This window comes from Hydra vulgaris, chromosome 08, assembly GCF_038396675.1.
Source record: "Hydra vulgaris chromosome 08, alternate assembly HydraT2T_AEP".
Classification (NCBI taxonomy): domain Eukaryota; kingdom Metazoa; phylum Cnidaria; class Hydrozoa; order Anthoathecata; family Hydridae; genus Hydra; species Hydra vulgaris.
Genome location: NC_088927.1, coordinates 46,237,483 through 46,309,571, shown reverse-complemented (window position 1 = coordinate 46,309,571; position 72,089 = coordinate 46,237,483). Strand labels below are relative to the sequence as shown.

The 72,089-nt window shown below is 27.2% G+C and overlaps 4 protein-coding genes across 4 annotated transcripts; 1 reads left to right on the top strand and 3 right to left on the bottom strand.

Moving 5' to 3' along the window:
* Nucleotides 1-19,784: 19,784 nt before the first annotated feature.
* Nucleotides 19,785-21,155, bottom strand: LOC136083356 (piggyBac transposable element-derived protein 4-like). Its single transcript, XM_065802752.1, has one exon. The coding sequence runs from the start codon at nt 21,153-21,155 to the stop codon at nt 19,785-19,787; it is 1,371 nt and encodes a 456-aa protein (XP_065658824.1).
* Nucleotides 21,156-37,008: 15,853 nt separating this feature from the next.
* Nucleotides 37,009-38,691, top strand: LOC136083355 (uncharacterized). The gene is made up of 2 exons (XM_065802751.1): nt 37,009-37,818; nt 37,968-38,691. The coding sequence occupies exons 1-2, from the start codon at nt 37,238-37,240 to the stop codon at nt 38,689-38,691; spliced, it is 1,305 nt and encodes a 434-aa protein (XP_065658823.1). The 5' UTR covers nt 37,009-37,237.
* Nucleotides 38,692-45,569: 6,878 nt separating this feature from the next.
* On the bottom strand, nt 45,570-46,976 carry LOC136083354 (uncharacterized). The gene is made up of 3 exons (XM_065802750.1): nt 46,691-46,976; nt 45,941-46,521; nt 45,570-45,788 (listed from the first exon to the last, which is right to left on the bottom strand). Exons 1-3 carry the CDS (start codon nt 46,974-46,976, stop codon nt 45,570-45,572), a joined length of 1,086 nt encoding a protein of 361 aa, XP_065658822.1.
* Nucleotides 46,977-52,728: 5,752 nt separating this feature from the next.
* LOC136083353 (piggyBac transposable element-derived protein 3-like) lies at nt 52,729-54,165 on the bottom strand. The gene has a single exon (XM_065802749.1). It carries the CDS (start codon nt 54,163-54,165, stop codon nt 52,729-52,731), a length of 1,437 nt encoding a protein of 478 aa, XP_065658821.1.
* Between the last annotated feature and the right edge of the window lie 17,924 nt (nt 54,166-72,089).

Sequence of the window (72,089 nt, the reverse complement as noted above, 5' to 3'; positions counted from 1 at the left end):
TTAAAGTCAAATTTAACCATTCTTGTATTATATTTTATTTATTATATTTGTAATGTATTACATTTTGGGTGAAGAACCTTTCTTGACTTTTTACTTTTTCTTTTTCTTGACTTATGTAAAATGACAGACACAATTAAAAATAAATAAAACAAATCATTTGGGATCACAAAGATTTATTATGAAAAAAATCTTTAACAGCTTTACCACCACCACGACCACCACCATCTTTTCTGTTAGGAGCACGTTCCAGAATTTTTCCAATTGAATGGTGCACTTCATATATAGTTTACTTCGTCATAGAATCTAAAATGTAAAACTATTACATACTAACTGTTTATAAACAAGTAAAATATTTTAAACGATATTTTAATTTTTTTCAAGATGAGAACAAGTTAACTTGGCTAATAATTTAAGACATTAAATATATCCAAAGAAATGTACATATATTTAAACTTTCTTAAACAGTTAATACTCTCTCAAAATTAAAGGCTCTTTTTATTAATAAAAACGTTTAAAAATGTGAAAATAACGTACCTGTAATTACTCTTATGATGCTTGATTCCTTGAAGGCTTTCTTGTGTTTACCCTCAATGTTGTAATAAGGCATCAATTTGTTGGTCATAAGCCTATTATGAAAATTTTATTTTAACATAAACTTTCTTACTGCATTTGGATAATTTGGACTAAAACCTGTTTTTTCATTTTATTTAAAAAAAAAGATAAAATACAGCCATCAGTAAACTTTTTAAAGGCAAAAAAATAACTTTGCATAGCTAAATATTTAAAAAAGGTATAAACAACTAGGGTTTTAAAGAACAGTATTTAACAAACTTACATAAATAGAATAGCTTTGACATTTGCATGACATGAAATGCCACCAACCATTGTTAAATGTCTTTTCTTAAATTAATGATATATTATCATAATATATATTATTATATATCAGAACTTTTTCTTTTAAATATATATATATATATATATATATATATATATATATATATATATATATATATATATATATATATATGCATACATACATACATACATACATACATACATACATACATACATACATACATACATACATACATACATACATACATACATACATACATACATACATACATACATACATACATACATACATACATACATACATACATACATACATACATACATACATACATACATACATACATACATACATACATACATACATTATCACTTACTAGATGCTGATATTTTACTACATCAGAAAGTTCATTATTAAACTTTTCAAATTCTTCTAAATTATCAAAATTTTTTACATGATATGAAGAATGTTCCGGTTCATAGTGTGCCCAATCTTACACTGCTCTTCAAGAATTTGTGTTACCAAACGAATTACTTTGTATAAGAATTCTAAAAATACACATCAAATTTTCCTATTGATGTTTATTATGTTAATATTAATCACATAAACATCATGAAAACTATTATTTCTAACAAATATTATCAGATTTAATCTAGAAATACTAAGAAAATACTAAAATGTTTGGCTAATAATAAATGCATATTGGAAGAGTTTCTTTTGCCATTAAAAAAACTTATTATGGTATTTTAACTATTCACGAGTGCTTGTCATAACAATATGTAATTTGTTTAAATATTTTTTGTTCCTAACATTTTTATCTTTCCATATAAAATAGTAACAAACTATGGTTGAATACAAACAGTTTAACAACGAAAAATTAATAGTGGCAACTTGATGGCTTATTTTTATATAATGATTTGCAACAACTCTTTTGTTTATTAGATTTTTTTCAAAAATGAAATAAAATTAAAAAAATCAAAACTTACTAGCTTCAGAAAGAAGAAATCTTGACACGGAGAGACTGTACACTTTGGTGGAGACACTTTCTTTAGGTTTCGAATTTTAGATACAATAGGTGATGTAAAGTTACGACAAGAGCTTGAAGATAAAAGACATTAAAACTGCTTCTGTTGAGGTATTTGAAACAAAAGATTTTATAGCTGGTTAAGAAAAACCTGAAGCAAGTTATGAAATAGCAAGAGATTGTGAAGCTTCAGGATTTTGTAAAAGAAATAGTATTGAAGCTTTTTCTTTTTTACTAAATGCCATGAACTCTTTTGGTTCCAGAACTTGCACCTTTAAATGTATGGGTAGATATATTAAAAGGAGATCGTGACTTAACTCTGTTTAAAGTAGGCTTTTTAGAATATATAGCTAAATAAAGATGAATATATGTAAGTCTTAAATATATATATCTGAATACATGTGTGTGCTTGTTATATATATAAACAAAGAAATTACAACGATGTATGGTATTTAATTTGAAAATTAAAATAGTGCAAACTAGATTAATCAATTAAACAATAGAGAATACCTATTAATATTTTCATTCGGGATTTATCCATCTTCTAACTTTCAGCATATTTCTTATTTGAGGAAGCTTCAGATTCATTACTTGTGAAATCAAAACCATCAAATACTGATCTGTCAACTAAATTTACATATATGTATATATATATATATATATATATATATATATATATATATATATATATATATATATATATATATATATATATATATATATATATATATATATATATATATATATATATATATAATTTTTAATTTTTAAAAATAAATTTATATTGTCAATTTTATAGATTATTGATTTATAAATGAGATCAAGAAAATATCAATATCACATTACTTTTTATGCCGACAGTTTTTCTTATGTAGCGGAGAGCAAAGTTAATCCTTCTGAGGTATTAACTGTTGTTTACATGCTTTTAAAACATTAAAACCCTTAGGTCATTGCACAAACTGTCTTTTATTTGGAGCTCCTTCAACCAAGACTGAAGGGATCGTCAGCTTTTCTTCAACTGATCCTTCCGGCCAAACCGCTCAACACGAATAAATAATTATTTTACTACAATAGAAGCTATAATATCATAATTATAAAAACAAATGGAAAAAGAGTTCTCAACATTAAAAGAAGTTTTTCTCCCAAGATGTAGATCTATAAACCAGTTTACATAAATAAATAAGCTAGTTTATAGATCTACATTTCAAGTTCAGAAAAAAACTAAAATTAAATTTTTTCATCATTGTGCAATAATGAAAATATTGATAAATCTCTTTTTTCATTCAACCAAACACATTTCCTTTGAAAATCTGCACAACTTAATATTCTTTGGAAAACTTTATTATAATGTTTGGTGCAAAACAATGATATATCAAACTGCATTGACAGAGCTGGAGTATCAAAGACATTGTCAACATATTTAGTAACAATAACACTACACTGTAGAGCAAAAAACAACTTTTTTTTTTCTGTCAGCTGAAATTTTAGTTTCTAAAGTTTTTTAGGTAATTTTCCAAAACAATGGTGATACTCAGTTGTTGTTTTGAAACTTGAGACACTGGATTGGAAGAATTCCGTATGTTTCTTTTTGTTCTTTAAAGAAATTTCTCCAATGGAAATCATGATATTCAGTTAAGAGAACATAAATAATTACGAGAATCGTCAACTAAGTGCAAAAGATTACGCACATTATAGACTGTAAATGTATTGCCATATACATTTTTAGCTTCATTCACAAAACACTTTAATAAATCATTTGCATAATCTAAATATGGAACACGTAAATAGTCATCATGCTCTAATAATATGGTAATTGCAATACTTAGGACCAAAAATTGTTCATACAACTTCTTTGATACTGTACCTCTTGATGCAACTGGACCAGTATATAATAAAAATTGTCGAAGTTCTTTTGCTTTACATCTACCCAAGCATTTAAGCTTCTAGGTTAAAGAGCAAATTCACTTGGTATGTATCCATTATTACTCGCCAATACTTGAAATACCTCTAAAATTTGAGCAGTAGATATTTTCCCACCTGGTCCCATTTTCAGATAATTTAAGATGCGACCCATTACACCTAAACATACAAGATGCATGTAATCTAGCGTGAAAGAATAAATGCAATCAATTTCAATTAAAGTTAATGGAGACATTAATTGTTGATGAATATTGTGATATCCTAACTGTTCAAAAGTAATTTTATCTCTCAATTGATAATGTTCATCTTCATTAAATACCACTCTTCTTTCATGTGTTCCATGAATAATGCACCTTTTGCAGGAATAATAAGCAGAATAAGGGATTATTCACTTTAAAAAGGCTCTGGAAGGTGCATCACAAACAAAAGATATAATCTCTATACTTATCTGGTATCTGTTGAACATAATTCCAGTGTGCCTTAACTCATTCTATTCATTAACAAAATCTAACATATATTCATTAATATTGTCTAGTTTATGATCATCATAAATGATAGCAATAACAAATATATGAGAATTATTAAAGCATGCAAGAATTAGGCACATTGCATACTGGTGATATAAAAGGAGGAACTTCATCAATATTTATTGACAACTTGATAATATTACCAACAACATTTTTTTTACTTAGAACACTTTTAATTCCTTTAAATATTCAATAATATGCATTACCCCCACCACTTTTTCTTTCTACCGGTATTTTTTTGGTGATTTTAAAAGAGTTCTTGTATCTTTAGTAAGAGGACAACCATTTTAACGAAGAATAGATAAAAGTTCATTAACAGATGAACGAATATAACAATTTCTAGTTGCTCATTGAGCAAGCTTTTTTATCTTTTGATGATATTTCACTCTCATTAGAACCATCAGTACTGTAACAATCTGTATTGTAACTATCAGATTCACTACTGTTCGAATAATAATCATTAGTTAAGTAAGCATTATCGCATAAAAAAATATTGTCTGACATCTTTTACTCTCCAATAATTCATTGTCACTATTCACTGAATACAAGTTATCAATTGAAGATGAAAAAGTTGTAGAACCAAGCGATGTTGATTTTTCTGTAAGAAGGAAAAAATCAATTACATGTTGTTCAACAACTGTCTCGTCCTCACTTGACAAATCTAAATGTGCATTTACTTTTCTATTGATACCTTTTCATTTTTTTACATTGGATATCATTTAAAAATATGGAAAGTAAAAAAAAAATTAAAAACACCATAATGCTTACCTAAGATGCCCGCTTTAAAAGGTGATAATAGAAAATAGATGACACCAAATTTTGTTTTTTTATAAACATTCACAAAATATATAATTGAAGTTTAGTTGCTATTTTGTAACTATTATTTAAAAAATTTGATTTCTAATTCGAGAACGGACGAACGACGTTTGGACGTATAAAGTACGTACATTGTACGTGCTTGTGCCCGCTGGGTAATCATAACGAAATTCTTGACTTTCATAATCGTTTTTCAAATTTTTGTCTCCTTTTACTTGACTGAGGTTTTGTGTGAATTTTGAATTGTTATTATTTCTCTCGAGTTTCTCTTCATTTCTACTGGAAGGTGATTCTGCCAGAGCTAGAACATTAGAGTGGCATTTTTGTCATTTTCTTAAATAAGCCATAAATTTTTTTTTATTGTAAGAACAAGTAGATATTTCATACTAAATAAAACGTTTTCATTTCACACATAAACGCCCCTGTATTGCACATTATACTAAAATATTATTTTGACTAATTTTTTTGCTTTAACTGATTTTACTTTACGCACGAACTCAACGCACGGTTTATTTAAAAGTGAGTTGTTTTGTCATTGTTGCTTTAATGTTGAGACAAAGTTAATTAAACATCTTTTAAACCGTATCGTTGTTTTAACATAGTGACATAGTTAAACAACGTTGAAACAACGCATAAACCAAATTTCAACGTTGATGCCGGCTGGGTCATATTACCCTAATCTACCCTATACATGCATAAAAGTAATATTCAGTTAGTAAAAATCTATAGTGGATCAAAAAAATGTATAAAATTGAACCAGGAAAGCAGTTTAGCTTAAAATGTCAACAAATAGGGTTCAATTTCTCAACCAAAAAAAAGTAGATTTATTTAATTGAAGCATACTTTGATGTACAAAAGCATAGGTGTTATAAATTAGAGATAATTATGTGCCGTTTGGGCTTAAAAGCTTTGGTAAAAAGTCAGCAAAGTTTAATAAAATAAATAAGGCTATTAAGAAAAACGCACAATTTTTGGTTTGGGAAAATTATGGGAAAAATTTAACAAACCGTTTCGATGCTATTAGTAGCAATCAAAAAATATGTAAAAACATTTATTGCTTTGAAAAAATTGATACAAAATACATTAATAAATGGATAAAGAAAACTTTTAAAATAAAAGTTTTTAAAGGAGTACATTTCACAATTGCTACTTACAGTAAATCAATGATTCTTTTAGCTAAAAATACGGACAAAAATAGTAATCTAGTTGAGCCTTAGCAAGTGTCTTTCGGAACAACTGTTGAACTAATAAAATGATAAGAAATATGGGTGTGTCGAAAAATGTGTTTAACATTGCCATTCCGTATGCGTTATATATTTAAAAAAAGTTTCGGTTTCAAAGCTGTTATAAAGGAAATATATTAGAAAAAAACAGTTCCTTTAAAAACTAAAATGAATGAATATTTTCCATTTAAAGAAGAAGAGTATTTAAATCATGTAAAAAATCAGTAGTTTTTATAAGGATAGTGGTAAACTTGTATGTTTTTAAACTACTGCAAGAATTATTGACTATCTTTCTACAATTGTATATGTTGCTGCAGAATCTGTAAATGATTTTTGAAGGTCACTATTAATGGAAAGTCTTTAATATGCACTTGTAACCAACTTAAGTTCGACGATGTTGATTTTATACATTTGATGCTAACAAAGTTTATTGTTGCTATTGTATATTTAGTATAAGAGGGCAATGGAAACTTTCAAAATTTAGTTAATTTTTTTGAATATTAAAAGGTATTAAGTTTATTCTAATATTTGAAATAATAAAATTTAGTACATTTTACTGCAATACTTTAAATATCAATATGTAATATATAGCACTGTAATACTTTAAATATTAAAATGTAAAACACTGTACTGTTATACTTTAAATATTAAAATAAAGTACATTGTACTGTAACATTTAAAATATTAAAATGTAATACAATGTACTGTAATCCTTGATATATTAAAATTTAATACATTCTACTGCATTACTTTGAATAATAAAATGGAATACATTGTACTGTAATACTTTAAATATCAAAATGTAATACATTGTACTTTTATACTTTAAATATTAAAAAGTAATACGTTGAACTGTAATACATTATGTATTAAAATTTAATGCATTGTACTTTAAAACTTTAAATATTACAGCATACTTAAATATTTAAAAATTTTAAGTATGTTGATTTTTATTTGAAGGGTGCAACCTCGAGGCTTGGTTTTACAAGTCATGCTTGGGAAATAAAGTTGCATTTGTTTTAAAGGATGGTAGAGAAAAAAACCTGTTGGTTTCTTAAATTTTTTTTACTTCAATTATGCTGAGGCTGAAAGACTAAAGTCAAAGATCTCTGATCATAAAAATTTAATTAATTAAAGTGTTTCATAATTTGAAATGGTTTCAAACGCAAGTTTAAATAGTTTATTAATTATTACTTGTTAGTGCTTTAAAGGGCTCTAACATTAAATTTCATCAATTTAAGTCAACTCAGTTAATAAATTAACATCCACAACCTAAAAAATAAAAAAGTTTTGTTTCAGTAAAAAAGTACCGCTTTTACCACTGAAGTCATGAAAAATTATATTCATGCCTTTTTTAAAATAGCACAATTTGTGATACTAAATTAAAAAAAAACATTTTTTTAATAAAAATTTACCTATTAAAAATTTAAATATTTTATTAAAAAAACAAAGTCTCTTTGTGGTTTTGATAATCTAGCTAGTTTTATTTACAAATGGCTCAAATGTGTCATTTGTAATAAACTTTTATATACAGTCAACTCTATATAAAAACAGTTTTATACTCGAACTACTAAAATATACACAACAACCTTAAACAAACGAAAATAAACGAAGTAAATAATAATTTATACTCTGGTATGATTCATAAAACACCGCTTTATATACTTGAAACAGGAAACAGTTTCCACTGAATAAATAATCTATGTATATTCAGAGCAATTTCCAAGTCAAATAAATTGTCTGCTATGTCCTTTTCAAGAATAAACAAAAGTTTGTTAAAACACTAGTTTTATTTGTAAATAACTTATTCCAGATAAACATATTGCATTCCAGATTTGTAATCAACCTCTAAATGATAAACTGTTTTAATCAGAGGCATCAGAGTCTGAGTAAGATTGGATGTAAACCTCTATATCTGAGTTGCACTAACTTGAAAATAGCTATTTCTGCAACTACATTTATATCATCATTGGTACAGCATAAAGTTATTTTTTTTTTAAACAAACTAAGTGTCGTCGACACTTGATTTTACGATTGTTGCTAAAAATGTCACTTAGCACCTATCCACTTTGGCTTGTATATCTGATAATGGAATTTGTCCTCTTTTTGTTTCAACTATTTTCAACTATGCTACTATATTATATTTTATCAAAAGCAGAACTAAAGAATTTTAACATAACAATGTTTAAACTTCTTCATGTGAAGCATTTATGTATCTATTTGTAAATGCGACTATTATTGTTGCGTATCAGAGGTAACTAATTGAATCTGATAAGTAAAATTACTAAATTATTCGTATTTATCAACATGGACTTCGAATATTATTCAACAAGAACAACAGCAACAATATATTAACGAGTAAATATCATAAAATAGTTCTTAAATAACATATTATCAACTGAAAGTCTCACTCATGTAACCTCGTTAGAATAAGAAGAGAACAATTCAAACTCAAAAAAGAACAAGGTAAAGAAAATAATCAGCGAATAAGATAAGGAACAAAGAAATATATATATATATATATAAATATATATATATATATATATATACATATATATATATATATATATATATATATATATATATTTATATATATATATATATATATATATATATATTCATATATATATATATATATATATATATATATATATATATATATATATATATATATATATATATATATATATATATTAGGGTGTGTCATAAAACAAATTTTCTTGAAAATTTCTTATTATACCCACTAAAGTTAAAAAAATTTTTAATAAAAATTTTTTTTCAGGGGTTGCTAATGACCCTTAAAGATCAGACGGGTGCCTAATATTTCGAAAAAAAAGTTCTTTAAAAGCAATTCATGCTGGGTCTCAAAAGAAGTGAAGTTGCATAAAAATTTTAAAATAAATAAATTATAAAGTAAAATATTTATAGAAACACAAAGTCAAAAAATTTATTTAAAAAACTGGGAAAATATGTACCTTAATAACTTTTGTTTAAAACGATCGTTTTTAAGCCATAAAAATGAAATTAGTAATTTTTATTAAAATTGATTATTAATTTTGAAATTTTTATAAAATTGCACTTCTTTTAATTTTCAAAACAATATGGTTTTAATGGCCTAATACTTTTTTTCAAAAATTTAGGGATTGGTTGGATGTTTAAGGGTCTTGAGAGACCCTGGAAAATTTTTTATTCGAACCTTTTTTAAAATTATAATTAATTTATTACATAGAGCACATTTAGGGGTATTTTCAGACATTTTCGAAAAACGTTGTTTTATGACCCTAATATATATATATATATATATATATATATATATATATATATATATATATCACCGAGCCCCATTCTCGCGTATATACAAAAACCGTAATATTTAAATATCTATAGTTAACAAACTATTTATTAAAACGAATATAAAAGTGAAATAGATAACAATTCGCTGTCATTTAAAGAAAAATTTTAAGAACAAAAATTTAACGAAAGAATAAGATCAAGTGAATAAGAAAAAATAAATAAGATATGGTCACTTGCTTAAAACTTAAAAATTTAAACTAAGATTTAAAAATAAAAAAGTAAATAAATTAATATACACCATAGAACATAAGGAAATTAGTAAACTTCATAGAAATTACGTAAATAAATTACTAAACGTCTTAGAGGTAATACCATAATTAAGATAACAAAAAAGTAAAAATGTTGATACACTCAGTAACATTTTTTATTATTTTTAGTATTAATTATTTTTTATATTTGAGTTTTAATTAAAAAAACAACTTAAAATCAGATATATTTAAATTGATAAGTAAAATTGTCTGTTTGAATTCATTTTTAAACTGCTCAATACTAGTTTTATATGTATTTGCAATCTTGGAAAACATTTTCCACAAGTAAGGTCCACGATTAAGAACTGAATATAAAGTTAGTTTTGAATTATATTTTGGGACAACAAAGCTGTTATTTTGAAACTTTGTTGGATATTTATGGACTCTTTTCTTAAAAAAGGATTGAAATATTTTAGGAGATAATCCTATATTTGTTTTATACATGAACATTATAACTTGGCGTAAGTTGATTTTATACATAATTAATGCTCCAAGTATACGCAGAAGAGGCTCACAAAATACAGTTCCATCAGCTCCAAATTGTTCTGGACGCGTGTTTGTTTACAGTACAATTTTTTTAATTTTGTATGATTTGTACTTGCAATATTGCAATAAACTAAATAACAATGAATAAAAGAGATATATAATGTTTTTAAAGAATAATAGTTTAAAAATGGTTTAGTCCTATAAATCGTTGCTAAATTTTTTGATATTTTATTTTCAAAACATTTATATGTAAACTGCAACGCAAATGTTTATTTAAGGTTACACCTAAAAAATATACTGAATATTATCTTTTAATGTTAGTGGTATTGATTACTAGATTAGGCAAACTAATGGGAATATTTTTTGATTTATTCACTTTGTGGAACAAAATAAATTTGGTTTTATCCACGTTTAGAGAAAGTTTATAACTATTAAACCACTCGTTAACTTTCGATAACTGTTTGTGTGTTGTTTCAAATAGTAAATTAATATCTCTGTGGAAATAAAAAAAGATTAGAGACATCTGCAAAAAACACAATTTTAATAGGTCTGTTGCTAAACTTAAATCATTAATATACACTAGGAACAACAGTGGTCCTAAAATAGAGCCCTGAGGAACCCCACAAGTGTCGGCAGGCAGAAAACTTTTGTTTTTGTTCATAAACTATAAATTATTTTCTATCGAGCAAATAACTTTCGAGCCAAAGCAAATTGTTATTTTTTATTCCATGTTCAAGTTTTTTTATAAGTATGATATGATTAACTGTATAGAAAGCTTTTGACAGATCATGAAAACTCCGATTGACTAGTTCAACCACTGCATGTTCCGTTACATTTTTTTTTTTTTGAAACCAAATTGTTTTGAATACAACATATCGGTTTCTGGTAAGTGATTAAAAAGCCTGTCGTAAATTATTCTCTCAAGTAATTTTGAAAAACAAGGAAAAATATATATATATATATATATATATATATATATATATATATATATATATATATATATATATATATATATATATATATATATATATATATATATATATATATATATATATATATATATATTGCGTGTTAGACGAAAGTAAAAACCATTAATTTAAGTACAAATAAATTGTTTTTTAAAAAACCCACAAAAACGCAAATTTAATTGACCAGAATGTTTTAAAAACATTGTGAATGTTTTTAACAATATAAACAATGTTTTTATTTTTTTTTTTTTAATAAAATGTTTTTATTTTTATTTTTTTTACTGTAAATCATGCGCGGAGTGTTGCTACATCGACTATCTTATAGCCTGATTCGCAAGGGAGTGCTGCTACATCGACTGACAAATAGCCTGACTCGCAAGGGAGTGCTGCTACATCGACTGACAAATAGCCTGACCTGCAAGGGAGTGCTGCTAGATCGACTGAGGGTTTGGTTGGGGCAGGCAGTCTATCATTATTAAAAAAAAAAAAATTCCGGTCTTGCATTTTAATTTTTACTTTTTGTCAACAAAATATGGAAAAAACTTTCGGACAACATCTACGGGTTGTATATATAAATATATATATATAAATATATATAAATATATATATATATATATATATATATATATATATATATATAAATTCATATATATATATATATATATACATGTATATATATATATATATATATATATATATATATATGTATATATATATATATATATATATATAAATATATATATATATATATATATATATATATATATATATAAATATATATATATATATATATATATATATATATATAGAGTGGTAGAAAATCACTCAACAAAAATTTTATCATTTAACAGTGTGTTAAATGAAAACGTTTTAATCCAGCAATTATAAAATATTGGTAATATCATAACAATATTTTATAATTGCTCTGTACTTTTAAGAACATTAATTCTAAAAATACTTTATAATTGCTCTGTTCTTTTAAGAACATTGAACTCTCTTTTGAGGAACCCAGCGCGACAAATCTTGCAAGTCTTAATAATATCTGTCAGATCTTTCTTATCTTACGTAAATTAGTAGGAACTTATTAGTTTCTTAATAAGTTTTGTCAGAAATATTTCTTTGAATAACTTGTTAAGATCTTAATAAGATCTTATTAAAATCTGGTTACGAAATAATGGAGAAAAAAAAACCTAAATCTTATAAAAATCTTAAAAGATCTTGCTAAGATCTTATTAAGTTAAATTCACATGTCGTTTTCCTGTTTCCTTACGAGAATTTACAAAATTTCTTCCTGTCGTCGGTTATTCCGCACCAATTTCTTTAAGTGGTTTCGGAATTTAACCAAAATAAAGTTTTTATATTTTTTAAATACTTGCAAAGAAAAAATTTTAAATCTAGTCCAGAATTATATGTACCTTTTTAAAAGAAATACTTCAACATTTTATTGCGTTTCAATAGAAAAACAATATCTCTATCCTTATCAATAATCAATCTTTCTCTTTTTAGAATTATAATTAAATATAACTTTTTAAGTGAATAAAAATAAATAATATAAATTATTAATAAATAAATATAAAGTAAATATATTAAATAAATAAAAATTGATATAGTTTATATAAGTTCATATTTCATTAATTGATGTAAGTTCGTGATATATTATTTTAAACGCAGATTTTATTTTATGACGTATTTTTAAGATGTAAATTTTGTAAAGAAATTTTTGATATATATATATATATATATATATGGTAAGGTGGGTTAATCTGCGCCTACTTTTACCTATTTCTGACTTTGAGTTAAAAAAAAAATGTTTAGGTATCGGCTTTCTGACAAATGATGTCTTAAAACCATGATTGGACATCCTACTAAACAAATTTAACAAAAAACTATTACTTAAAATACAATCAATAAGTCAGGGGAGCCTTTATTCGAAGATGCCTATATAGACCCACATTACCCCACGTAGTGGGGTAATGTGGGTCTACATAAAATATTGGTAGTTCTGGTTTAAAATACTGCTGCTTATGAAAAATCTGACATACATTCTATATGTACGCCCCTTTTTTATAGTATATATATAAGGTTTTATTTTAAAAAGTAGTTTTAAGTTGTTTTTTTTAAAAAAAAGGTGCATACATACACAGCACAACAATAAAAATTAAAAACTCGATCAAATAAAAGTAAAAAAATGGTGATTTAAAACAGAAATCATGTTTTAATAAAGTGTTTTATAAGAAATAACTATTTTTTTGATGATTGCACTTTTATGGTAAAATTCCTGCTATTTTGGGCACTTCTTAGATCTTTTTGGGTATTTCTTTGATACTTCAGTAAAGGTAATAGTTTTTTTTGTACATTTTTTTTTAACTTTGTTTTTTTCCTCTCTGACTTTTTGTTCCTCAAGTAACCGTCGTTTGACTTTCTCATTTGTAAGTAGTTCTCCACATTTTGCTTGTACTCTCTCCCTTTTTTGTTTTTGTTGTTCAATTATTGCTGCTGTTTCTGCAGATACATTAGGACATATGATTGACCTTAAAGCTTCTCGCATAGCTGATCTCGGTGTTTGTATTCTTGGAGATTTAGGGCTATAACGTTCAAGTGATTGATTGAGAAAGTCGATACCTGTTATTCTTCTTTCCATCTTTTCTTTACTTAATGGTGAGATACCTGAACCACGAAATCCTGCTATAGCATTTGCTGGAGAGAGTCTCTGACACAATTGTTTCAATAATCCTGTAAAAGCTGTCTTATCAATATTTTTTTGTTGTGTTTCTCTTGCAAACCGCTTTAAAATTTTTCTCCACTCATTCTTTAATGGTCCAAAGACAGCTACATCTAACGGTTGTAATGCGTGTGAGCAATTTGGTGGAAGACAAATAATTTGGATATCGTTGTCCATGGCTGCTTTTATAGTACCATATGTTAAATGACTTCCATGACCGTCATAAAGCAGGAGTATTGGTTTTTGATCTTGGTCAACAAATGGTATGAAGTGCTCGACAAACCTAAATAAAGAATGCATTTACTTCTATTGAATCATTTGTAACGCCTTCAAGAGCAACAAAGGCTATTCAGTGTAAATACATTAATAAAAAAAAGGAAAGAAAAAAAATTAAAATAAAAAAATAAAAATTATAAAATTCAAGTAAAATACCAGTTTTCAAATAGAAAGTCTTGCATCCATCCACTTGCTGTTGCCCCAAAAGCGCATCCTGGTGGTCCATTTTCTACCCATTTAGAATACAGAAAGCCTTCTCCCTTAAAAACAACAAATGGTGGAAGATATCTTCCATCTGCAGACACGCAGAACAGCACAGAGTACATAGCTTTACCAGAAGAACCAGCCAATTCATAAGCATCTTTGCTTTTTGGATGTACAAATACTCTCTTCGTTAAGTGATTTGTGGAAAGCCCAGTCTCGTCAAGATTGTATATACTACTTGGTACAATGTTATTATTATGAATCACATCAGATAAAATAGTAAAAAATTTATCTACAACTTCATGTGTTAAACTTTTAGCTCTTGAAAATGTAAGTATTTCAGGTTTGCGTAATCGAAGTTTATCAACATGACGCTTCTTAAATGAAATTATCCAATCTTTTCCAGGAATTCCATTTTTAAAAGGAGTTTTCATCCTCATTGTTGTGCAAAATTGACCAACTAAATTACAAATGTCAAGAGAATCTAATGGAAGACCATATCTTTGACAATACTGCGCTGCAGCTACAATCATAGTTTCATCATTATCACTCAGGACATTTTTTCGACCTTCACGTTTGTTTGCATTAAATTCTTGTTGTTTTATTCTTCGTCTCAATGTTTCTTTAGGAACAGAACATTCTTTAGCAGCATGATAAATAGTACTTTTTTTCTCACATACTTACACAATTGCTCTTTCCAAACTATCAGCATTGTACTTGGGTTTTATTTTTTTATTATAACATCTTGGCATTTTTTAAATACTTTCTAAAGTAATATTTATGAAAAATCTGTTAAACTTTTAGTGAAATAAATTAGCATAAATCATAAAATATCACCAAAAAATATTTTAACACCATATAGGTCTTATATAATATTTTATTTGACCTAGGTATTGTTTCATACAAATAAATACACATGTTTCTTAATATAAACTTCAAAGATATAAACTTCAAACAAGTGTTTAATAGTTCTAAAGAATTATTAACACAAAAGTAGTTAGGTCTGATGAAACTAATAGGTTTATAATGTTACTAACAACAACTTCGATAATATAATTACATATCATAATATTTTATATACATAGACCCACTTTACCCCACCTGATTATATTTCAAATTTTAAACAAACCATGTGCGTTAGTGTCTTACAGGTATACTTTCCTTAAAATATAGTAACTTTACTTTTAAAATAACCATTTTTCATACGTTTACGCCTTATTTGAATATATTTTCTCTGAAGTTTAAAAACGGAGGAAAAAATGACTTGGTTTATGTATCTAGCATTTTAGCTAAAAAAATGCCGTTTCTAACAGCATAGCAAGGTTATATTTTAAAATTAATTAGCCTAATATGTTATAACAACGTGGTAAAAATTACAACTTTATACTTAAAGCCATTATCAATATAACAGATAAATATGAATTAGACCCAGATTATCCCGTAGACCCGCCATACCCCACCCTACCCTATTGCAGAAATCTTCAAAAAAAAATTTATTTAGTTATTATTTTAAGTTATTAAAAAATTTATCAAGGTAATTATTTAAATGTATAAAAAATTCCGTTGGTATCTGAAATTAATGTTCTTACTTTTTTTGATTATAATCATAAGACAAATGGTTACTTTAACACTAAGCCTCTAACATTCCGTAAATAATATATATTTACATAAATTATTTTTTTCTAGTTACTATCTAAATCCATTTAAAAATGTTTCAAATGAAAAAAAAAATCTCATCTTTATTTATTTATTATTAATATTATTTTTTTTTATAGCAGGACAATAATTCTAATAATTCAAATACGTTTTTAACGAAAACAAGTGTTGCGGTTGACTTTGTTGTCAGCACTTCTGTACAGGTATTTTTTGTTTATTTGTTTTTTATAAGTGCCATTTATTTTTAAATCTGTTTTTAGTTTAATTGTTTCCTTATTTAAAAGAATGATCTATTTTGTTGTTATTTCAAGATTGTTATTTAATTATCCATACTTAAAAGAATGATCTACTTTGTTGTTATTTCAGGATTTTATAAATAGTTCAACAAACATAAGATTTACCCCTGTAAGCAGTACTGTTAATGACTTATCGGCCGAGCCTCAGGTTAAAAATTGTATATATACAATTGTATATGTATCAAGATCGCTATAACTTTTTATTTTTTTACTTATTTCTGAAACTTTAAAAAAAGTTACATTACTTTAGAATTTTATTAATAATTCAAAGAGTCAAGTATTTAATTAAAGTAAAAGTCAAGTATTTAATTAAAATAGATTCTAAATTAAATTGACTTCTTTTACAAGGATTATTCAACAAATTCTTAACATATTAAAAAAAAGTTTTTGTTTTTATAGAATACGGTCAATAGTTCTTCATACCCTTAATCATGTAAAGTGAGTAGTTTCATTAATGATGTTTCGGAAGAAGCTCAGGTAGGAAATGGAATTGATTGTTCGTTAAAAGGCAAATTTTATCTTACGTTTTCTCGTTCTCTAACCAATCTCAAATTAGAAATTTGCGTTTTAATTTAAAACTTTATCAACACTTTATCAAATTCCGGGTCGAGTCACATAAGCAAATTGTATATTGGAATCTCAGGCACAAAATTAAAAGAAATTTTTATTGTTGTAGGATTTTCTTAAAATTTTTTTGAGACATAAGTTTGACTTTTAAACATATTTGTAAACATGTTTTTCTACTTTATAAAACTCTTTTACTATTTTTTCTATAGAACTCAATAAAAGATCCTGAAACCTTTTGGTCTTCAACACTGAATGATTAAAATTTATGTTTCACCAACTTAAATGAAAAGAAAAAAACTAAATAACGAAGGGAAAGTAAATATAAATACCCATAAGTATAAAAAAAAAAGTTTAATAATGCTAGCAAACTGGTTTATAGTTTTACAAATAAATACAGTCTGACATCAAATTTTATATATTTTATTAGGGTTTAATTAAAATACTTAAGAGATTTTATTTTATCTGCGGTAAATCATTTCGAAGGCTTTCAAGTCATATTATTCAAAATCTTATTACCTCCGTCATATGAATGTATGTGGAAAAGATTCTTCGTAATCAAGTTGTGTAGTACCGGTTGAAATTCTTACTGATAAATCACAAGAAGGCTTTAGTCAAAATTTCAAAACTGAAACTTTACAAGTAATTAGAGATGATCCTGTTGGCATTATTGCGAAAAGCGACCAAACAATTTTGATGATTTGGTCTCAACTCTACGAGAAAGTGGGAAGAAAACTTAGCAAAAAAAGTAAAGTTCAAAGTTCTGTTCGAAATGACATGAGACGGTTAAGCCACCTATATTCACATTTTAAAAATTATGAATTAAAACCAATTTATTGCAATGCATCCAGTATGTTTCTTCGCCAAATTTTTAGTTCTATGAAGTTTACAATTGAAGTATATGCAAATACGTATTCTGAAAAATCAAAAATCAGGTTTAAAACTGCCTTATATGATTTAATTTCTAGCAGAGCAAAAAAAAGTTTCGGAAACTTTTGGGCTCAAGATAATAATAATTCGACTAAATCAATCTCTGATTTTTTAGTTCTTCTACACTGCGTAAAGAAGAGATCTTTGGGGATGCAACATGATTTAAATAAACGCAGAAACCTTAGTTTAAAGAAACTATGCAAAATTACCAATTGAATCAGATATTCAAATGATACGTGATTATTCCATATCTGTTATGAAAAAGTACATAGAGGATAACATTGTCTTACGAGATCTTCATGCTTACGTTGAACTGCGTGGTTCTGCTTGAACAAGGCTTGTAAGCTCGGACGAATTTTAAATTCAATTCAAAAAAAATTAACAAAATTCGGAGTTTGGAGTCAAATTCGAATTCAAATTTTTTCAAATTTATGATCTAAATTTGAAATCGACTTTTAATTTCGATTTCTGATTAATTGGATAAAAACTTGAAAACATTTGAAATTCAAATTTGAGTTTCGAATTTGATCAAATTTGGAATTGAACTTATAATTAAGTCAAAAGACACAGTTTTTTAAGCAGTAATAAAATATAAGCTTTGGCGTCCCGGAACATTATTCCCGAAATTATCCGGCAATCACGTTATCCCTGTAGGAATGTAACGGTAAAAATGAATGTAGACAAAAATTTTTAAAGTACGTAACGTTTTGGTTTAATCGGTACGAGGTTGGTGCGGTAACGGGTGAAACCACACGTTCCGGTTCATTTCTCGATTGGGAAACCGCACCAACCAAGTACAAACCGCACAAGTTTTTTTTGTTTAATACCGTGACATAACGTGAAGTTCCGTTACGTTACCGCACTTTTCCATAAATGTTATTTCATAAATTTCTAAAATAAAAAATTTTTAACACAAAATGCGCGTTAAAGGCAATTGTTATTTAACAAATTATGATTTAAAACAAATGTAGATAACGCACCCTTTTACATAGCGCTTTATCTAACTTTGGTTCATATCATAACTAAGACTGTCAACGGGTACCCGGGCAACCGGCTACCCGCCCGTTGATTACTGCCTAGGCAGCATTATTAAATGACGGGTAACCGCTGTCCATGCAAAAAAAAAGAAGTTAAAAAAACAAAATAAATCACTTTTAGTCCCGAAACGTCACGGTTTATCACGTTGTTCTTGGTTCGTCTTGGTTCATAACTGCACCAAATTTTCGAGTGCGGTTATTCAATCGGAACGTAACATTTTAATTGGAACAATTTTAAAAAAATGCGGTAACGTCTTGGTTCAATCAAGACAAAGTTGCTGTCACGTAACAAAAAATATAGGTTTTTATACAAAATATGTTCAACTTTTTAAATTAAAATGCGTGCTTTTAACAAAAATTTTAATTTTCCTAATGTTTTTTTAAATAAAAGTGATATTTGAGACAACTTATTCAAATAAAAACAAAATATTTCTTCTATATAAGGCAACTATTGCAAACATTTTTGCTATGAGCCTTGCAAACAGAATGGTTACATGATGCACATTGCAGACGGGTTTTTCTGTCATGAACACGAGGACACATATAGCATCTTTTTATGTGCTGCTCTTTAATTGGTTGACCTTGATTTAAAAGTTTAATTTGTGCAATTACTTGGCAAAAAATATTATTTGCAACTATTTGTGAAAGATTGTCATTTGCATCAAATTTTTTAATAAGACTTATGCTGCAATATCCAAAATATTACAAAACATTGTAAACGGCCATCGGTTACTCTTTCGGCGACTCGAGTAGCACCTGACAACCTGGTCTAATGTGTCAACTCCACCTTTATATTTGTTGTAATCTAGAATAATACGTGGTTTTTCATTATGGTCCACAACAATGTCATTACTGTGATGAAAGGTTGATAATAATATTACTGCTTTGTTTTTCTTAAGTACATAAGAAACTATAGTAGAGTCATTTTGAAAACCAAAAGTGCTAGAGTAAAATGGTCGATGTAAGGCTGACAATAACTTTTTTGGTATTTCTCCTTTATTTTTTTTAATGGTGGCAGTGTATGTCATTTTACGTCCTAGCAATGCACGTGCAAGATGAATGTTTGTAAAAAAATTATCAGCTGTTATGTGTCTACCACCTCCATTTAAGTGATTAGTTAGCTCAAGAACTACTCGTGTACCTTGTCTAATATCACGTGCACCATTTACTTTGCCAATATACGGTTGCAAGTTTATGCTGTAAGAGGTTTCAGCATCACATAATATCAATATCTTCATTCCATACTTTCCTGGCTTAGTAGGTATAAACCTCTTAAATGGACAACGTCCCCTAAATGTAACTAGTTGCTCATCGACAGTAAGATATGCACTTGGATTGTAGTTGCTCTTACATTTAGTAATAAACATTTCCATTATAATTCTTAAAGGTGCAAATTTTTCTTCAAACCGTCTTTGATTTCTTGTTTCTCTCTCATCAAATCGAATGCATCGTCGTAAGTTAACAAATCGATCTCTTTGCATTGAAGCCGAAAATATTGGTATGTCATCTAATCTATTCCAAAGTTCTTTTATGCTTTGGTTTTTAGAATGGAACACTCCAGCTAGAAGAAGAACTCCAATAATCTCATAAAGTTCATTAACTGTCGTGTCAACCCATCCTTCTAGTTTTATTCTACGAGCTTCAGCATTAATGCAGTTGACAATAATTCTAATCATTTCTGGTGTTATAAAGAGTTTAAAGGCAGTACCCACACTTTGGCCGCAAACCTGAGTTGCAAACCTTGTTGGGCCGGTAGGTTGTTGAATAATATTGTGTGCACGTGGCTGAACAGCATCTACACATGGAAGTTTATTCCAAATTTCCTCACCATTGTTTGAAATCATGTTTTGATTTAATATGTGATTTTCCTGAATAACTTCTTCATCACTTTCATCAGAGATAGTAGCATCTGATTCATCGTCAGCTGTAATAATATCTTCTTCATCATCAGTAAGATTTTCGTCAGCTGAGTCATTACTTGAAGATAATTCATTTAAACCAAAAATAATATTATTAGCCTTGACTGCAGCATTTCTTCTTGGGCGACTCATTAAATTTATTTTATTTATTCTAAAAAATAGTTTCAGTTAATCAAACAAAATATGTGAAAAATATATAACAAATTCTTTAGGCATTATTATTTTTCATTAATAATATAAATATTTTTGACATAAAAACAAAATATATGCAACATGAGCACACTATTGTTGTTACAGTGATTGTATATATATAATGCATATATGGTATAATTTACTCATAAAAAAGATAAATAATACCCCATATTTATTAAAATATAACTAAAACACTAGCAAGTATTAAACTAAACATGATTCGTATTACTATTTATTGATTCAATAACTAAAAAAAAGGAAAACTTGCATGGGGTATGAAAATAACCCATCCGTCTTTAACGTGACTAATTTTTTAACCAACAATATTATTGTCAATTAATTAGTAAAATAACAACATTTTACACTAACAACTTCCTTAAATGATAATAAAGGATGTTCTGAAGTGGCAGTTCAAATAGAAAAAATTTGTTGATGTGGCAGTTAAAAAAAAACTCTTCCGGGGTAGTAAAATACCCCGCCGTCCTTTAAGGATTAACTAAGCTTTTCTTTGTTGATATTGAATAACTGAATATTTTTAACAAAACAAATAATAAAATGTAACAATTATAAACTAGGAATTTAATGAAAAAATTGCGTAAATTCAAAGCGCATTCAAAACAATTTCCTTTGCGCGTAAATAATGTCCAAGGAAATTGTAATGTTGCAATCATTAATACATCTCCAAAGAGCATATCGTTTATAAATGTCCATAGGAAATTGTATATGCAGCAATTGTTACAATATAAATAATAACAATTATAATTTTACTACTTCCTGAAAAAAATAGTTCATTTTTAAACCAAAATTAAGCGAAAAAGAAGTCAACATGGTTTAAAAAACTTACCAATTGTGGTCTTATTTTAGAAAAATCCAACCTCTTAACAAAAAGGACAAAAGTAATCTAAATGTAACTTGTCAATTTAAAGTCCCCGCAGGAATAAGAATATTTTTTGAAAGGTTCTGTTTACACCTAACTCAAATACTGGCTCCATGAAAACTCATTTTTTTTTTTTTTTTTTAAGTTTACAATGTTAGTTGTGTTACATAATTACATAATTCATAAGCCGTAATACATAAACATAAGTCGTAATACAATTACGCAAATAATACAATTCAGCGTACTAACAATACAAAGCTTGGTTTCCAAAAGAAGATCATAAGGATCTTATCATCGCAACCTTAAAAAGTAATATTAATAACGTATATATATAAATTAAAATATATATATATATATATGCAAAATACACACACACAGACACACACACACACATATATATATATATATATATATATATATATATATATATATATATATATATATATATATATATATATATATATATATATATATACATGCACACACATATACACGTATATATATATATATATATATATATATATATATATATATATATATATATATATATATATATATATATATATATATATATATATATATATATATATATATATATATACACATACACACACATATACACGTATATATATATATACTAGCAGAAAGCAACCCGTAATACGGGTTACGGTCGGTCTGTTAATTTATAGTTGGTGTTTTCCACAATTTAAAGTTGCGATACCTTAACTAATACCCTGTAAGAAAAACTCCTTCAAATTAAAAAATTAAACTATCTGTAAAATTAAAATAAATTAATTTACCAATTATTTAACGTTATTTGAGTAATTTACAACTGACATAGGTCATATCAGTGTATGGCCGAACCATTTTCCTAGACATTACTAAGTTCAACACAATACGTTTTTAGTTACTGACACAAAATAATAACACTTCATCATGCCTTAAATTGACGAAAGATTAAAGCTAAATTCTTGTTATATTTTTTATAACATGAACTTTAATTAATAAGAAAATGAAGTGAAGTAATTTATTTATGAGTTATTAATTTTTTGGTATCCCCTTGATATATGTTTCTTTAAAAAAGGAAATTGTCTTTAAAACGATAAATGCACACAACTAATCAAATTTATTATAAATAACTAAGCAATTGAGTACAAATACGTTTCAAACAAAAAAAAGTCGATTTACAATCAAACATGTGTATTAGGGTGGGGCGATTTTCATAGCAAAAAAAAAAGAGTTTAAAAACCAATATTACTGAGACACGAATCAATGTCTATTGATTATAAGATAAAAGTAAAAACAATTTTTTAATTTTGATGAGAGACCTTGAGGGTCCTCTTTGGAATTTAAATTCTTGACAGGTCCTAATATTTTTGAATTTTTTTTTTCTAAACCATATCAACCTTGGACTCAAAAAAAGCAGAAAAAAATGATTGTTTCATAAATAATAATTTTATTAGAAAAATTTTTTAGTAAAAAAATACTTGCAAAAATATACCTTAAAACCCCCGTTTTGTTGAGAACGGGGGTTTTTAATGAAAAAAACAACTCTACCTTTTTTTTTTACTCTACTTTTTAATTTTAATTTTTTAATAAAAACAAATATTATTTTCAAAATCAGTATATTATTTTGCTTCTTTTAAGTATCAAGTTAATATAGTTTAGAAAAAAAAAATTTAAACAATATTAGGACCCATCAAAAATTTAGAATCCAAAGGGGAACCTCAAGAACTTATCTAAACTATAAAAAAAAAGAGGAAGGTTTTTTTTTCACCAAAAGATATTGATTTGCTGCTCAGGCGAATCAAATTTCAAATATTTTCAAAATCACTCTACCCTAATGTGTATTACAAATTGTAAAAAATATGTAAACTTTGATCTTTTATATTGCATTAATGCGTCATATGACAAACCTAAAATAAAAATTGTAACAGATAAGTAGACATAAAAGAAAAACAAAACAAACAAACTGGAAAACAATTTACCTGCTTTTTGGTAGCCTGTTGTCATACTTAAACTGCTGTCATGATGCAACTGTCGGTGTTGTTTTATGACGTTATTTCACGTTGGCTTTTAGTAAACTTTAGTTATTTTTGAAAGACATTACAATAGATTTAAAATATTTTAATTAAAAAGAAAAAAAAAATGCTTCAAGGAGCCAAACTAAAAACATTTAAGATAAAAAATCAAATAGATATAAATAAATTGCATTTATATAGCTAAATAGTCTGGGCTTATAGTAATTTTTAAAAGCAGTGTTTTTAATAAATTAAACTACCAATTAATTATTTTTAACAAATAGAATGTAGCATCCTATTATGATGATTGGGTAGTGAATCAATTTAACTATATTTAAGTTTAATTGGTGAAAAACAAATAAAATTTCAATTAAAAAAGACAAAAACAAACCAAATACAAACAATAGTATATTATAAAAAATAAAAAATTACAAATTAAAAAAAAAATTACAAAATAAAAAAAAATAAAAAAAAGTCACCAAAGAAAAAACGGCAACAAAAAAGTTATAAATATCTTCACTGATAGAAGACATTTATAACCTTTTGGTTGCTGTTTTTTCTTCGGTGTCTCCCAACACCCCGGTATGGATGAGCCCTTTATTTGAAGGATGGCTCATCCATACCGCCATTACTTCGCCACTTATTGAAGGACCTCTCCGAGAGAGGCCCTGGGTGTTGGGAGCGATATCTTTCATATTCCTCAAATGTTAACGACTCTAAAATTACAAATAGAAGGATATAATAAAATTTAAAAACATTTGCAATTTTTTTAAATCAAAATATAAAGCATAACCTCACCATTTTCACAGGATGAAGAGGATGCTAAAAATAAATTAAAAAAAAGTAAATTAAAAAAAAGTTAAACTTTTGAGAAATTTAATTTTAATAAAAATATGAGTAAAATGCAAACAGTTTAAAAATGTCATATTTATAATAAATAATTCTTTCACCTATTGCACATATTTCTCCGTAAAAAATATATAAAATTTAAAACACAGCCCTACCAGTTATGCTTCTACCAGACACTAAAGACAAAAAATATACCTCAGAATAATTGATAGAATTATATTTACGTATAAATAAATATTTAACTATAATTTTTTTTACCTATTCCCCTCATTTCTTCCATGAAGTTGTTAGTTTCTTTCTATTGTATAAAAATATAAAAACCTACTGTTTTACTTTTAAGTCAACAACAATATTTTAAAAAACATTTTAGTTACTTTATAAAAAAATAAAAATCCTTTTAAATATACTACTTCTCTCTTCATTGTTGTCAACTAAACAGAAAAACAAACAAACAACTGATAGTAAATTTTCCCTTTGATAGTAGGTTATTAAATGTATTAAATAGATCAAAGATCTATAACCTGCTCTAACAGTCTACAACATTATCATTAAACTATAACTATTTTTGACAACCTGGTGTAATTTAACAATGATATATTTTTTTTCAAATGACAAAAATTATTAAAGTACATTATATAAACATAGAACAAATGTAGTGATAGTGGATTTATTCCAAAAATAGAAAGAACCTTTAGAAAAAAGCTTACTGCTTTTAAATCTACAAAAATTTCCAACTTACGTTTTTTTATCTGCATTTATATATAATAAAATATGAATTAATGAGTTACCATTATTTAAAGTTGATCCAGAAGCAACTAAAATAAATTATCAAATAAAAAGTTTATTTATATAATCTTGACGATAATGTTGAAATAAACAATATTTATTGCTTGAAAAGTTAAGTAACAAATGTAATTCAAGTATATTAAAATAAATGTACGAAGTTACCTGTTGTGGCTGGTGCAACTGAAGTTATAACTAAATAAAAAAATATTAAATAAAAAAGCTATTTTATCTATCTTATCTATTTTATCCTGATGATTATGTTTAAATAAACAATATTTATTGATTCCTTTTAAAATAAATTAAAAAACATTACTATTTGCTGTAAAACAAAATAAAAGACATTACTACCACTTGCACCAACTGATGATGCTACCACACCTAAATAACAAAATTTATTAAAATATTTAAAACATATTCAATGCTTTAAAAGAATATTCAAAAGAAGTTTTTAAATCTACAAAATCTAAGTCCTTAATGAGTTCTACCTGTCTGTCTAAAAATAAAAATTGAGATAAAATTATATACAATAAAATTGCTAATGCTACATTTGTACTCAAATAAAATCTAAATGATAAAACTTACTTAAGTCGCTGTCAGCTACCCTGTCTAAAAAAAAATTTGTATTCTCATTAATCCTAATCTATAATCTATAAATAAACTTACTAATATAAACGATAAATAAACTTGAACTAATATAAACTATAAATAAACTACTATATACTATATAAACTAATATAAACTATAAATAAACTAATATAACTATGTTACTAATATAAAAACCACAAATAAACTACTATACACTATATACTTACTAAAAAGGCCTTCAGCTCCTTCTAACTGCTCTAAAAAAATGAAAAATACTTGCTTAAAATGATCTAAAAAGACTGAAGACAAAACTGAAACACTTTACTAAAAAAGAAACATTGTACTAAAAAAAATTTTTTTACCAGTCATTTTAGTTTTAACTTCTTCTAAAAAAAAACACAGAAAAATGAAAACAACGAACAACAAACAAATTTTAGTTTTTAAACAATGAACAACATCAGTTCCACTTGAAACTAAAAATTTATCAGCTCTAATTGACTGGAAGACCTTGCTTGAAAGAAACGCTTAAATAAAGAAACGCTTTTAGAAAAGCCTAGAAAGTTCTTTATTAAAAAAGAAAGTGAAAAGACACTAACACTATTGAATTACAGTATTCATATTTAGAAGATTAGATAAATTACAGCATTCATGTTTAGATTGTATTATAAAAACTATTTTACCAGACATTTTATTTCTAACTTCTTCTAAAAAATGAAAACAGGCTATAAAAATTAGAATAATAAAAACAACCAACACGGTTATTTAAATTTTTGTTTTAAACAATGAACAACATCAACTCTTCTTGAGAATAAAAGTACATCATCTCGAATTCGTAAGCTGACTTAACTTGAAAGACCGCATGGAAAAAGAAACCGCGCATAAAAAAGTCTAGAAACTTCTTAAAAACTAAGAAATAGTGTATTTTACAGAATACAGAACCGTAAATAACAATACGAACAATAGGCGAAACATTAGGCGTAACTATGCGCACTATTCATTACCGTATTCATATATAAGAAGATATATATATATATATATATATATATATATATATATATATATATATATATATATATATATATATATACATACACACACATATACACGTATATATATATATATATATATATATATATATATATATATATATATATATATATATATATATATATATATATATATATATATATATATATACATACACACACATATACACGTATATATATATATATATATATATATATATATATATATATATATATATATATATACACATATATATTTACATATTTGCATATATATATATACATACACATACATACATATATATATATATATATATATATATATATATATATATATATATATATATATATATATATATATATATATATATATATATATATTATATATATATATATATATATATATATATATGTATATGTATATATACGCACATATATAAGATTTATCGTAATTACATTATGCAAAGATACAACACATTTTAATATATAATAAGCTGAAGATTTAACAAATAAATTTTACATTTATTTTTAGAAGAATTTTAGAATATTAGATCTTTACGTCCGGAACTGGCCAGAGCAGTTATTGTATTTGAGGTAGCATGGAATCAAAAAATGACCCGATCATACTAAGAAGCTTGATAAATTATACAACGAAGTTGAGAAGAAAACTTCTAACAAAACAGACCGATCTGGTCTTTCTGATTCCGAAACTGATGTTGCTGCTTCACAAAGAAAGATAAAATTTTATTTTATCTAAATTAGATTTTAAAACAAAATTATAATTTTTACCACATTTTATAATTTAAAATGATTTTGATTTTTCATTGTTATTATAAATCGTTATCAAATTTAATTATATAATATATCCATTTTGTATCATTAAATCATGTAACTTAGGTCTCGTTCACCTCAACATTTGGCAAACTAGAAGGAAACTTTTTCTGAAGTCTCCATTTCGTGGTAGGGCATCATTTGTCACAACTACACCACCATAATTTCAAAGGGTTGTCAAACACAATGTTAGGTCACCTGTCCAACTGAAATTTGATTTGATTGTGATGAAGTATTTAAATGGCAGTAATCTTGCCTTCAACCATATCAATTAGGCAGCATTTCAAAACTTTATCAAATACTTGGATCCAAAGTTCCATGTGAAATTTGCCAGAACTAAGGTTAGAGCAAAACTTCCTCTTCTTAACCGATGGGTCAAAAAGGCAGTGACAAACAAGGTTGTAACAAATCTAAAAGACATTGCCCTTGGAGTGGCTTTCACAACTCATTTGTGGTCATCAGGAATTTATTAATTTTTTTTTTTTACCGGGAAAGGAATAACATGGGATGGCTAGGGTTGAATTTACACTAAGACGTCCTAGGTTAACTCTGAGGCGCCCTAAAAAAGATTTTGCAAAATATTTTCGTCAAAATCAAAAAGTAATTTATAATTTTCAGGAACTTATTGGGCTCCATAGAACCTAAGTTTTTGCAATATTCTTCTTCATTGTATTGTTTTTTGTTCGTCCGACATGAATTTTAACATTTTTTTTAACTTATATTATTTACTCTTTAATTTATTCAGAAATATTTTAATTTACTAAATATATAATAGCATTAAAAATAATTTTATATCAATATATAAGTGCAATGATTTTGTATATAAAACAAGAAATGACAACTTTTTGAAAGTCGTAGGGCCCAAGGCTGCGGCCTAGTCATACTTTAGGTAAATACCGGCTTTTTGATTATTATAGAACGTCCTGTTAGAAATAAAATTTGATATAAAAGAAAATCTATTTTCTTGTTTAGAAACTTTACCCATTCCTTGGTTTGAAGCTTTATTATATCTCAAAGAACTGGACCCAAGAGAAGCTTCTGGTGTATTGTGGAATTGCAGATAGTAGATATACATCTCAAAACATTATTGAACTTTCTGATAAGACGATTAGTGAGATTTTAGGCCTTCTATCAAATGTCCACAAGTGACCTGCACAAGTGATAATGCGGCTAATATGTTTTCAGCCATCCCAAAATTAGTAAAGGAAATTCAGGAAGACCGTAAGTGGGTTGACCAAATACTTTACCTTGTGGTCACTGAGTGTCTCAGCATCCTCGAAGTGAAGAATGCTGTTGATGCATTTAGGAAACTGTCATCTAGTACTCACAAAAGCAGCATTAATCAACAGAGGATCAAAAAAGAGTGTGTCAAGATAAACAATCAGTGTAAGAATGATCAAAAATTGAAACTGGTAATTAATTTCTTTAAACTTTTCAATTTTTAAATAATTAAAAAAGTTTTTAATTTTAATAATTCAATAATTAAAAAAGTTTTTAATTTTAAGTTTGGATTATACATTCATTATATGTATATGTTTTATATTTTGTACATATTACACGTTTATGTTTACATTTAGTTGTTATTTACGAATTTGGTTATTACATGCCAAAATAAGACTTTTGTTGTTGGCCAGGAGTTATTTCTAAAAAAAAAAAAAAAAAATCTCCGTTAAAAAGGTTTTAGTCCTTATATGAGTGGGGCTCAGAGCTTTATACCCTTAGACCCGCCCCCCCCTCTTAACCCAACGTTAATATTGTTGTATATTGTATAGTATAAGATAATTAATTTCACGGTTTGAATGAAGTTGCGTTTGATTTGACCTAGTTTGACTAGTTTTAAATAAAATTTTTGACAATATTTATTTTAGTTTAATTTGTCAAGATCATTGCACTTGTTAAAACCCGCTGGAATTCCAGCTTGATGATGATCTTTTTATTCTAAAGTTAATGCCAGCTCTTGAGAGCAAGGTTTTAGCAAGGCAACTGATCCCAAGTTGAGAGAAAAAAATCCCTACATCAGGGAAATTTGAACTGGTGAATGAGATTTTTTTACGCATTATAAAAATTTCTTATTTCCGATAATTCCGAATATTTCTTAAATTAGTTTACTTTTTTTCAGCTTTTTTTGAATTGTTTAGTTATAGAATATCAGGTCCCATTTCATAGGGTAAGGAACATTTTCTGGCTCAGGTCTGCAATAAAAGGGGACAAAATGTTTCTCCTTTTAATTCAGTACCAAAATTTAGAACCCACTCGTCACCAAGGACCTCGAAATTTCAAAATTGCCCAAGCCATTTTTTAGAAGAGTAGGTGCCTGGTTCGTATAAATTAGTGGAATAATAACTATCAATATTTGTAATAATTTTTTATTCAGATTGTTTCTAACATTAGTCCACTCACCAAGATTGAAGAGATGTCTTTTTTTATTTTATTTTGACAAAGAATCAACCATCTGCTATGTGATACCAAAACTTTTTAATATCGATGATTATCTAAATTCTCAACTCAATAAACTAACAATCAATGAGGTGACCAAAGTATTCTGCAAAACCTTACAGGCAAAGTTGGAAAGGAGATTTCTGGTTTGTGAGACCAAAAACAAACTCTACGCTTATGGAGCAATTCTCCACCCATTTTACAAAGGACTTACACTTGCCAAAAATGTAAGCCCAAATTACAGTAAAATGATTGAGCTGAAAATCAAGGAGAATAAAGTTGAGCTAGTACATGACTTGAATCACGGATTTTTTGAGGAAGTTGATTAAGGAGACTACAGCATTGAAGCTAATATTAGGTAATTGAAATTCAAATTTTAAATTCGAATATTTTTAGATTTAAAAAAAAATTAAATATATATATATTTTTTTACTACAGTGAATTACTATTTTTAGGGCTAAAATGAGACTTTCTCAGTCTGGCCAGCCCACTCGGTCACTTTTTTAGGCAGCAATTAACCCCATGCAATTGGAAATGAACAGGTACCTCAACTTAACAGATCCCCCTCCTGCCGATTTTGATGTACTACATAGGTGGAGAAAGCATCTATCGGAGTATCTCTTATTGCCAAGTGTGCCAGAAAAAACCTTTGTATTCAGGTAAAAAAAAAGAATTATTTTGAAAATATTTTTTAGACATCGCCTGGAAGCTCTCAGTAAGTGCTCTTATCAGGAGGTGCGGTTGTGACCAACAGAAGGACTAAGCTTGATGTCAAAAATGTCCACATCCTAGTTTACTGTAAGGACAACTTGATAAAGGTTAGGATCTCCGCAAAGTTTTACCAGGATTAGGCAGAGGAGAGTGATGAAAAGGAACTTCTTCAGGAAGAATCAACTGAAGTCTCGGCTGAAGGTTTAACCGAAATTCATTATTTTAAGGAAGGGGCTAAAGAATTAAAAGAAAGTTGGATGTCAGTCTTCAATCCAAGACTGGGTTTTCTTCAACCAGCTAAACTACAATATTTTCAAGCATAAGAGCTGGAACCTCTTCAAGCAACAGATATGGATATCCACCAACTAATAGCATGTAATGCATTGAAAGTGATTGATTTATCTAAAAAGGTGAAAAATGTTTCTTTTGATTCCTTTTGTCAAATGCATATACAAAAATATTTTTGAAAATCCGGAATAACGTCCATCGTTATTCCGGATTTTTAAAAATATTTTTATATATGCATTTCGAGTTCGGGAATCAAAGGTTTACGTATTTCCCAAATGTTTACGTGTTTCCAGCCTGAACAATGCTTTTCTGAACTTTTGTCAAAGTTCAGAAAAGCATTGTTCAGACTGGCATAGCTTTACCAATGTTTATGATAAATTGCCTATTATAAATAAGTCTAGATTAACTGGTACAACAAATAGACATAGAATAAGCACGCTTATGGCTGCATTAAACCTTACCCGGTGGGCACAGGACGTAAAAAAGACGTCTTTTAAACGTCTATTAAACGTTTTGGACGTCTTTTGAACGTTCAAAAGACGTCTTATTTAGGTCCTGTGCCCACTGGGTAGTGATTTAGAAAAAAGCTTAGTTTTTAAACATTTCGATCATAGCAAAAATATGAAGTAGTAGTTGTATTTTACATTAAAAAAATAGTTTATTTGAGCGCAAATTATAACAATCTAGATCAAAAAAATTTGGCTAATCTAAGTAGCCGTAGTTCAACCTATAATTAGCTTTTTATTTATTTCCTTCATAAAATCCTTCATAAAATTCTTCATAAAATCCTTCATTAATTCCTTCATAAAATCCTTCATTAATTCTTTCATAAAATCCTTCATAAAATCCTTCATAAAATCCTTCATAAAATCCTTCATAAAATCCTTCATAAAATCCTTCATAAAATCCTTCATAAAATCCTTTATAAAATCCTACTCTTAACTTCAAATAGTTTAAATAATATTTTAATGAAAATGTTATGAAGGATTATTACATATTTTATTTAACGCTAAGTCTGAAAACTTTATAATAATAAGCAAAGCATTACAAATATTTTCTAAAAGCACTCATATAACCAACACTCTAAACAATCAATATTAAGAAACTGCAATAATTAATAAACTAATTAAACGTTAAACATTCAAATATAATATTGATTCTACTTGGGTAGAAACTTCAACAAAGCCACCTCGATTGACATCCTCAAAAAGGCGTTTATCCCAAGCATGTTTCTCTTGTAAGGTTAAGTTTGTGTAATCAATAGCATCAGGATTTAATGGCTGTTTTCTACAATTCTTTAAAGTACTTTTATTGTTCGCCTCAGTCGTTGACTTTAAATGAATCGGAAGAAAAAGACTAGCGAACGTTTCTTTTGTAATATTGGAGTTGCACTTTGTTTTATCACCTTCTGCAACCTTTTACCATGCTTCATATTTAAGTACTTTATGAGAACATATCTCGTCACAAATTCTATTGATAATTTATAATAAATGAAAATTTTAATAGATATACAGCATACAGGCCATTCTTGTTAAAAATTCTATTAATTATTTACATAGTAAAACCGTTTGACCCGGTATTTACAAAATGACAATCCTCAATAATTATTATTGTAAATTGCATAAACACATTGACAATTACACATTTAACTGTATAAACACATTAACAATAATTATTGATTAAAAACCAATTACCCTAAACCACTTGACGTCATGGAACATTCTAGTTTTTACCTTGACATTTAGAGTATGCGAAAAAAAGACAGAAATATAAACTCCTGGGTATAAACCTACTAACTGTCTTTTTAAGCTGAAAACTTACGTCATATTTAATGATATAACTGGAAAAAGTATTTAAATTAAAATACAATTATTCATATATGTTCTGAAAAAGACAAAAAGTTTTATAACAGTTAAAATTATAAATTATCGAAAGTATATTTCTGAAAGTGATTTTTGCGAAGAATGGAAAATATTTAACTGCTTATTTCACAGTTATTTTTAAATAAAGTTAAACCATACCCATATTGACAAGTGCGCAAGTGTTCATATTTTACAATAAAGAAAAAAAATGTTTTGAATTTTTTTTTTTTAGTGATGATTTCTAGCTAGGGTTATTTTGCTTCCAGTGTTCGCCACCCCACGCCAACCCTTTCAAATTCGTCCACAAATTCTTTGTTTAAAATATATTTCTGCATCCTAATAACAGTGTGAAAAAAAAAACACATAAAAATTATAAATATTATGTTTTTTGAGTGATTATCCTAAAGCTTATCTAATATTTATCATTAAGCATTAAGGATTTTTGGACAAAGTTGTTTTTGCAATAGATCCTGAACCTTTATTTTTAAAGCTACAATCGTCAAATTTCGTCAGTTATAAAGAGATGATCAGAGTTTTTTTTTATTTACGATTGTGACATTTTCCAGCAATTAGTTTTAGATCTGCTTGTTTTTTGTGACCAAGTGGCGAAGACTAGGTTGCTTGGCGAACACTGGGTATTTTACCCTAATAATAGTTTTAAAATCTCTCTTTTTATTGTGTAATTTATTTAAATCAATCAATATCTTTCAAATGAGCTATAGCAACAATATTTAGCACGTAATTTATGTTGAATAAAATGATTTCAAACGACGGCATATTTGAAGTATTTTTTTCAGTTAAAATTTCGCTACTATAGTCGAATTCTTTTGTGGTCCAAGATGGTCCAATAATTTGAGACTTAAAATACATTGTTCAATATATACGTTATCAATATAAATTTGGTTTATTCTCGGCAGATGTTCGCATTAATGTTGCAGTAATGGTTTATACAAGATGATATATTCGATTTTATGTAACGAAAACATTATATGTATTTTATTCTAAATGATTTGTAATAATTGAGTTTCAGTAAGACTAGATTAGTGTTACAAAATTGTTTTAGTATCAATACATCTTAAAATTCCTATTATAAAATTTTGTAAATATAATTCTTATTTTCGTATAGCTAAAACATGAAAAAATATTGATACTTATTCAAATTTAATACAAAAAAACTTGAATTTAGCCAAATCTTATATTTTAGATCTAGTTGTAAATGGCATGAACTTAACTGCAAAGAATAACTTGTCTAATTTCATAAAGCATCTTTGCCAAAAGGTGGCATATATGCAAGAGCTTTAACATTCGTTTCAAAGATTATAACAAACAAATATTAATAAATCAATATTGGTTCAAATTGTAATTGATAACAAGAATGTTCTTCAAACTCCTTCAATTGATAGAGATAACTCTGCTCTTACCCGCTTTATTATCTGGCAGCTCTATTTCAAGTATGTTTTAAATAAATCTATTTAGACAAAGTTTTAAACATGTTTTGTAATAAATCTACTTTAAACGAATTTTTAACATGTTTTCAATAAATCCACTTTTAAGGAAGTTTTTAATCACGTCTTAAAAAAATCCACTTTAGGCGAAGTTTCAAACATCTCTTAAATAAATCCACTTTAAGCTAAATTTAAAACATGTTTTAAAGAAATATATCTTGAGCAAATTTTTTAAAATAATTTAAATAAATCCACTTTAAACGAATTTTTAAACATGTAAAATTAAAAAAATGTGATTAATGAATGAACTTTCAAACGCATTAGGTTAAAAAAAATGTCTTATATAAATCCACTTTAGCCAAAGTTTCCAACAAATAAATAAATAATTTCTTAAATAAATCCGCTTTAAGCTAAGTTTCATATATGTTAGAAAAAAATATAAATAAGGGGAGTTCTCAAATATGTTTTCAATCAATCCACTTTAAGCAAGCTTTCACACATGTTTCATAATAATCCACTTTAACCAAAGTCTCAAATAGTTTTAAATAAATACACTTCACGTAAAGTTTCAAACATTTCTTAAGCAAAACTGCTTTATACTGAAGAGTCCCATACATGTTTTTAAAAAATTTACTTTAGATTAGTTTCAAACATGTTTTCAATAAAAACACTTAAGACAAAGTTTCAAACAAGTTTTCAATAAATTCATTTTGGGCGAAGTTTCAAATATGTTGTCAATAAACCTTACCATAAACGAATTTTCGCACCCAGTCTCCTTTTCATACAATCGTCAAAACTCATACGCTAACTTATTTTAAAAATTTTGATTTGATTCACGTTCGAAAATTTTTAACTATTCCATTATTATATAAAATATTAGGTAAATATGGAGTAGTCCACTTTAAGTTAGTCTTACATTATTACTTTCGTTAAGTGGAACCTTAGTTGATGAAAAAACACTAAGTGGACTTTTTTTTTTCTATTTTATTCGCATACAATACTCTTGTTTGCTTAACATCCACTTCAGATTACTTTTCAACATGATTTCATTAAACAAAAGCATTTTTATCAAAGAATATCGGAGGTTTTGTAAAATGCCATTTTTAGTAAAGTTTTTGACAAAAGATAAATAGCTGTCGAAGAAAAATATAAGATAAGCATTTTTACTAATTTATTTTTGCTCTGTTCTTTAAGAACATTGAGCACTCTGTTAGTAAAATACACTGACATAATATATTGTATATACACTGACATTATATATATATATATATATATATATATATATATATATATATATATATATATATATATATATATATATATATATATATATATATATATATATATATATATATATATATATATATATATAGGGTAGGGTGGGGTAATGCGGGTCTACGGGATAATCTGGGTCTAATTCATATTTATCTGTTATATTGATAATGGCTTTAAGTATAAAGTTGTAATTTTTACCACGTTGTTATAACATATTAGGCTAATTAATTTTAAAATATAACCTTGCTATGCTGTTAGAAACGGCATTTTTTTAGCTAAAATGCTAGATACATAAACCAAGTCATTTTTTCCTCCGTTTTTAAACTTCAGAGAAAATATATTCAAATAAGGCGTAAACGTATGAAAAATGGTTATTTTAAAAGTAAAGTTACTATATTTTAAGGAAAGTATACCTGTAAGACACTAACGCACATGGTTTGTTTAAAATTTGAAATATAATCAGGTGGGGTAAAGTGGGTCTATGTATATAAAATATTATGATATGTAATTATATTATCGAAGTTGTTGTTAGTAACATTATAAACCTATTAGTTTCATCAGACCTAACTACTTTTGTGTTAATAATTCTTTAGAACTATTAAACACTTGTTTGAAGTTTATATCTTTGAAGTTTATATTAAGAAACATGTGTATTTATTTGTATGAAACAATACCTAGGTCAAATAAAATATTATATAAGACCTATATGGTGTTAAAATATTTTTTGGTGATATTTTATGATTTATGCTAATTTATTTCACTAAAAGTTTAACAGATTTTTCATAAATATTACTTTAGAAAGTATTTAAAAAATGCCAAGATGTTATAATAAAAAAATAAAACCCAAGTACAATGCTGATAGTTTGGAAAGAGCAATTGTGTAAGTATGTGAGAAAAAAAGTACTATTTATCATGCTGCTAAAGAATGTTCTGTTCCTAAAGAAACATTGAGACGAAGAATAAAACAACAAGAATTTAATGCAAACAAACGTGAAGGTCGAAAAAATGTCCTGAGTGATAATGATGAAACTATGATTGTAGCTGCAGCGCAGTATTGTCAAAGATATGGTCTTCCATTAGATTCTCTTGACATTTGTAATTTAGTTGGTCAATTTTGCACAACAATGAGGATGAAAACTCCTTTTAAAAATGGAATTCCTGGAAAAGATTGGATAATTTCATTTAAGAAGCGTCATGTTGATAAACTTCGATTACGCAAACCTGAAATACTTACATTTTCAAGAGCTAAAAGTTTAACACATGAAGTTGTAGATAAATTTTTTACTATTTTATCTGATGTGATTCATAATAATAACATTGTACCAAGTAGTATATACAATCTTGACGAGACTGGGCTTTCCACAAATCACTTAACGAAGAGAGTATTTGTACATCCAAAAAGCAAAGATGCTTATGAATTGGCTGGTTCTTCTGGTAAAGCTATGTACTCTGTGCTGTTCTGCGTGTCTGCAGATGGAAGATATCTTCCACCATTTGTTGTTTTTAAGGGAGAAGGCTTTCTGTATTCTAAATGGGTAGAAAATGGACCACCAGGATGCGCTTTTGGGGCAACAGCAAGTGGATGGATGCAAGACTTTCTATTTGAAAACTGGTATTTTACTTGAATTTTATAATTTTTATTTTTTTATTTTAATTTTTTTTCTTTCCTTTTTTTTATTAATGTATTTACACTGAATAGCCTTTGTTGCTCTTGAAGGCGTTACAAATGATTCAATAGAAGTAAATGCATTCTTTATTTAGGTTTGTCGAGCACTTCATACCATTTGTTGACCAAGATCAAAAACCAATACTCCTGCTTTATGACGGTCATGGAAGTCATTTAACATATGGTACTATAAAAGCAGCCATGGACAACGATATCCAAATTATTTGTCTTCCACCAAATTGCTCACACGCATTACAACCGTTAGATGTAGCTGTCTTTGGACCATTAAAGAATGAGTGGAGAAAAATTTTAAAGCGGTTTGCAAGAGAAACACAACAAAAAAATATTGATAAGACAGCTTTTACAGGATTATTGAAACAATTGTGTCAGAGACTCTCTCCAGCAAATGCTATAGCAGGATTTCGTGGTTCAGGTATCTCACCATTAAGTAAAGAAAAGATGGAAAGAAGAATAACAGGTATCGACTTTCTCAATCAATCACTTGAACGTTATAGCCCTAAATCTCCAAGAATACAAACACCGAGATCAGCTATGCGAGAAGCTTTAAGGTCAATCATATGTCCTAATGTATCTGCAGAAACAGCAGCAATAATTGAACAACAAAAACAAAAAAGGGAGAGAGTACAAGCAAAATGTGGAGAACTACTTACAAATGAGAAAGTCAAACGACGGTTACTTGAGGAACAAAAAGTCAGAGAGGAAAAAAACAAAGTTAAAAAAAAATGTACAAAAAAAACTATTACCTTTACTGAAGTATCAAAGAAATACCCAAAAAGATCTAAGAAGTGCCCAAAATAGCAGGAATTTTACCATAAAAGTGCAATCATCAAAAAAATAGTTATTTCTTATAAAACACTTTATTAAAACATGATTTCTGTTTTAAATCACCATTTTTTTACTTTTATTTGATCGAGTTTTTAATTTTTATTGTTGTGCTGTGTATGTATGCACCTTTTTTTTAAAAAAAACAACTTAAAACTACTTTTTAAAATAAAACCTTATATATATACTATAAAAAAGGGGCGTACATATAGAATGTATGTCAGATTTTTCATAAGCAGCAGTATTTTAAACCAGAACTACCAATATTTTATGTAGACCCACATTACCCCACTACGTGGGGTAATGTGGGTCTATATAGGCATCTTCGAATAAAGGCTCCCCTGACTTATTGATTGTATTTTAAGTAATAGTTTTTTGTTAAATTTGTTTAGTAGGATGTCCAATCATGGTTTTAAGACATCATTTGTCAGAAAGCCGATACCTAAACATTTTTTTTTTAACTCAAAGTCAGAAATAGGTAAAAGTAGGCGCAGATTAACCCACCTTACCCTATTCCAATTGAACATTGCCGTGGCTAGTGAGTCCTCCTCTCCTTCCTCCCCTTCCTCCCCCCCCCACCTTCCCCCCACCACCCAAAAAAAACCCCTGTCTTTTCGGCTAAAAAATCTCGAAAAATTTTTTACCTCATAAAACTTAAGATAAAGGTCCGCAAATTTACAAAAGAGCTCTCTAAAACTGCGTCGCCTTACCATTAGGGGTGTGGGGTAGCCGAGCAACCGCTCTGCTTTAAAAGAAATTCTAAATAATAAAACTGATCATAGACAATAAATTTACTAAATTGTTAAAAAAATGCTTTCTTCAAAATATTCCTGAGTAAAACTGGTTTAATATAAATTTTTATTTACTAGTCATTTGTAAATGAGTTTTCAAATCTGAATATATTTTTCTGCAAAATACTTGGGTAAGTCGCATAAAGTTAGTTTAATGTATTTCCTACTTTTTGTCAAGTTTTAATCTGGTTGAGATTTTCGTTCATATACCAAACTAAAAGTTTACATTGGCAGCCAAAATACATCATGATGAAAATTTCCTGCTAATTTATTGTTTAAACTATAGTTAAGTTTTTTCAAACTTCTTATTTGATTAAATCTTATTTAAACGAATAAGAAATTTTAGCAACTAAATAAAAAAAAAAGAGAAACCTCTCCTTTAATTATGATTTTAAAATTACTTTTATAAGAATCTTTAAAAACTTACAAAGATTTATATGATTTAGAGATTAATTCGTTTTTATTATGTGCCACTTTTTTGGATCCAAACTATAAAAGTGTTCAATTCTTTTAAAAGTATGAGAAAAAATAAATATTTAAAATGCATTAAGAAATTTTTGTCGGATTTTTACCTGACAAAAAAAGTTTGTCAAATAATTCTAGTTAAAAAGGTGACAATCAAATCAAAAAAACTTATTAAAGTTATTATTTGACGATGAAGATGATGATTCAGGAAATAATAGTGACAAAGCAATAAGTTTAGTTTTAAGAAAAGAAATTAGTAGTTATATAAAAATGTCTGTACATGATAAAAATATTTTACACTTTTGGCATTAAAATCAACATGTGTTTTCAATATTGTATGGTATTTCGACAATGATTTTGTGTACACCTGCTAAATGTGCACCAAGTGAGCGCCTTTTCTCTGACGCATTAAATAATTTGCATGCAAAGCGAAACAGAATGACGACTAAATGTTTTTAAATGTTGATGTGTTTTTGTACAAAAATTTGGAATTTTTAAATTTAGTTTAAATTTATTAAATGTAATACGGAAGTTTTTTCTAGTAATAATAATTTTTTAGTTCATTTTATTAATATAACTCTTTTGTGTTATAAATTTTTATAGTTGCGTTGCGAGGAGAGGTGGCAAAGGCGCAATTGTCTACCCAGTAAGCACCGGACGTTTTTAAAACATTTAAAAAACTTATTAAAACGAGTATTACCGTTTTTTAAACGTTATAAAAACAATCTGTGCTTACTGGGTAGGGCGTGAAAGCTTAAATGGACGCCATAAAAACAAGAAAAGCAACAAAATTTTTTTTTTACATAAAAACATTTTTTTAAATTTTTTTATTTATTTTTACCCTGTGCGCAAAAATCCTCGCTACGCCATTGCATCTTTATATTATATCCAACAAAGAATAGGGCGAGTTAAGTTGAGCAATTTTTAGTAAATCTAAGACATCTCATGAGCGTTGCACCAGATTTACAGAATTAGAAAAATCTTTTACTATTAGAAAAATAAGTTAACCAGGGACCGATGCTATAAACGATGCAACGAATTGTAGAAAATTTTTTTTCTCAGTTTTTTAATTTATTCGTTTTAAATTTAAAAGTTGGTCATTTTAACGTAAAAAAAATGCGTAAACACGCAATTTTCTCGCTGTTTCAGCAATAATTTGGTCATTGCTACGTTATAAGCTATGTACGTAAATGAAAGAAAAAAATACGTCACTAAAATGACAAAATAATACATCATTAAAAATCAACTCTTGGCAACTTCTAGACATAGAGCAAACTACAAGTATTTATATGTTCATTTTTATGTCAAAAAAAGGATGCTTTGCAAAAAAACAAGATATTCGTATCCTGGGAACAAAACAAAACAAAAAAATGTTAGCCCCCCTGCATGAAACGTGTAAAAATCATTATTAGACAACAGGCGGACATCCGCGGATTCTAAATCAAACTTATATTATTGATCCACATATTAAACAAAATATTTTAAGACTCGAATTATTGAACCACCATAGACCGTAAAAGTATTTAATTATAAAAGTGAAATTTTAACTAAAAAAAGTACTTAAAATATATCATCATTTGAAAACAATTTGTTTGACATCCTACCTTTGAAATAGTGTTGTAATAACTCATTTAAAAAATAATGTATGAATTAATTTAATTATGCAATAAAAGGAGACATTGCTTACCTTATTTATCATTTCAAAAACATTGCAAGAGGTGGTTAATCCATTAATTGAAATTGATAATGTGTATTTTGGGCATTTTGTTTCAGATAATAGTTTATTATTGATAAGTGATAATATACATGGTGCACAATACGAATGCTGACAATTTTTTAAAATAACTGGTTTATACATAATACCATTACAAATATAACAGTCACAAAGATGTATATGTGGACAAGGGCCTTTCCTTTACAATTTACTTTGGTTTCGTTGATTCGTATAAAAAAATGCAATTCTATTCTAATTACAGGGTTTGTTAAAAGAACACTACAATTTCCAAGATTTTCTCTTAAATTTTTTAGTTTTGTCAAACGAGACTCATTTTTATATTTATATATAACCAAATAATGGGATTTTATGTATACTGTTTTTAAACTTAAAAAAGTAATCCAAGTCAAATTTTTTTTTTGATATAAAGATAAACTCTTCTAGTTTAAAAATATTTTAAGTTTTAAAGCCTAAAAATTTAAATAAGCACTTAACTATCCAGTTTTAGTAGTATACATTGCCATAAAATCAAATTTTCGGGTATTTAGAGATACGAAAAATTAAAGGATTAAATGTTGTGAAAAAATACATTTTCCATGGCCATATTTAAATCAATTTAAACAATGGGATATCAATTATACATCTTTATAGCAAAGGTATAAGCTACTTTTTTAAGGATATGGTTAAAAAAGAATTACTGAATAAAAGAGAAAAAACGATATCTTTTTTTAATAAAAGTTGCGCATGCGCATTATAAAATTCCCCGATTGTTCAATATTAAACCAGCTTGAAGTCTACAGCTTAAAATGCAAACCCATAATTAATATAAAAATAAATATTTATTTTATAAAAGCTTCACCTTTAAGGCACAAAATGGTGTGATTAAATGTCATGTTTGAATTTTTTTTTTTACTTTCGTCCATCACATGGCCAGGGTTGCCAGATTCTTTTCGGTATGTGGTAGCCATATATACATAATAAAATGCTTAACTACGCTACAAATAAAGGAGTCTTTCATCAGAAATACCAGAAATTATGTGGATTATCTTAATTTACCATTTAATCTTTTGCAGCAGCTTTGTAGAGTTTTGTGCCTGTGTATAAGAGATATTGCGTTTTTATGAATTTTTTGGACCCAAAAAAAATTGTTAACGCATTAACTTATGCATTCCAAAGAACTTTGTTTGTCGTAGAACTTTTTTCAAAGTTCGTAAAACGCATCTTTTGTTATTTATTTGTTTATTGGTTCTTAATAGATTAAAAATGACGTAGTTTGTGTAAAAAATGGCCGGAATAGTCCGAGTATTTAAAAAAAAAGTAAAACACCCCGAAAACAGTTATTAGATTGAGGCTTAAAGTTGTGATCATTTAAGTGAAAACAACTTTGATAAAAATATTAACGCTACCATATTTTAACGGAAACTAATGTGGCATTGTTGTTAAACTTTCTCATTGAGGTGTGGTGTCGAAAATAATAGTTTAAATTTTTAAAAAGAAGTCCTTTTAATAGATATCTTTTCCAAATAATAAATTTTTTGAGATTAATGAATATATAAATAAAACTTGTTTTTATTTATATATTCATTAATATTATATTACTTATTTTTTTTCTAAAAAAAAACAAACAAGTACTTAAAAATGATAAATTACGCATTGCATTTTTCAAGAAAATAAAATGTAATAAACAATTTTCTGGTGTAAAAAGCGACTGCAGCTATTTAATAAAATATTTTAATTATTCAACAGTAGGGTGGAGTGAATTTTAGTATTTTTAACAATTCGTTTAGCCTGGGTGTGCAAAAGTTGTCTATTCATTTCAGAAATACTCTGGAAAAATATCAATGCTCTAGGAAATTATCTTGAGGTGCCTCAAGACCTTTAAAATTTTAATGGGTCCCTAATATTATGTAAATAAAAGGTTTTCAAAATTATGTCATGTTGGGTCTCAAAAGAAGCAAAATTTTATAAAAATTTCAAAAATAACAATTATTTTTAAAAAAAAATTGTTATTTTATAGTTTATTGCAGAAAAAATGACCTTTTAAACTAAAAATGAAAAAAGTTTATTTTATTTAATTATAATTTCAAAAAATCTTAAATAATAATTTTTTTACATAATATTAGGGACCCATTAAAATTTTAAACGTTTTGATGCACCTCAAGATAATTTCCTAGAGCATTGATATTTTTCCAGAGTATTTCTGAAATGGATAGACAACTTTTGCATATCCAGGCTAAACGAATTGTAAAAAAAACTAAAATTCACTCCACCCTATTCAACAGGTATTGTTCTTTTTATCTTGTAATACTTTTTATCTTGTAAACACTATTCAACAATTAAAAATTGCGGAAATTGCATTCTTATACACGAATACCAAGCATTCTTTGTAAATTTTGCAAGTTTCGCCAACTGACAAACAACTCTACTCTTAAAGCAATAAAAAAGTTCGCTTAATAACCTATAAACAATTACATTTTGAATTTATGGTAATACTCTTGCCAGCCTACAGGATTGTACCAACGAGGTGGTGGAGGTGGGTTTTGGTTATAATAGTCGGGGGAGAAGACACATCAATAAATATTCATAGATTGTATCCTGTAATTTTTGTGGTGGTTGCGTTAAGATTTCAATAGATTGAGGGAGAGTTAATAGAGGGATCGGACTTATTGATTACTCATTTATTATTTTTAAATGAACAGAAAAAGTAAAAACTAGTAAAAAGTATTAGAATACCAAATGATTCTACTGCATTGTTTCTGTATTTCATATTTTAGAGTATTTTTGCCATACTATATTTTGCTTTATTTTTTTGGTTATTATTCCTTATTCCTGGTTATAAATTGTTAGGAGGGGTCAGTGTTTGGGGGGGGGTAAAGCGAAGATTAGGTGGAGAGTAATTAATTTAAATCGATGAGATTTTTGATGAAAATTGGAGGTTTACTCCACTCTTGCAATAAGCCAGGGGAGAGAACTCATGATGTGCTATTATTATTGCACACTAACTATAGAATGCGTCACATAAAAAAAATAGATAAATTAGACTCTTAGTAAACGTACTAAATTTAATTTAATTGTCTAAATGGCGTCTTTTTTATATTCCGCGACAATTGGGTGTTTTTAAACAGTTGCAGCAACCTTATGGGCATTTATCTCCGAGCTGGGAAAAAAATACAAATATTCAAATTTAGTTTAAAACGATTTATTTTATTAACAAATTTATTTGAATAGAATTTTATTTGAACTAAAATGTTAGTCGACTAATTTTAGTCAAACTAAAAAGTTTGTCGACTAATTTTAGTTAGACTTAAAAGTTTGTCGACTAATTTTTGTTAGACTAAAAAGTTAGTCAACTAATTTTAGTTAGACTAAAAAGTTAGTCGACTGATTTTAATTAGACTAAAACGTTCGTCGACTAATTTTAGTTAGACTAAAACTAACCTTAGCTCCCACCCCTAGTTTCAAGTAGATTTTTGTAAGAAAAAAATTTGCAATTAAAAGCAAGATTTAGAATTTCTATATATTTCTATATTAATTCAATTTTATAAACTAACTTTTTTTTTTCTTCTTTAAATGTCTAATACAGTGGCGGATTAAGACTTTTTGGGGCCCGGGGCTATATAAAAGTAGGAGGCCCCGTTTCATTAACAATGAGTAACTACTTCACTAAAAATGAGTAAAACAAAGACTTTCTTGAAAACGCTATCACTGATATTTATTTATATACAAACTTTATATTTATTTTATTGAATTAAGTTGATTGATTTTTTTCTGCTTTTCTTCCCCGCAAACTCTGCAATCACATCGCTGAAATCCAAAGTTTCTAATAATTTTGACTCAATAGTTAATCTTGCTATATTACTTAAACGACTATGGACCATTGTTGATCAGTGCATGTTCTTAACTCTTTTAAGAGTAGAGAATGATCTCTCAGCCTCGCAATTTGTTATGGGAATAGTTAAAAACAAGCGATATGCTATATAAACATTTGGAAATACATCAATTATATCGGTTTCAACAATCCAATTTAAAACATGCAGAGGAATCAATGTGTTTTCATTCTCAGATTTATCTTTCTTATGCGAAAAAAAACCCGGAAGCTGCAACTTTAATAATGTTACAAATTTTTCTATTTCAAATATGAAACTATCTTCTAAATCATTTTAGTGTACACTTCTACAATTCTTTTCGCGCTAACTTGCAATTCCATGGTACAAATAGTTAACAGCTTCGATAGAAATCCAAATAACTTATTTACGTGGTTGTAACCATCACTTCTTGTAGTTAATTGTGTCACAAGTTTGTCAATAATGACAAAAAATGTATTCACTCGAAACTTGTCGGATACGCTGAAAGAATCAACTTGGTTTTCTCCGTTGCTCAATTTTTTAATTACCTTCCTTTTGTTCTTATCCGAATAGTCTTTTTCAATAAACGAGCTAAGTTTTTTTGATTCATTCTCAAATCTCGTAAAGTCTTTTCGTAAGTTTTTTACAAAGTCAATTAGTGAAAGTAACATACTGCTTGCTGTGTGCAAATCTAATTCAACTTTTTGAAGAAATTCGCCAACTGCATTAAACCTCTTAAGTATGTGATGCCAAAGTACAGCCATGAATGAAAACTCTAGCTTAGTGATCTTATTTAATAAACACAAAGCTTCATGACTAGTATCAGATTTTTCTTCTGTATTCTCAGCTATATAACATAGCGCTACATGAATCCAATCAAAATTTTCTACTAATTTTTTTGAAGCATCTGACCTACATGACCCTCGTGTATCTGATAGGCGCTTGAGTGTAGCATGATTTCCTTTCAATAAATCCCATCTATGTGTTGAAGCTACAAAAAATGAATACAAACTCTGGAGAACGCTAAAATAGTTGATAGAATTGATGCACTCACTGACACTGCACTACTCTACTAAATTTAAAGAATGTCCAGCGAAGGGGATATAAAAAGCTAATTCACTCCGCTCTTGTAATCCGTGCTTGTAATCCAGAATATTTACCAGACATATTGCTTGCATTATCGTATGCCTGTCCCCGACAATTGATTATATCAATACCATATCTTTCCAGTAGATCTAAAATGTCAGTAATCAAAGATTTACCGTCGTGGCTTTTAATTTGTAGAAAACAAAAAAATCGTTCACACACGTGGCCATTTAGATAATAACGAAATATCACAGAAAGTTGATCCACGTGAGAAATATCAGGAGTCGAATCTACGATAATTCCCCAGTATTTTTCTTTTTTTATTTCGGTAATAATGTGCGTTAAAACCTTTTGAGACATAATATCAATTAGCGCTTCACAAATAGTTTTAGACAAATAATTTACGTTACCTTAGCCTTTATTTGCAAAAGCGTCAATGTGTTGCTTTAAAACTGGATCAAATTGAGTCAACAGTTCTAACATGCTTAAGTAATTTCCGTTATTTGACCATCCTATAACTTCATTATGGCCTCAAAATGGTAAACCTCTTCCGGCTAAAAACCGACTAACCGCTACTATTCTATTTAAGATTGCAGACCAGTAATTAAATTCCCTTTTAATCTTGCTTATCATATATTAATCGACATAAGTATTTTGTTTTATGAATTCTATCCACATAATCATACATTGAATATGTTCCTTGCTGTTTTCGTGGCCAAAAATAGTTTGTTTAGCTGTTTTTCAATTGTAAAAGCCACTTTTGACAAGTACGTTGTCGTAATCGGTTGAAAACAACTTGCAAACATAACAAAATACACATCCAGTGGATTCAGAAAACATTAACCATTTTCGGTCACACTTTTCGCCATTATTCATCACTTTTTGAAAATATTTAACCGAATAATATCTGTACAGATTTTTGAACATCCGCTTCGAAGATACGAAATTAGAGTCTTTATTTTGAAAAAAAGCATACCCCTTGTTTAAATACTTCATACGTTCATTTTCCTTTAATTGTAATGGCCGTAAAGCAGGGTCTTCGTGTAGAATGGTATCTAGGAAAATTTATGGAAATTGCATATTAGTTTGTTTTGATAAAAAAAATTTGTCATTTTCGGAAGTTTAGCTACCATTTCCTCTCTCTCTTTCTTCAATCTTCTTTTAGAAGCTTCACTTTCATATTTTCTTAGCATTTTAATTATAACTGTATAACCTGAAAAGTGTTAAATAGTTCTTTTTATCTCTTTCACGAATTTAGCGCTTCAACTATTAAATGCATTCACACAAGAACTCTTTTGTGCGGAATTACAAAAGAATTGTAGAATTGCAATCGTTAATGCATTTTCAAAAACAATATAATGTAAAACAAAATAATATAAACAATAATTATTCAAGTCATAAATAATTTTCCGAAGGCAATTGTTTTTGTAGCAATTTGCACAAATGTTACATTCAATTATTGCTATAAGGCGCTGCTACCAATCTCGTAATTTTTTTTTGTAGAAGTAGTTGCGCTCCTTCGTTGTCAAAGATCGGAAAAAATATATAATGCAGAGTTTTTGTTGACAGTTGTTTTATTTTTGTGCTTTTGTTTTCAGACAATTTAGTAAATTTAACATTTGGCTCTTTTAAGTGATTAAAAGATTTAATTTTCAGAGTTAATAAAAAATTATTTACTTTAAATCGGGGCCCCTAAAATTGTGGGGCCCAGGGCTATAGCCCCCTAGCCCCCCCCCACCCTTCTGCCCTCCTTGATCCCCCACTGATCTAATATAATATCTTTTCGTTCATAAAATAAAAAAGTTTACTGTTATTAATTTTTCTATCAACTTGACTACAAATGTGTTTTAAGAAAATAATGCTATTTCATAAATTAAATGTAAATCAAAGTATTTTTATTAAATGTATTTTATCTAAAATATATGAATATTATATTATAGAGTTTTATAGAATTTCTTTTTAAATAGTACAAATATAATAAATTAAAATAGTTCAAATATAAGCTAATACAAAAAAATGAACTTGCAGCTCTATGCTAGTCAAGGTTATTTTCTTCGTAACAATAGGTGATTTCTTCAAATTTTTTTATTTTTTTTATTGAAAAGAGACATGGAAATGGGATAATCTTTATGGTTAACTTTTTCATTTTATAGTTAGGAAAGTATTTAGAATCATTAAGCCTATCGAAAGAACCATCATCTTTGGTTGCATCAATACTAAATATTTTAACAAAATATAAAGATTATTACGCAACAAAAATACACCTAAACTACAACAACGGCGCGACGTCTTTTTTCTTATTGGAAGGGAAACCAAATCAAATTTAAAAAAATTAATCAATATGGCTCTACATTGAGCTTACATAACTTAAGTAAACTGTAAGTCATACGCATAATGTAAAGTTATATTCAGCAAATTGTTTTATGAACTTCTCTTGACTTTCATTTGTCTACATAGGTTGTAATTGATAAGTATTTTTCTAAAGGAACTGAAGTATAGTTTTTCTAAATTTGATTTTTTGGTAGCTTTAAATAAATCAAATGATCAGGGAAGTACACCTTAAAATATTTTCAAACATTCTGTTGATACCTAAAGTGTAATTGTATTAATGTTTGTATACAAGAAGTAGAACAGCAGTTGAGCGGCCTAAAATAAAGTTTATTTTGCGCTCTGTTCTGTAGAGAATTTTAAAACATAAGAAATATTTATTGTCTTCGGCTCATACATCAACTATTTTTAGTCAGCTCGTAGTGTGGTACCACATCATCCTGAAGGGTTTAACATGGGGCCACAAATATTTATTTTTTTTACAATTAAATTTTTTTAAATTTAAATGAATTTCTTTTATGAAAGTCTCGATTGATCAGAGCGCAACAAGTAAAAAAATAAAATTATTTTATGCTGCTAAACTGTAGGATTACCAAATATGCAACTAAATTGTATTTTCTGTAAATAATCTAAAATCAATTTTTCAGAAGTCAAGTTTTAGTAACTTTATTCAGGAAGATCTTGTAAAAGATAAAAAAATCATTCTTGAGTATCAGCCAACACCCTGGGAATCGGTCAATATTTTTGTTATTAAGCATTTTTGACTTTTTAGTACTGTAAATGAAACTACTAGTGCTTCAGTATTTTAGTTACAAAAATTTTTATACTTATTAGAGCTAATGACAGATCTGTTACTCAGGCTCCCTTTAGTAAGTCAGTAAAGAAGTCTTTATAGAAACAAATATTGTTAAAACCCTGCCACTTAGAATTAGGCTCAGGGTTTAGTACAAGTATGGCTTTCAATAAAAAAAAAACTTCTTTGTTGTGTTCAGGGTTAGAGTAAGAATTTCAATAAATGTTTTGCATAAAACATGACTTGATTTTTATATACTTACTAAAGAGTGTGCCTGAAATATCTGCTGAACTAACTATTAGTTTTTCTATACATAAATAATTAGTTTAACTAATGGTTTTGGTTTAGTATTCAGTTAAGCTTAATTTTAAAAAATAACTTTTATTGATGTTTCTTTGCAAGCAAACAAAAAAAAAAAAATTTTTTTATTTGTCTTGTAATATTTGCAGAAACCAGATTTAGTTTTAGCCCAAAGTGATTATATTAACTAATGTTTTTGCACTTTGTTATTTTGATTTTCATTAAAAGTGTAAATAAAAGTTTAGTTTTGGCTTCAAATTTTTTTAATGTTGTATAATCACAACTTTTTAATCAAATGATATTATAATTAAGTTATCAAGTCTTGCCATAACAATGTTAATATATATTTGTTGCCTATATATCATACAGTATAAGCTGTATAGTATACCCAGTAAACATTGAACAGTTGGTAAATAGTTAGCCCGATCCTAATAATCACCTATTACCTACAGCTGGGCTAACAGTCGGCTATTTAGTTAGTAATGTGAGAAAAACGTAACGCTTTTACCAACACTTAGCCAACTATTTTATAAACTGTTAATAACATTATCGGCCAAACTGTAATAAAACAGTTGGCTATCAACTGCTAGCCAACTGCGAAAAAAATCATATAGCGCCATTACCGGCCCTACTATATGATTTTTTTCGCGATTTTTTAATTTCGTTTTTGCACTTTAATTGAAAGTGCAAATATTATAAATATTTACAACTATCTTTACACCTTGACGTGATGGTAAAAAATGAGTTGAATATATAAAATCAAAATGAGAAATGCTATACAAAAAACAAACTATTTGCTCGGTACCAGAAAAATTTTTTTGACCTGTGTAATAATACAATAATAATCATCCCGGTGGGCACAGGACGTAAAAAAGACGTCTTTTAAACGTCTATTGAACGTTTTGGACGTCTTTTGAACGTTCAAAAGACGTCTTATTTAGGTCCTGTGCCCACTGGGATAGTAATAACAACAGTAGTAATAACAATAACAACTAAAATTATAATAATAACAGTAGCAATTTACAACAGTAACAATAAAAACCAAGCAGTAAGCAACCCCTAACACGGGTTATGAGTAATTAACTCATTAATTACAAAAACATGATTAACTTGACATATTATCTATTAAATTAAATACAAATTTATCTATAAATAATATTTTAACTTTGACTCCCTATCAACGTCATTGCTTATAGTTAACGGCATAAAGATCGCATTAACATCAGTTAAGTACTTTTTAAAATTTATCACAACAAAGGTACAAGAAGATGAAAGTCATGTAAAGCCTGCTAATACCTAAAAAAAGAAATGAAAAAAAAAGCTACAATTTTTAATAAAAAAGTATTTTTTGCATTTTATTGTTAGAAGAATTAGAATTATAATATTACAGAAAATATAAAGAACAAAAAAATAGCTATAACAGCCTAGGTTTATCAACAAAAAACACAGTGACAATAGCGCATAGCGTAAAATAATTGTCAGCATACATTACTGTGTTTCCAGAGTAATTAAAAAATAAAAGAATATAAAAAGGCTAGACAACACAATGTAGTAACACTGGAAAATAACACCACAACTTAATAAATTATTTTATTAACTAAAGTAGTTGAACAAAAAAGATTTTATTTATTACAATATTTGAACAGTCGAGGGACAATTATAGTTATACGTTTTGAACAATTATACCATAAAATAGCAAGCAACTCGTAAAATATTTCTTATAAATGGTCATTATAAATTGTGGGATTAAGAAACACGCAAGAGCTCATTAATTAAAATAGTTTTATTAATTCTCCCTCTGATCTAAAAAAGAGAAGGAGAGAAAGAAAGTGTTTCCAAACCCAGTGGACACAAATACGTTTTTCAAACGTTTGGAAAATGTTTAATGGTCGCTTGAACGACGTTCGTATTAGCAAAACGTTTAAAAAGCGTTCAAAAAACATTTTAATACGAATTTTTTTATCATTTGATTTGATATTTTACAGGACCTTAAAAAACTATTAAAAAACGTTTTCTCGAAGCTAAAAACGGCAAACTGCGCATGTGCAACTTTACTTGAAAAGATCAAGTACTTTCAAGTTTTACAACGAGCTTTTACGACTGAAAGAAACTTTTTTTTAATTATGCATTCATAAATTCTTACTAAGTTATATAGTCATACTTAAATGTAATATATATATATATGTGTATATATATATAAATATATATATATATATATATATATATATATATATATATATATATATATATATATATATATATATATATATAGATATGTATATATATATATATATATATATATATATATATATATATATATATATATATATATATATATATATATATATATATATATATATATATATATATATATATATATATATATATATATATGTATATATATATATATATACAATTAATTTTACATCTATTCTACAAAATTATTCTACAAAACAAATAGCTCAATATTCATTAACCCTTAAATGCATGATTTTTCAAAAAACATCAGTAAAAATCAACATTATGTATAATGATTTGCTTATTCGTTTAGAAAAAGTTTGAAAACCAGATTTTAAATTTATAACCCTTTTTTTTTAAAAAAAAGATGTGTTGCTTATCTGCAACGTTATGCATTAAAGTATAAATTTATTCAGAAGTATGATAAGTTTTAAAACAATTATTTTTCTTATTTCAGCATAGATGCACCCCACATTTCTCACATAAAGTTTGTGCGAATCCTTTGCATTTAGGAAGTTTACATCTCACTCGTCCATCAGTCCAAGTTATCCAATGCCCTACTTGATCTAGGCGAACTTCCTTTGGTGGCGCAAACTGAGATAACTTACTCTTTTTTTTGGCTTCCATCATTTCTTCTAACATACTAATGCTAGGGCGACCTCGTTTAATTGTATTTTTTTGTCCAACTTTCATTAAACAAAAAGACAATTCTTTCCGAAACTCAAAAAATGTCATTTTTTCTTGGTAATTTTGATTAGAACTTAATACTTTATTATTAAGAATCCATGAATTTGCTAATGTCATGTCAATGAAATGATAAAAAAGACGCATATACCATTTCTTGCTTTTTAATACAATTTTGTGTCTTGCAATTATACCATCCATTAAATCAACACCTCCCATATGATGGTTGTACTCTTTTATGACAAATGGACAGCTAATGTCTATCTTTTTCTTTGTTTTTTTGTCGAAGCGGTTAATGGTTGTCAAAGGTAGCTGACCTGCATATGTGGACAGCAGACTAACTGCTTTATTGTCTTTCCAGACCAAGGAGCTTATTTCTATTCCATCTACTTCTCCAACAAACTCATAGGATGTTCCTCGAGCATCTTTATCAATTACTTTTTCTGTCGGAAGTTTGCAATCAGGTATTCTATTGCGACGTACAGTCTCTAAGCTTAGAATACCTTTTTTAGCTAGATATGCTAATAGAGCTGGAGATGTATAGTAATTATCAAAGTATAGTCTGTAGTTTTTATTTGCTGGGATAATGGTAGATAATCTAACCACAACATTTGCAGAAGATCCAAGATCTGGTTGATCTATTTCTGCTCTTTTGTTTTCTTGACCAGAATAAACCTCAAATTTATAAGCAAATCCACTAACTCCACAAAGTACAAATAATTTAAAACCCCACTTGAATGGTTTCATTGGAATATACTGCTTCAAAAAATGACTAACTTTTGTGGAGCATAACTGTTCATCTACTGACAAATGAGCTTCCAGAGGAACCTTAGAACATTTTAAGTTGAGATGATCAATAAGTGGTCTAATTTTATGTAGTCTATCATGTGAATGATTTCCTTGAGGTAAATGTTTAGTGTTATCATTGAAATGAATAAACTGGCGAATTTTCTCAAATCTATTAGTTGTCATACAGTTTTTAACACTGGTAATTTCAAACTCTGGGGACCAATATGATCGCACATTAGGTAGTCGTAATACTGACATGTAAATAATAATGCTAATATATTGTTTCAGTTCTGATAAATTTAAATTTAATGGCTTACTAATGTTAGTCTGTATTGAGTATAAATTTGATTCATCTACAATCATTTGCAGCAAGTCATCTGAAAAAAAGTATTGAAAACATTTATAGGTTGAACTCATGTCAAGAAATTCACTTGGAAGACTATCATTTCCATAAAATTTAAGCTGATCTTCTGTCAAGGTTAAATTTTTATTTTTCCACAATATCTGCCTCTTTTTTTTTTGCTAAATCTTTTGATTTAGAATGAGATAGGCACACGTCTTCAGTGTAAGTTTCAAGTTTTTCTTCATTTTTTGATTTTATATTATTTTCATCATGCTGGTCATTGTCTTCATCGAGGTCATGCTTATCTTCATTGTCCTCATCTTCATTTAATATTTGTAAATCTTCATTAAATGAATATTCAGGATCTATAAGAAAATCCTCATCAGTAACTTCTTCATCTTCACTAATTTCACTTAAATGGTCTATGAAGTATTGAATATCTTCCTCACTTAACAGCTTCATTTTAATTTTGTTTGACATAATTTTAGCTGAAACATATTTTTAAAAATTTTAATTTGTTGACTAAATTCACACACACTATATACATAAAACAACATACATTTAGCACTACTCATTAAGAGAGAGTGAGAAGAAAAGATATTACATAATAATAAGACATAATAATAAGATAATAATAAGATAATAAACAAAGACTAGAATGCATTAAGTTGCATTTCTGCAACATACAAACTTAATGTCATTACTCACTATAACATTAAATTCATAACAACAAAAAATTTAAAAAGTAAAGGACAACCTTCAGGAAAACGAAAATAAATTTATTTGTCCATAAAAGAACGCTTTATCTACTTCAAAAACCACAAGAAAATTGAATAAAATAGTCAACTCGGAAAAATGTAATGTAACGAACTAAAACCTCTCTTGCACAGTGATTTTGAAAATATTGACCAAAAATTTATGCGCTCATTTTAGTATATCCACGTGCCAATATGGCAACACCATACATTACTTAAAAACAAATTTTAAAAGCGCTTTATAATTGATAAATACGTATGTTGCATTTCTGCAACACTATGCATTTAAGGGTTAAAGAACAGAGCAACAGCAAATTAGTAGAAAATCACTTATGAAACTTTTTTTCATTTAACACTGTGTTTTTTTTTTAACATTAAACTTTATTGATATCTTTTATTTAAAAACTCATTAGATACAGAGTGTTGATGAAACACAGTTGTAAATGAAAAAAGTTTGATAAGTGATGTGCTCGTCTCATTAAAGACTTTTCAAACATAAATATTTATTGACTTTAGTTCATACATAATACTAAGTATGGTTGAGTTAAGATTTAAGTTTTTTTATAATCCATGATTTTTACTACTTAATTCAGTAGTAACAATAACTGATTATAAAAACTTGAAGAACATATCTGTATAACAGGTAGACAAGTACAGAAATATTTACTTATTTTATACAGAAATATTTACTTATTTATAATACACTTTATTTTGTCAATATAAATTTTACATATAAATATAATTTATATTGATAAAACTATATCTTGGCTAAAGTATAATAGAAATGTGTGATACATGCATAAAGTTTGTTTCATAACTTTAGAGTCTTTGAGTTCTACTTATTCAAATCACTTCAAATTCAAAAAACAGTTTGTTTCTTTTATATTTAGCTCATATATATGCAAAGTTACTGAAAACTTATGTAAATATTTGAGTGTGTATGCTTATATATATATATATATATATATATATATATATATATATATATATATATATATATATATATATATATATATATATATATATATATATATATATATATATTAGTAGAAAATCACTTAACAAAATTTATTTTATTTTACACTCTGTTTGATCAACAAAGATTCATTAGAAATGAATGATCAAATTAATTAAACTTCAAATTAAACCAAAATTTAAGTTACAGGAAATCTCAAATGTCTTTACTACTGTCAATTTTTCACATTTGGGGAATTTGCGGACACTATTATAAAAATTATTCTTTAGAAATGATTACTTATATCGTTTTTAAATGATTTTTTAAAAAGTGTGTTAAATATAAATATTATTTGCACTCATTCAATTATATAGTTTTTTAGGGGAAACTTATTTTCGTGCCTACATTTAGAAATTATTTCCGACTTTTTGTTTAATAAGCATTCTTTAATAATAATTACACATTTGCATGTGTAATTATTTTGACCTATAATTTGACCCTGAAAAAAGAATACAAAAAAAAGGAAATAGAACTAGAAATGAAATTTGGTTCAACCCTCCATATATAGCAAAAATATTTCCACTAACATAGGAAAAGTGTTTTTAAAATTGGTCGATAAGCATTTCTCGCCCTCTAATAAACTCCAATAAATTTTAAATTGAAATACAATTAAATTTAGCTATAGTTGCACAAAAAATATGGAAAAAATAATAAAAGGTCACAATAATGCTTTGTTAAACAAAAAAGAAATCCTAAATAAAAAACTACTGAAAATTGTAATTGTAAACAAAAAAAATAATTGTCCAATGAGTGGATGTTGTTTATCAAAAAATGTGGTATATAAATGTGTTGTTTCCTCTAAGAATGTACCTGATAAACAATATATTGGTATAACAAAAGGTGAATGGAAAAAAGTTTCGCCAATCATGAGCAGTCTTTCAAAAATAAAAAGTATTCAAAAGACGCCATGCTGCCAATATATATATATATGGGAATTAAAAGGAAACAATAATGATGATTTTATACTCCTTTGGTCCATCCTTAAAACAGAGCCTGCATATAACAATATTTCCAAAAAATGCATACTATGCCTGCATGTAAATATTGAAACAATTACACATGCAAATCAAGAATGCTTATTAAACAAAAAATCGGATTTAATTTCTTAAAGTAGACACGAAAATAAGTTTCTCTAAAAACACTATAAAAATAAATGAGTTTAAATAGTGTTTACATTAAATACCCTTTTTATAAAAACATTTTAAAAAAAGCATAAGTAATCATTTCTAAAGAATTCTTTTTATAATAGTGTCAGCAAATTCCACAAATATGTGAAAATTTACAGTAGTTAAGACATTTGCGACTTCCTGTAACTTAATTTTTGGTATAAATTGAAGTTTAATTAATTTGATCATTCATTTCGGATGAACCTTTGTTGATGAAGCAGAGAGTAAAATGAAAAAAATTTTTGTTAAATCATTTTCTACTTAGATATAATTGCTCTGTTCTTTTAAGAACATTGAGCACTTTACTTTGTATAATAACATTTTCAAGTAACTCTTATATATATATATATATATATATATATATATATATATATATATATATATATATATATATATATATATATATATATATATATATATAAATGTATATATATATATATATATATATATGTATATATATATGTATGTATATATATATATGTATATATATATATATGTATATATATATATAGATATATATATATATATATATATATATATATAATATATATATATAAATATATATATATAAATATATATATATATATATATATATATATATATATATATATATATATATATATATATATATATATATGTATATATATATATATATATATATATATATATATATATATATACATATTAACATTTTATGCAAAATAAAACCAGATTATAATTTTTCAAAAAACTTAAAAAGTGAGTTTTACTTTTAAAAAGTTAAATAATAATACATGAAACACTTGTTGAACAAGTTTTTTTTTTTTTTAGGTTAAGAAATCTTCATGGTCTGAATAATTTAAGAAATCTGTATGGTCAGACCACAGAGCACCGTAGATGAGCATTTAATTGGAAGTTCACTCCTCCTTTCAAACAGATGTTGCAGAACCTTTGTTTCTGAGGAAAGTGCCGTACCACTGCGCCATGGTTGCAATAAAGTGCAGCAATGCTTCCAGAGAAGCATTGATGCACTTTATTGTTACAATGAACTGCATTCAAGTTTTAAGCCTATCAGTGGAACAAGTATGTTAATAAATGTTGACTTTTTTCATTTTTATAAAGATTTTATGGTATTTAATTCAATTTTCAGTTTTTTACAGTATTTTTTTATTATTATTATAATCTGTTCTAATTTTTTTCTTTTATAATAGGTTTTCAATATACAGTATTTGTCGATACTAGATATAGCATTCCTAATGTCTGAAATAAAAAGTCTTTATCTGCAGTGAATATCCTGGATAAAAAGATTGATTTTGAAGATTCATTATTTTTTATGATAAAGCAAATTATATATTAAGGTTTGATGAAAGGGAAATAATTTTAAATAATGAAGTAATTTTTTATTTGTTGTTATATTCTTGTTTACATTTAAGTATAGAGTTTTCCTAAACAAAGTAAAATGTTATCAAACTAAATATATTCTAGGATTATTTTAGTTCTTTTTCAGTTTCTGCTAAAAATGTTTTTGATGCTATGTCAAAATGTGTTGTAGCATTGTTTAAGAATGCTGGAACTTATGGAAATAAACAAATTAAAAAAATACATTTTGTATTGAGTGATTATGGGTATTTTTTTAGTAAATGTGGTCTGTATGTCTTTTATATTGTTTCTTTTATATACTGTATGAAATTTTACATTACTTATTTCTTCTTATTATTATAACCATTTTGATTTATTTTTTTACAAGCTAGTGAAGCGCATAAAAAATTTGTATGGTTTTTTTTCTTTTTAGGAACAAAAGTGTCGCATACTGCAAAATTTGATTTGGTCGATTAGTTGATAGGCAATCGTTTGAAGAGAGCTCTTAATAGAGTTGCATGAAAATTACTTTATTATGTTTTTGTATGTCTAAATTGTAAATAAACACAAAATGTTTAAATATTTATCCGGATCTAGACTGTTAGTCCTTAGTTTTCATTTGTGAAAAGTTTTTTTTCTTTATAACATAAGTAATTTACATAATTAAATAACTTATACTAAAAAAAACGTTTTTAGGAAAACGTTAAAAACGATCAAACGTTTCATTTAAAGTTAATAAAAACCAATAAATAACGTTTTCAGAAAAACGTCCGTTAACCGCTTCATTTAAACGTTCAAAAAGCAATAAAAAACGTTTTTGTCGGACCGTTAAAAAACGTACACAAAATGTTTTTAAAAAACATCCGGTCACAGTTTCATATGGACATTTAAAAAACCAAAAAAAGAGCTTTTTCACCGGACCATTAAAAATCGTTCACAAAACGTTTTTATGTCCACTGGAAACACGCATGTTAAAAAAAGTAAAAAAAACGCAATTATTAGTAACTGTAAGTAATAACTGTAACAATAAATAGTAATAATAAGTAGTAACTGGTTTTGTTATGTTACTATAAACAAAATTATTTTTACCTAATTTTAATTTCGAGCATTTCCTAATTAAGCTACAGCTACTCTCTAACTGTTGACTAATGATTACTAAAGTAAATTTCAAATCATACTAAATTTACAAAGTTAAAACATGTTTCAACAGTAAGCAAACTAATCAAGTGATGACAAAGGCAACTAAAGAAAAAGAAGAAATAATTACGTTTGCAATTATTAAAAAATTTAATATCTTTTAAATTCAAAACTGTTATTACCTGTTACTATAAATGGTAAAATTCATACTTTGCTTTGTTCTAAATTGTCTAAAGTAAAATCAAATTAACAGACATTAACACTGCTTGACACTTAATTCTGGCAAGTAAGTTTTCTGCTCCCTGAGCAGCATTTGTAACATTTCAACAACAATTAATTTCATCTTGCCTAGATCTATCTTTTTCACTTGAAAACAACTATTTTTAAGTTGCCTATTAGTATTTACATTAATAACTTCTGAGCCTATATTATCAACTTCAACTTCACTATTATCATTAAACATATTAGCAGTAATATTACTATTGTTACAATTGGATAATAAAAAAAAGTAAAAGAATCCAACAAACTGTGATCTTTTCTAATCAAAACTTATTTAAACAAATTATATTAAACAAAGAACAACATCAATTCTCCTCAAAGGCTAAGATTTCAGCTCAAATTTGTTTGCAGACCTTGCTTGTATAACCACATGAATAACAATCACATTTAGAAAAGCCTTGAAACTACTTAAAAATGACATATGCAACATTGAAGTTTGACGTTGACTGGACTAATTATTTGTAGATGTTTTTGACAAATTCATACAAATTCACAATACTTCTTCTATATCGCATACATTGATCATATGATAAATATGAAATGACAATATATAGCGAATAAGTAAACACAAAGAAAAACATCATAATTGAATCGAAAATCAATGTATTGATAGATTATTGTCAATAACAATAAGGGCATAGAAGGAGTCGTTTAGGGAAGTGCTAAAAATAATACCATATAAGGTATACCTACATTTATAGATTCAGTCACTCTCAAACACAATATGCATACATATAAATTATTATATTATAACATTTATATATTTATACATTAGAGTATAACAACTTTTATGTATGCATGTTTTTTCTGCTCCTGGCAATTTTCCCATTTCTATTGTTTATATAAACATATTGTTAAATTTTTTTAAGCCTGAATTAACGTTTAAGGTTGCCACCGTGCGCTAAAATTAATAGAACTTATGTATTTTTATGGTTTTTTACAATATGAAAGCCTATTTTTAATGTAATTTTTTATACCATACATTTTAAGTTGGTAAACACTGAACAAACATATATATCAACAGAATTAATGGTAAGTTGAATATATATATTATATTATTAGTGAATTGTATAGTAATTAACAGGATTGTATGTGGCAAAATCGTGTTATAACATGAATTGACATCTCAACTCAATCATCTCGTGCTACACTCCATTGACAAGTTGACTGTTGTTAAGTGAGGGTGTTTTATTACATTGTTCAGGTTTTTGATGTAGCCTTTTAAATTATAGTTGGCAGCCTTTTGTTAGCAAATACTTTTACGTTGTTGAATCCAAAAATGGGTTTAATGTTACGTTTGTTTTCTTTAGATGGGTTTAGTTTTATCTCAATATAGTTTTAACAACTCCTAATATGAATACAATTTATATGTATAATATAAATATTATAACATAAATAAATAAAACATATATATATACCTTAACTTTATTGTTAGTAAATGATTGGTGATTGCTTTAAACATGGCTGAATCAACAATATCGAAAAGAAGACAACAGTCACAAAATATTTGGTTGATAGAAAATTATATTTATGCTCTGAGCCAAACAATTATTCCTACTAATGAGGATATTTTGAAATTATTTTTTTACCTTAAAAACTGTGAATTTAAAACTGAGAAATCAATAAAATCAAATTTAATTGCTGCTGATGCAGTATGTGAAGCAGTTCTAGAAGTCTGGCATAAGACCAGTATTGAAACCCAAAGGAAAGATAAAATCAAAGAAAAAATAACTAAATTGCACGATGAATACAGGAGCGTTCATAAAAGAAAAGGCCAAAAAACAAATGAAACTAAACAAAATAATTTTGTAGCAATGCTTGAAAACTATTTTTTCATTGCCCACATTACCGCTGAAGAAACCATTTGGAAAGACAGACTACGAAATGATAAACAAAAAAGTAAAAACATTAAGTCTTTAATCGCGATCAATGATAACAAAAGAGTAAAACTGGGAACAACAGATAATCAATACGCAAAGAAACTAAAAATGAAAGATGAACGAACCGAAACAGAGCAAGAGAGGGCAACATTGGTAAAAAAAGGTCTAAAGAATTTAAATGTTAAACATTTAGGTTCGTCAGAAAGTGAAGCAAATCAATATTGTGATTCATCCTCAAGTGAAGCAAGCATCAGTGAAATACTTGTGAAAAAAATGCAATGTAATCAAATAAAAACTTTGAAAAATAATCAAACGGCCGATACTGAAAATAAGGTTCAGCTATTATTGCAAAAAATCCATTCTTGAATCCAAACATTTGCCAAATCACTGATAGGCTAAACTTGTCCATGGGACAAAGAACAGCATTTTTGGTAGCTATCCGACTCAGGATGGAAAAATGGAGCTTCTGTCATTCTAGAAAAAAAGTCGAATTCTCAGCTGTTTTATTTACTATGTTGCCACCATATCTTTGAGATTATTTTGTTGTCCGTATGGAAACACCTGTTTGACCCAACGACAGGCCCAATGTAGAACTTCTAAAATTAAAGAACTCTTGGAACACAATCCCTCAAAAGAATGACAATTTTAAATTGCTGGATGTAAATGAACGTTCGTTGAAATCCACAAAAGAAGATATGATTAATTTTCTTAAACTGTCCCTCCAAGAACATACATTTATAAGAAATGATTATAGGGAATGTATTTATGTCACGTTGTTTCTCCTTGGTGAAAAAAATGTGAAAAAGGGAGAGCAATGGCTCAAGCCAGGAGCTTTCTATCACGCTAGATGGATGGCAAACATTCTATATGCAGCTAAAATGTATGCATTCAGTGATTACTTAGGTTATGATAAAAGTATGATTCAGAAACTTCATCGCTTTTGCCTATTTACAAGCTTATTCTATGTATAAGTTTGGTTGACATCTTCAAACGCGATAGATGCTCCTACAAACGACCTAAAGTTTTGGAAGAACATTCAAATGTTTAAAAAAATTGACTCAGGAGTAGCAGAAGCAGCTTTGATAGCTCAAACAAGACATCTATAGTACCTAAGTGAAGAAGTTGCACCCTTTGCCCTCTTTTCAGGATCTGTGTCTACCCATCAAAAAAAGAAAATTGCTTTAGCAATTCTCAAAAAACTAAACGATGAAAATATGGAAACTGGAGTGCCAGTAATGCCACAGATGAATCAAAACGTGAAAGTGAGCTCTCTAAATGGAAAAAATTCCAGGTTTCTTTTTGATTTTTTGAAAGTAAATACTAAAAGGCTTTCACTATACCCCTATCAATGGTCAAAAAATTATGAATTTAACCACATATCTGGGATATTTAAGGACCTAAAAGCTGTCAAAGATTTAGAGGAAAGGTCAGTTAAACTAGTAACTGACTTTAATCAAGGTCTAACACGGGATGAAAATCAAAAGCAGTGCCTTTTCCAAGTAGTGGAACAGCATAGAAGGAACATACCAAAGTTTGATAAAGCATCAATGTTGATGAAAAAGTAGAACTCTTTTTAATAAATATTTATGTAAATGCATGAATATAACTCTGTCGGACTTATTGCAACATCAGTTACTAACATTTTTTTTTATAATGGAAATACATATTTTTACAATTTATACAGTTTTTACTTTATTATAATTTTTCTTTTGTAAATTTTATCTCGCTTTCCTAGTCTAAAATGGTTTTAGTGAATTTGAATCTAATATAGAAACATTTTAATTTAATATCTGTAAAATTGTATCCAATTGATTAGTTATATACAAATAATAAGGAAATTAAAGTTTTCTATAACTTTGTTTTGTTACTCATTTCATAAACTAGTAATTACTTGAATCTTAAACATTTTTATTAGAAAAGTAGCTGCTAAGAAAAAATCATTAGTAAAAATGTATTTAAAACGCCTTTTTAAAGGCCTCGATAATTCCTTTTGAAAAGTCTTAACAAGTTCTGTAAAAATGGGTTGCGATTCAAGTATTCAAGTAAAAATGGGTTGCAATTCCATTTAGAAGAAAATACAATGTTGGAAACAGAAATGTTACTGTAACATACTTCTTTCCGCTAAAGAGTTTTATTAGCTCTTTAATTGGGTGTCACAAATCACGTAAATCTTCCAGCATCTTAAATTCATTAGTAGTGGGAAGTCTTTTATATTTTGGTATTCGATGCTTATCATATCTAACGCAGTTTTATAAGTTAATATAGATTCAATCATTTTGAATTGGCTATTCCAACGAACAGCTATATCCTTCACTAACTCTATTTTAGTTTCATATCGAAGTGTTTCTTTAACTTCTCTTAACTTTTTTTGTTACATCTCCGAATGCTTAAATGAACCAACAATGTGCCTGCAGGTTGAAATTACTTTGGCAATTTCCGATTTCCCTTCGTTAATTTTTTCAATTTCATTAACTTTACTTTCTGTAATTTCTTTTTTAATTTTCCATTACCGTCGTAATCTTTTACTTCGTAAGGTTTTGACCCATTTTTTATTTTTTTTACTTTTGTATCTCTTGTGTTTAGAAAATCGTTAACCATAAGATTAAAACGATGACCAGCAAGTGGAATCTTAACAACATTGTCATCAAATTTATTTACTGCAGAGAAAACGTTTGCACCTGAGTCAGTAACAAGTGCAAAAATCTTATTACTGATTGACCATTCACTGAAAATTTCATTTAACGAAGTAAATAAATATTCAGCTGTTTTCTCTTCAGAAATACACCTAAGATCCAGGTTTCGGTCAACAAGATACATATTTTTGTCAATAAAATGACAAGCTACACCGAGGTAGCTGTATTTACTCAATGATGACCAAACATTACAAGTAATTGTAATGAAATGACTCCCCTTCAATTCTAGCATTAAAATTGGTTTTAGATTGTTCATAATTGATGGAATTGATTTATTGCTCACCGTATATATGAATGGTATTTTGTAGCTTTTGTTTAACTCACTAATTAAATTTACAAAATCTGAATGACGTACTTTCAAAATCGGCTGATCAGTACCAACAATAAAATTCACCAATAACTTGTTTAATTTTTTATGACTAGTCTCTTTAAAACCATTCTCATTACCACACTCTAAAGACAATCCGTTAGAAAAAGCAACGGATTTCTTTTTTCCGTTAAATTAACGAAGTAATTCGCAACCAAAAATCACAAAATTAACGGAGTAAATCAAACTATTGACGGATTCGTCGAAATTTCGTTAACTCAATGGATTAAATATTCAAGTCCGTTGAAAACCAACTGAAATTTTTATTAAAAAGTGTTTCTATAAGAAATTTTGAAGTGCTTTTTCTGTAGATTGTATTTTTATGTCTTGTTTGCTTGATTTAGATTTGTCAATATATTATAGTTCTTTATTTATAAATCATAAAGTTTTAAAAGGCGTTTTTCTTAAACCACATTTAAGTTGTAGATAAAGGTTTGTTGCAGTAAGTTTAATTTGCCATTTTTTAAATAGCTTCACATTTCGACTAAATGTGAAACTATTTAAAAAAAAGCGTAATTTGAATTGTGTTTATCCATTTGCTTTTTTTACTAAATTTTAGTAGAGAAAGCAAATGAAGACCTCAGTGGAAAAACCGGCGTTGTCACATTTAAAAAGTATTGAGAAAGTATTGGTTGATCATTAATAAATGTCTTTATTTAAAACAAAGAAAAAAAAACATTGTAAATAAAATAATTATAAAATAAATTTTTTTAAATTGCTTAGTTTCATTTGCTTTAAATAAAGACTTTTATTAATGATCAATAAATAGTTTCTTAATACTTTTTAAATGTGACAACGCCGGTTTTTCCACTGAGGTCTTCAAATGGATAAACACAGTTTAAATTACATTCTGTTATTTGTAATTTCGAAGGTTGTTAAACTTATTTTAAATTTTCTATATATATATATTTATATACTTTAAATTTTTTTTATATGATAAACTAAAGGGTTAGTTGAACTATTATTTCTATAATTAAGACTATATGACTAATATATATTCTTGTGTAATATTCTATTTTAACTTTACATGTAGTAACTTACAATATAAATTTAAATCAGTTGTAAAATTAAAAATGTTAACATTTCTTTTGATGCCATCAAAAGACCCATCAATGATGGGTATCATTATTTAGGTTAGTTGCAGCTATGTTTACAAAGAGCTATTTTATATAAGTTTTTTATAATTTGCAATTTTAAACACGTGGCATGCCATATTACACTGTAAGTTTTATCAGTTGTAAAATGTTTACTTGCATTTTTTTATGGATGTTTATTTAGGCTAGTTATAGCAAAGTTTATATAAGGATTGTTTTAGTTTGTATATTTAAGTTTGTATTCACTTTTATGATTTTCTATTTTAGACATGTGTGATGCTATATCACACGGTAAGTTTAAATTAGTTGTAAAACTATTTGTATAGAACTTGCTACTTTAGACAAGGTTCAAGCATAAGGTATCAAACTTAAATGTTTACTTGCATTTATTTTGATGGGTATATTTATTTAAACTAGTTGCCGCGAGTTTACATAAAATTTGTTTATATGCTTTTATAATTGACTATTTTAAACGCGTGGCATGCAATATCGCACTGTAAGTTTCATCCGTTGTAAAATTTTTACTTGCATTTTTTTTATGGGTATTTATTTAGGCTAATTACAGTAAAGTTTATATATGGATTGTTATAGTTTGTATATTTAAGTCTGTATATACTTTTATAATTTGATATTTTAGACACGTGCCATGCTATATCACACTGTAAATTTAAGTTAGTTGTAAAACTTTTTTTTTTCCCTCTTGCATTTTTTTTATGTTAGTTACAAATAAGTTTATATATTGCTAGTTTTTATTTGTATAGAACTTGCTACTTTAGACATGTGCCATTCAGGCAGTAGGTATCAAATTTAAATTCTAATATTAACACTTTTAACGTGTTTATTATTACTAAATAAAATTTAATACATTGAAATGTAGAACTAATAAAATAACATAATTTTTATTAGCAATTCAGAAATAAAGAACTAGCAACAAATGTTTCTTACAGGGTTATAAGTAAAAATTTAACAAACTATACTACCACAGCAAACAATTCAGGAATCTGGAGTCATAGCATGCCATAACATGAGCAATCAGCTGACAGGTGACAGCACACAGGCAGAATTTCTTTGACAAGTGCCATTTTGCAGGAGACAAAACAAGTGCAACTTTTTTGGTTTGCTTCATTTTCTTAAGTCTGGTCCGTATCAATGTCACGGAAGTTTTTTAATAATTAAAGGAAGTATCCAAAAGTTTCCAGAAGATTCCAGAAGCATGCAGAAGCTTCCAGAAGTTTCCAGAAGAAGCATCTGGAAGCATCCAGTAGCATCCAGAAATATCCAGAAACATTCAGAAGCATCCAGATGCATCCAGAACCTTCCAGAAGCATAAAAAAAAAGCATCTAGAATCTTCCAGAACAGATTCACACAGGTTCATTTTACTATATAACAGACATGTAGATCGACATGTAATTCACTCAAAATACGGAAGTCAATCAGTCAGTATTATCAAAACAGTTTTTCAAAGTGAGTTTTATCAAAGTGTTTTATCGAAGAACATCAATAAAAGTAGTGAAATACAACAAGTGTTTCATTACATCAATACAGTCCACATCCAACCGAGAAGTTGTGTTCCACAGAGCATTATTGTATCATCACAAGGTAAATGTAACACGGTAAGCCTTGAGAAGCGTGATTATTTATTTTTATTATTTTTATGACTTTAAGTGCAAAAATGGCTCTCGACCGTCTCGGATCGGAACTTTGAAAGAATATTATTGGCGATTACGTAAGTGGAATGTCACAAAAAAGTATTGGTGATAAATATCGCGTGAAAAAATAGACCGTATCAAGACTATGTTCCAAATTTTTTTCTACGGGGAAGTTGGCAGCAGATAACAAAGGTGGAAGACCGCGTTCCACCACTTCTAGAGAGGATTCTATGATTGTCAGATCCGTCAAAAGGATCCCTGGATATCATCAGTCGAGATACAAAAGCGATTAGAAATTAGAGCTGCCTGTATCGGACCGAACAATCAGACGACGTGCCGTTGAAGCCGGATTGTTTTCTCGACGCCCTGCAAAGAAACCGCTAATTTCACTAAAAAACCAGAAGAAAAGACTTCTGTTTGCTACATCTCATATTGCCTGAAATGTGCAAAAATGACGAACTGTCCTGTTCAGTGATGTATCGAAGTTCAACATCATTGGGAGCGATAGCGTTTGCCGTGTACGTCGACCGGCCGGAAAACGCCTCGATTTACGTTACTGCCATAAGACCGTGAAGCATGGTGGAGGCAATGTAATGGTCTGGGGGTGTTTTTCTTGTTACGGTCTAGGTCCAATACATCGAAATGATAGAATAATGGACCGTTTCATGTATAAAAATATCCTGAAAGAGGTTATGTTACCTCTTGCTGAATGGAATATGCTAATAAAATGGGTTTTTCAGCAAGACAACGATCCGAAACACACTACAAAAGTAGTTAAGCAGTGGTTTCAAGACAACCACCTATCGGTGATGGATTGACCGCCTCAATCTCCGGATCTCAACCCTATCGAGAACCTGTGGAATTAGTCGTGAAGGTGTTCGTATTAAGGATCAACTGTTTGAACAAATCCAAAAGACCTGGGAAGCGGTTCCACACAGTTTCATTGATCACCTGATCGAATCTATGCCTCGAAGGTGCAAAGCTGTGATCGACAACAAAGTATTCGCCACGAAATATTGATAGCGAAATACAGCTTGGTCAACATTTTGTCGAGTTGCACTTGTTTTGTCCAGAAGGAAATCAACATTTTTTAATACTTTTGATTAATTTATTAATTTTCGTGTACAAATAATGAACTTTGTGATGAATAAAACTTGAAGAACTTTGTCTCTAAACATATATTTATATATATATATATATATATATATATATATAATATATATATATATATATATATATATATATATATATATATATATATATATATATATATATATATATATATGTATATATATATATATATTTATATATATATATATATATATATATATATATATATATATATATGTATGTATATATATATATATATATATATATATATATATATATATATATATATATATATATATATATATATATATATTTATGTATATATATATATATATATATATATATATATATATATATATATATATATATATATATATATATATATATATATATATATATGTATATATATATATATATATATAAAATATCTACTTATTAGGTCTGTGGTGTTGGAGTACGTATGAATTTAACTTTAATGTAATTTTTGGATGACAAAGTTGTTATATGAGATTCTTGTAGGGTATTTATGACTTATTTTGCTAAAATAGAATTAAAATATCGGTGGAGATATTTTAACCCCTATTTTAGCCGGAGTCCATATATAATTTATACATAAACAGTTTATGAAGTTGTTGAAATTTTGTATAAATTCAACGCTTCAAGTTTGCATTAGAAAGGTTCACAATACACTTTTTACTTACTCTAAAGACAATTCTAAAGGAATGTTTTTGTTTTTTGTATACAGTAAGCAAAAACATTCCTTTAGAATTTTTTTTGGAGTAAGTAAAAAACTCTTTAAAGTTTGTTAAGCTTAGTATAACTTGTAATTGCCTTGGCCATGTTACCATTGCTTAGGAGACTATGAATTAAAGTAAAATAAGAGAGGTTGCGTTTGTTGAGCATGTTAACAGTGTAATGTTTTTTAGCAACTAAAATATTATAATATTTATATTTACTTTTGCCGATTATCATAATTTAATCTTTTCTCTAAAAGAAAATAAATGAATGGTTCATAAAAAGAAAAGTCTTTATACCAAAAATTGGGTTCTTTTTAACACACCCAATTATCTCATCTTAGGAAACTAGTTTTCTAAGTTTAACTTTATTTAAATGAAACTCAAAAAAACTCAAAATAAAGTAGAAAATTAAATAAAAATGTATTTTCAAAATACATTTTTATTTAATTTTTTTTATTATTGTATTCACAAAAAAATTGAATAAAAATGTTTTTTCAAGGACCGCAGTGGGCACAAGAACGTTTAGCGAGCGTTTTTTAATGGTCCCGTAAAATGTTTTTTAATGGTTTTTTAAACGTCCATATGAAACGGTGACCGGAAGTTTTTTTAAAAACGTTTTGTGAACGTTTTTTAAGGGTCCTACAAAAACGTTTTTGGTTGGTTTTTTGAACGTCCATATGAAGCCGTGAACAGACGTTTTTCTGAAATTATTAATTATTGGTTTTTATTTAGTCTAAATGAAACGCTTTATTGTTTTTAACATTGTCCTAAAAGTTTTTTCTTAAATATAAGTAAATTAAGTAAATAACTTATGCTATACAGAAAAAAAATCTTTTCACAAACGAAAACTTAGCTCTAACAGTGTAGATCCGGAAAAATAACTAAAAGTTTAAACATTTTGTGTTTATTTACAATTTTATCTTACAGAAACGTAATAATAATCCTATTCTATTAGGAGCAATCTTTAAACGATTGCTTATCAACTTATCGACCAAGTCGAACTTTGCTGTATGTGACACTAATGCTTTTAGAAAGAAAAAAACCATAGAAATTTGTCATGTTTTTTACTAGCATATTAGAAAATAAATCAAGATGTAAATAATAATAATACGAAATGATTAAGTTAAAATTTCACACAGTATAAAAAAGGAACAATATAAACGACATTACACCGCTTTTATTAAAAAATTACTTTTAATTACTCTATACTATAATATTTTTATAAGTTACTTAAACATTACTGTAACACATTTAGACATTATTTGATTCAAAACATTACCAGAAGTTGAAAAAGACCTTTAAAAATCCTTATTAGTTCGATCACATATTACTTTATTTAGTAAAACTTTATACATAAATGTAAACAAGAATATAACAACAAATAAAACTTTACTTTATTATTTAAAAATACTTCACTTTCATCAAACCTTATTATATCATTTATTTTATTCATGTATTATTTATAAACTTGTTAAAAATAGACACGCAATTTTTAACTTTTTGAAAAATAATTATCTGGTTTTATTTAGCATAAAATGTTTAATAAAAGCAGATGAACTTGGCAACTTTTTTGCACTGTAATGTCAGGAATAGCTTCTCTAATGTGCAAACAATTGTGATATGTTGCATTTTTTGTTCTAAAATTGATATTAAAAAAAGCAAATACAAAAGATTGCACACTCCAATTTTTTAAACAGACTTACATTGAAGTAATTAGTTACAAATATTAGATATAAAACCATATTGAAAAGTTATTAAGAAGTTTGCATACATGAGCTAAGTTTAAAAAAAACAACCTGAGTCTTGAAGTTTAGAACTTGAAATGTTTGAATCACATTATGCGTACATCTTACATTTTACATTTCTCTAGTTCTTTAGTATATATATATATATATATATATATATATATATATATATATATATATATATATATATATATATATATATATATATATATATATATAGTATATATACATTTATGTATATATATACATATATGTATATATGTTTATATTAGGGCCCTGCGAATCACTTTTTATAGAATCGAATCGAATCCGAATCGAATCAGGTGTTGCTTTACAATTCGAGTCGAATCTCAAATCAAATCATTATTTTGAGGATATCTATGTTTTAGTTTAACTTAGATTTCCTCAAAATGCTTATTGGAATCGTGATTCAATTCGACTTGCGAATCAATAGCTGCTTTGAATCGTGATTTGATTCGAAAAAAAATTCGTGATTTGCAGGGCCCTAGTTGATATATATATATATATATATATATATATATATATATATATATATATATATATATATATATATATATATATATATATATATATATATATTCGTTAAGATTGAGTAAACACATAAATATAAAAAATCACAAACATAAATAATAAACAAACTTCTGTAATACGAACTGTAAGGAGAACGCAGAAAACTTGCAGAAGACCAAAAGCAAAAGACCATACATATATATATATATATATATATATATATATATATATATATATATATATATATATATATATATATATAATATATATATATATATATATACACGATAAGTAATTTTATATTGCTCAAGCTTAGTTTTGCATGAAGGCTCAAAAAGGGTACTATTTGTGCGCATCAGGTATTTAAAATCTGGCTTTTGTTTATAAAGACTATAGAAAATTGAATTAGTTTTTTGCATTTTGCTATTATACATAAGACTTACAATATTAGGTATATTTAGTTCAAACAATGTTAGTAAAGACATCTGTTCAAAAAGAGGC

Coding starts and splice junctions, on each gene's coding strand:
- LOC136083355 (XM_065802751.1), top strand. CDS start 37,238: ATGATTGTAGCTGCAGCGCAGTATTGTCAAAGATATGGTCTTCCATTA. Junction 37,819..37,967: donor GACTTTCTATTTGAAAACTG/GTATTTTACTTG, acceptor TTCTTTATTTAG/GTTTGTCGAGCACTTCATAC.
- LOC136083354 (XM_065802750.1), bottom strand. CDS start 46,976: ATGTCTCAAAAGGTTTTAACGCACATTATTACCGAAATAAAAAAAGAA. Junction 46,522..46,690: donor TAATGCAAGCAATATGTCTG/GTAAATATTCTG, acceptor CATTTTTTGTAG/CTTCAACACATAGATGGGAT. Junction 45,789..45,940: donor GAAGTGATGGTTACAACCAC/GTAAATAAGTTA, acceptor ACATTATTAAAG/TTGCAGCTTCCGGGTTTTTT.
- LOC136083356 (XM_065802752.1), bottom strand. CDS start 21,155: ATGAGTCGCCCAAGAAGAAATGCTGCAGTCAAGGCTAATAATATTATT.
- LOC136083353 (XM_065802749.1), bottom strand. CDS start 54,165: ATGAGTTCAACCTATAAATGTTTTCAATACTTTTTTTCAGATGACTTG.